Below are 72,089 nucleotides of genomic sequence, written 5' to 3'. Positions count from 1 at the left end.
GCATGTGTCTGCTCAAACGGTCAGAAACAGACTCCATGAGGGTGGTATGAGGGCCCGACGTCCACAGGTGGGGGTTGTGCTTACAGCCCAACACCGTGCAGGACGTTTGGCATTTGCCAGAGAACACCAAGATTGGCAAATTCGCCACTGGCGCCCTGTGCTCTTCACAGATGAAAGCAGGTTCACACTGAGCACATGTGACAGACGTGACAGAGTCTGGAGACGCCGTGGAGAATGTTCTGCTGCCTGCAACATCCTCCAGCATGACCGGTTTGGCGGTGGGTCAGTCATGGTGTGGGGTGGCATTTCTTTGGGGGGCCGCACAGCCCTCCATGTGCTCGCCAGAGGTAGCCTGACTGCCATTAGGTTCCGAGATGAGATCCTCAGACCCCTTGTGAGACCATATGCTGGTCCGGTTGGCCCTGGGTTCCTCCTAATGCAAGACAATGCTAGACCTCATGTGGCTGGAGTGTGTCAGCAGTTCCTGCAAGAGGAAGGCATTGATGCTATGGACTGGCCCGCCCGTTCCCCAGACCTGAATCCAATTGAGCACATCTGGGACATCATGTCTCGCTCCATCCACCAACGCCACGTTGCACCACAGACTGTCCAGGAGTTGGCGGATGCTTTAGTCCAGGTCTGGGAGGAGATCCCTCAGGAGACCATCCGCCACCTCATCAGGAGCATGCCCAGGCGTTGTAGGGAGGTCATACAGGCACGTGGAGGCCACACACACTACTTGTTTTAAGGACATTACATCAAAGTTGGATCAGCCTGTAGTGTGGTTTTCCACTTTAATTTTGAGTGTGACTCCAAATCCAGACCTCCATGGGTTGATAAATTGGATTTCCATTGATTATTTTTGTGTGATTTTGTTGTCAGCACATTCAACTATGTAAAGAAAAAATATTTAATAAGATTATTTCTTTCATTCAGATCTAGGATGTGTTGTTTAAGTGTTCCCTTTATTTTTTTGAGCAGTATATATACACTGCTCAAAAAAATAAAGGGAACACTAAAATAACACATCCTAGATGTAATGTCCTTAAAACAAGTCAAAATGAGGCTCAGTAGTGTGTGTGGCCTCCACGGGCCTGTATGACCTCCCTACAACGCCTGGGCATGCAGACTAGTGTGTTAGGATGGCCAACCACACTCCTCCATTGAGAGAGAGAGAGAGCGAGAGAGAGAGAGGGGGGTTTCTGGGTTCAGATTGTTGTCTGTGTCATGGAGAAATGACAGGCAAGGCACAGAGAATGGTCTGCTATGCTGTGGACATCCCCTGTCTCCATCTTCACTTTCTGACTCACTCCCCTTGAACGGCCCATCTCTGCTGGTCCTTAGCCCTAGCCAACATGCTGTCTCTATCTGTTGTTGACTGTAAAAACAACCAGCCACAACAGATGGACACAGCTCTATTTCAGTGTGTGTGTGTGTGTGTGTGTGAACGTGCCTGCGTGCGTGGCTGTGTGTATCCACTGATGAGAGAGGAGATGTATCCGTTCTCCCCTGAATGTTATGTGTGTGTGAGAAAACGTGTCTGTTTGCACTGGCAGCATGTGACTTCTTACTGTGTGTGTGTTTGTGTGTTTGTGGGGATACTGTTGTTTTAGCAGAGTATTTTCTGCAGGGATGATGAGTGTTGTGTGTAGGCTGAGGGTGGTCTCTCCACAGCAGATCCCTGAGGGACACACATCCCCTGGGGCAGCAATGCGGCTGGCCTGCCGGGTTCTACTGTGTGCCATGTGAAGGCCAACTGGGCAGCAATGTGACACAACAAACCATCAAAGAGCAGATGTGGATGATGATAACTAAAAAACCTGGAGAGGAGGAGAGGAGCAAGGGACGGGTGGCAAAGAAAGAAGTGCTACTGTGCCATGCAAAAATGATACAAGAAAGTCCCCTATCCAATGTAAAAAGGAGATTACTTTAACTCTGAGCAATTACCACCAGTCTGTAGTTCAGAGATTAGACTGATTCATTATAAGTGTTAATATTATATTTGAATCAAAGTATTTGTTTTCTTCCTGCCAGATCACACTAAAGCAAGAGCGGGGTCATACACACAGGAGGACATTTTATTTTCTTTAATGCATAACTCCCTTTACATTGTAACGCTGTTTTAAAGTTCAAATCATATTAAGTAATTATAAGCATAAGTAATCAATGAATGGTCAATTAAGAGCAGCCAGTCATATCAAATGTGTATTTTACTTAACCATAAAGGAGTGATGTCCTGCATCGTAATGTTTTTTTTATTATGCTCAATCATGTGCATAATTTATGTTATGTAAAAGCACTGCTTTGGTAGTGTTGGAGGTAGAACTGTGTTAGAGCTGTCAAATCCACAAGTGACTGCTGGCATTATACCTAAAGTGGACATTGCCATTGGCTGCACGAAGTCGCATTAAGAGAAATCCCATGCAGCCTTGTTTACAAATTTGAAAACTGGAATGTGAGATGTAATCTACACCTCCATCAGGCTGATAGAAATCCTCATTATTTCATTTGATGATTTTCAATTTGAGCGTCATTATTTCTATATAGCCTACACTTTCTCATTCTGAACTTCTAACAGGAGTGGAACGTGCGTCATGTTAATGATCAAGATTAGCTGCTCACCGATTTGACAGCTCTGATGCAGTTTAGCCTGTCGCATGCTTCCCAGTCAAAACAGTTTGTGCATATATTATGACAACATTCTGTGATGTTGTTGTTTGTTTTGGTGTTCGGCAGGTTTTTTTTTTAGCTGTTCGGTAAGCCCTTCGTCTGTGATTGGTCAACAGTACTACTCTTAATAGGAGTGGGAGCTATGGAAGTGATTCTTCAATGAAGTGTTTGTTGTCATTCAGTCAGAGATGGCTAGTTTTCATGCAGATTTTTTTACTTGAGAAATAGTGCACCAAACATCTTAGTTAGATGTAAAACTGCGTGACTAAGATCTCAGCAAAAACATCAATTAATTACAGATTTCTTGATTTATCTTAGATTAATTCAGACTATTTTGAGGATATTTATACTGGGTATGTTGTTGCTATGGTGTCTCAAGAGGGACAAACAGTAATATTGCAGTTTTTCAAGCATTGGTCTTTTAAGGGAGTATGCGAGGCACAGACGTTTGCTTCACTTATCCAAGTTCTGCTAGAAGTAAACCGAACCTAATACGTGGCTTCCTTTACACCTCAGACACTGCAAAAATATCAGCTATGAGGGTGTCGGCTGTCTTCGGTTAACAATTTATCTGATTGAATCTTGGCCACGGTAAGGTAAGCTATGAGGCAAAACACTTTGCTGAAGTCACAATGTACTCCAGTATATTTCTCTGAAAGTACACAACTCCATATAGTGAAATGTACAGTCTTCCCCAGGGCATAGAAACTGAATGACATGGACAAGTGACAGCACAATATAAGAATAAAGGGTAGACAGATATGTGTGTTATGATTATTACTCTGTGTAGAGATTTGTCAAATGCGCTTCCAGTAGGTTGAAAGTATTGACTTGTGATTTTCTTCATCCTCAGTAACCTCTCTAAGTGTAAACCACTAAGCAGCTTTCCCTATTGACTTTTTGTTCAAAGGCCAAGTCAATACAATAAATGGATTCAAGCAGGTCATTTGTGGAAAAGCTTGATTGAAGTAGATTTTTTTGTTTTATTAATGGCAACATGTAATGGTCGTATGTCAACACATGCTTTGTGCTTTGCTTCAAATCTCAAGAAATCTGCTTGGACTCAATGTCACCAAGATGTGGGTCATTGTGACTAAATGTCTCCAAAGCACCACATTTTTTATGTATCTATAGGCTACATCTCCAGCTAAACAAACTCTGATGACCTGAATAGTATAAGTCAATTGACTCTTCTTTACTCTTACTTCTACCTATACGTGCACTTAATAAATCAAGCGTATCTGGCAACCCTGCAGAGAGATTTCTTCACCTGCATCGCTCTTGATGTGTGTGTGGGCAGCAGCAGCTAAGTATTTTGGCGCTGTGAGAGCTTAATGCAGTGTATGGGAGCTGGAGATGACCCTCAATAACTCACACCTCAGGCAGGGAGAGGAGGTGATAGACAGGCAGAATCATGCAGAGGATGGAGAATCTGTGTGTGAAGTAGAAGCTAAGAATGCATGCAGCTGCGTAGAGCAAATACTGTACAGCCCTAAAACCCAGTTTCTTGTTCCTAATGTATATGAACAAAACATAGTAGAGTTCTTTCCCCTTGTAGTGATAACATTCAAATGGAAAAACATAAAGATCATGTCCTTGTCTCCGACTGTCTATTACCACTTCTTTGCAAGGTGTTACCACGGAGACATACATTTGACACGTAGCCTTTTTCTCATACCGCCCACCTGTCTTGTTGAGTGTGCTCTGAACACTTTGTCAATGAAATTAGATCTGGTTAGAGTATCACTTACGGCCCACTTCTGCTTGACTGTTTCTCTGCTCTACCTCACAAAGCCTGAGTTTGAGCTCCTCTGATTCCAAGAAATGTTAACTTGCCACAGGATAAATCAAAGCAAACAGAATCAGAAACTGAAGAGTGCTACCCTGCCTTATGCTTTCCTGGTACATGGACTTCTCATGGAATTGTTATTGCTATATATTGTACATTCATGCCCTTTCTATTTCTGAAGTGGTTTTGGTGTAACCCTTGGCAATCTCTCAGGTTTGGGGATGTTTGAGTTGCAATGCTGTGGTAAAGAATGAGCTCCCTGAAGTGCTTCCATTTGGAGAAGGAGGAGCAGGGTTCCAGGTAGGTCAGATGTCTCCATAATCTGGGATTATCTTTGAGGACGCCTCAGTCAAATTGACTCAAAACTATATATAAGCACAGAACATCTTGACGACTACACTCCTCTAAAAATAACCAACCCTAAATAAGGTTTATTTTAGCGTTGGCCCAGGCCACTTGGATTTCCCTTGGGAATATAACGAAATCCGAAGGATTAACATCAACCACTGTACGTATATGATGTGCCTGAAATAGCCAGGGGTCGAGAGGTCAACAATGTCATGTCATCTTTCTGTGAAAAAGGATAATGTGAATGAATAAACACGATGAGATAAAAAGCTGTACTGTAATACCCCAGCAGGCCAGAAGGTCTAGGGTAGCATGCTGCAGAAGCTGAAATGAAGCTGAAGCTCTTTTCAACAGAAAACTATTCATGTTATGTAACATTTCACAGAGTAATTACACGCGGACTCAGGCCGTTATCCCTAGCTCACCGTGCTGCAGGATTCTGTGTGCCACATTTTGCCCAAAACCACATCTGAACCCTCAGTGTGAATTCTTGTCAGGGGAGCATTGGGAGGGGGATGTTGCATTGAATTAGACTCTGCATGTATTTCACAGAACAGTACTGTCGGGCACTTACATAACAAAATAAATAGAAAATGGAGGGGAACAACACTTTATGAACAATTAATAAATTATATATTCCTTGAGTAACATACACTTAAGCCACAGCAGTGACATTGAAAATGCACGGTGGCATATCTGCATTGCATGGAGCAGAGTAATGAGGGCCAACTGTGAAATGTAGAAGTCTACTCTCAGCTGTACTTTAAAAGCCAGTCAAATTGACTGCATTTATCAACACTTATACTTGTATTACTGGTAATCCATCACTTTTACTTGTAAAAAAACACAGAGGATAGAGCTATGCTATGGTCCAGTTGAAACATGACAAAGAGAATGTTGAAATGTGACCCTTCTCACAGGCTCAACTTCAAGTTGAAGTGGACTGCATATTTAAAAGTACAAAATACACAGTGCACAAAGAAGTTGAAATTAAAACAATGAATACTTCCAGCTTGAGTAGCTTGCCACTACTGAGGAGAGGATTCTAAACCCTTCTGGGCTTGGTCTCCCATCTAGCTCCTCAGACAGGCCGAGTGAGATCTGTCATGTTTTCTTTTTCAGGCCCAGTAGTTTCACAGGAAGCCTACGCCCAGGTAGGGAGCAATGGGGAACATGACACAGCTAGTGCAGCTAAGGCGGAGGTCTAACCATCATGGCCAGAGCTGGAACAGGGTTGGTAGACCTCTATGAGATCAAATACACACAACATCCTTTCGAGATGGCAAGTGCCCGTCACTGATTTGTAATATGTCTACATTAGGCCACTGAAATTGATTTAAATGTATAATAATTGCAAATAAAATCAATAATTTTGAATAGTAAATATAATTTTCATAGGCTGTGGTGGACAGTAAATCATGTCAAGTGATTCTTATCAATAGCTGTACATGATGCTAAGTCCCAAAATAGTTGGTCAATATCAAGGGTTCTCAAGGAATGTTTTAAGACCCATGTTATCCATAACACGTATCTTAAAGGTACTTAGTGGGCCCCACCCAGTAGTCCCTTCCACAGGCCTTTAACTGCTGTACTGTGGCTCGTTTCAGTCCCTTCCACAGGACTTTAACTGCTGTACTGTGGCTCGTTTCAGTCCCTTCCACAGGCCTTTAACTGCTGTGCTGTGGCTCGTTTCAGTCCCTTCCACAGGCCTTTAACTGCTGTACTGTGGCTCGTTTCAGTCCCTTCCACAGGCCTTTAACTGCTGTACTGTGGCTCGTTTCAGTCCCTTCCACAGGCCTTTAACTGCTGTGCTGTGGCTCGTTTCAGTCCCTTCCACAGGCCTTTAACTGCTGTACTGTGGCTCGTTTCAGTCCCTTCCACAGGCCTTTAACTGCTGTACTGTGGCTCGTTTCAGTCCCTTCCACAGGCCTTTAACTGCTGTGCTGTGGCTCGTTTCAGTCCCTTCCACAGGCCTTTAGCTACTGTGCTGTGGGTCATTTCAGTCCCTTCCACAGGCCTTTAACTGCTGTACTGTGGCTCGTTTCAGTCCCTTCCACAGGCCTTTAACTGCTGTACTGTGGCTCGTTTCAGTCCCTTCCACAGGCCTTTAACTGCTGTACTGTGGCTCGTTTCAGTCCCTTCCACAGGCCTTTAACTGCTGTGCTGTGGCTCGTTTCAGTCCCTTCCACAGGCCTTTAACTGCTGTACTGTGGCTCGTTTCAGTCCCTTCCACAGGCCTTTAACTGCTGTACTGTGGCTCGTTTCAGTCCCTTCCACAGGCCTTTAACTGCTGTACTGTGGCTCGTTTCAGTCCCTTCCACAGGCCTTTAACTGCTGTGCTGTGGCTCGTTTCAGTCCCTTCCACAGGCCTTTAACTGCTGTGCTGTGGCTCGTTTCAGTCCCTTCCACAGGCCTTTAACTGCTGTGCTGTGGCTCGTTTCAGTCCCTTCCACAGGCCTTTAACTGCTGTGCTGTGGCTCGTTTCAGTCCCTTCCACAGGCCTTTAGCTACTGTGCTGTGGGTCATTTCAGTCCCTTCCACAGGCATTTAGCTACTGTGCTGTGGGTCATTTCAGTCCCTTCCACAGGCCTTTAGCTACTGTGCTGTGGGTCATTTCAGTCCCTTCCACAGGCCTTTAGCTACTGTGCTGTGGGTCATTTCAGTCCCTTCCACAGGCATTTAGCTACTGTGCTGTGGGTCATTTCAGTCCCTTCCACAGGCCTTTAGCTACTGTGCTGTGGGTCATTTCAGTCCCTTCCACAGGCCTTTAGCTACTGTGCTGTGGGTCATTTCAGTCCCTTCCACAGGCCTTTAGCTACTGTGCTGTGGGTCATTTCAGTCCCTTCCACAGGCCTTTAGCTACTGTGCTGTGGGTCATTTCAGTCCCTTCCACAGGCCTTTAGCTACTGTGCTGTGGGTCATTTCAGTGAGTTGTTCTTTTTCCATCCAGCCCCTGAATTCTTAATCACATGACTTCCACGGGTAAGTGAGACAATCTTCTTGAAAAACCAGTCTCCTCTCTGTTGGTACAATTCAAATTAAGCTGTGGGTTTCATTTTACACATTTCAACCATTTGAATCTTCAATTCTATATTTTGGTTGTGGGGGAGTGAGGGGGAGCGGTCCAGGGTAGTGTGTTTGGATATACTGATCATACAACCCTATTCACAAGAACCCTAAAAACGGCTGCAGGCAAAGTCAGGTTCTCACATACAGTATTTGTGATCTCTGTACTCCCACTCTGGTATGCTGTGTAGAATGGTGCAGTTTTAGTCAGAACTACTCTATCTGAGTAATAAATCCATCTCAACCACCACCACCACTACCACCCACAACAAGCCATGACTGAAATATGGCCAGAATTTTTTTTAAGCAACTTAGCCAATAAAACTAAATATTTATTTATGTTTTATCAAGTTGTTAGACTCAGCTCCTCTGTTGAGGTGAACTGAGGTTGTTGCCCTACTTTCAGATATTGGGATCCCAACATAGGCCAATCATTCACTTGATATGGACCCAATTTGGGACATACATTTGACTTTTAATATACAGTACCAGTCAAAAGTTTGTACACGTTTACTGATTCCAGGGTTTTTCTTTATTTTTACTATTTTCTATATTGTAGAATAATAGTGAAGGCATCAAAACTATGAAATAACACATATGGAATCGTGTAATAACCCAAAAAGTGATAAACAAATCAAAATGTATTTTATATTTGAGATTCTTCAAAGTAGCCACCCTTTGCCTTGATGACAGCTTTGCACACTCTTGGCATTCTCTCAACCAGCTTCAGTAGTTAGTCCCGTGGAATGCATTCCATTTAACAGGTGTGCCTTGTTAAAAGTTAATTTGAGGAATTCCTTTCCTTCTTAATGTGTTTTAGCCAATCAGTTGTGTTGTGACAAGGTAGGGGTGGTATACAGAAGATAGCCCTATTTGGTAAAACACCAAGTCCATATTATGGCAAGAACAGCTCAAATAAGCAAAGAGAGTCCATCATTACTTTAAGACATAAAGGTCAGTCAATCCGGAAAATGTCAAGAACTTTGAATGTTTCTTCAAGCGCTATGATGAAACTGGCTCTCATGAGGACCTCCACAGGAAAGGAAAACCCAGAGTTACCTCTGCTGCAGACTCAGAGGATAAGTTCATTAGAGTTACCAGCCTCAGAAATTGCAGCCCAAATAAATGCTTCACAGAGTTCAAGTAACAGACACATCTCAACATCAACTGTTCAGAGGAGACTGTGTGAATCAGGCCTTCATGGTCGAATTGCTGCAAAGAAACTACTACTAAAGGACACCAATAATAAGAAGAGACTTGCTTTGGCCAGGAAACATGCGCAATGGTCATTAGAATGGTGAAAATTTGTCCTTTAGTCTGGTGAGTCCAAATTTGAGATTTTTGGTTCCAACCACCGTGTCTTTGTGAGACGCATAGTAGGTAAACGGATGATTTCCGCATGTGTAGTTCCCACCATGAAGCATGGAGGAGGTGGTGTGATGGTGTGGGGGTGCATGGCTACCACAGCATTCTTCAGCAATGCGCCATCCCATCTGGTTTGGGCTTAGTGGGACTATCATTTGTTTTTCAACAGGACAATGACCCAACACACCTCCAGGCTGTGTAAGGGCTATTTGACCAAGAAGGAGAGTGATGGAGTGCTGCATCAGATGACATGGCATCCACCCGACCTCAACCCAATTGAGATGGTTAGGGATGAGTTGGACCGCAGAGTGAAGGAAAAGCAGCCAACAAGTGTTCAACATGTGGGAACTCCTTCAAGACTGTTGGAAAAGCATTCCAGGTGATGCTGGTTGAGAGAATGCCAAGAATGTGCAAAGCTGTCATCATACTTTGAAGAATCTAAAATATAAAGTATATTTTGATTTGCTAAATACTTTTTTGGTTACTACATGATTCCATATGGGTTATTTCATAGTTTTGACGTCTTCACTATTAATGTACAATGTAGAAAATGGTCAAAAATAAAGAAAAACCCTGGAATGAGTAGGTGTGTCCAAACTTTTGACTGGTACTGTATATACAGTATATATGATGGGATGATGGGACACACATATATGCAGTTGAAGTCGGAAGTTTACATACACTTAGGTTAGAGTCATTAAAACTCGTTTTTCAACCACTCCACAAATTTCTTGTGAACAAACTATAGTTTTGGCAAGTCGGTTAGGACATCTACTTTGTGCATGACACAAGCAATTTTTCCAACAATTGTTTACAAACAGATTATTTCACTGTATCACAATTCCAGTGGGTCAGAAGTTTACATACACCTAGTTGACTATGCCTTTAAACAGCTTGGAAAATTCCAGAAAATGATGTCATGGCTTTAGAAGCTTCTGATAGGCTAATTGACATCATTTGAGTCAATTGGAGGTGTACCGGTGGATGTATTTCAAGGCCTACCTTCAAACTCACTGCCTCTGCTTGACATCATGGGAAAATCAAAAGAAATCAGCCAAGACCTCAGAAAAAAATTGTAACCCTCCAAAAGTCTGCTTCATCCATGGGAGCAATTTCTAAATGCCTGAAGGTACCACGTTGATCTGTACAAACAATAGTACACATGTTTAACAAGAAATGTGTGGGTTGGTTGAAAAATGTGTTTTAATGACTCCAACCTAACTGTATGTAAACTTCCGACTGTACATAGGACAGCGGTCTCTAAGATGCATGGTAGAGTAACCGGGTGGTAGTTGGCTAGTGACAGTGACTAAGTTCAGGGCAGGGTACTGGGTGAAGGCTGGCTAGTGATGTCTATTTAACAGTCTGATGGCCTTGAGATGGGTGTTTTTCAGTCTCTCCGTCCCAGCTTTGATGCACCTATACTGACCTCACCTTCTGGATGACAGCAGGGTGAACAGGCCGTCCAAGCACACCAAGACAGCCGTGAAGAGTACACAACAAACCTATTCCAGCTCGGGAGACTGAAAAGATTTGGCATGGGTCCTCAGATCCTTAAGAGGTTCTACAGCTGCACCATCGAGAGCATCCTGACTGGTTGCATCACTGCCTGGTATGGCAACTGCTCGGCCTCTGACCGCAAGGCACTACAGAGGGTAGTGCGAATGGCCCAGTACATCCCTGGGGCCAAGCTTCCTGCCATCCAGGACCTCTATACAAGGCAGTGTCAGAGGAAGGTCCTAAAAATTGTCAAAGACTCCAGCCAACCTAGTCATAGACTGTTCTCTCTGCTACCGCACGGCAAGTGGCACCGGAGTGCCAAGTCTAGGTCCAAGAGGCTTCTAAACAGCTTCTACCCCCAAGCCATAAGACTCCTGAACATCTAGTCAAATGGCTACCCAGACTATTTGCAGTGCCCCTCCCCTCTTTACGCCACTGCTACTCTCTGTTGTTATTACCTATGCATAGTCACTTTAATAACTCTACCTACATGTACATATTACCTCAACTAACCGGTGCCCCTGCACATTGACTCTGTATTGGTACCCCTGTATATAGTCTTGCTATTGTTATTTTACTGTTTCTCTTTAATTACTTGTTACTTATCTCTTCTTATTTGTCTTTTTTGAAACTGTGTTGGTTAGAGGCTCGTAAGTAAGCATTTCACTAAGGTCTATCTATACCTGTTCTATTCAGGGCATGTGACTAATACAATGTGATGTGCTTGATCTTTTTTTCTTTCCTGTGACATTTGGTGCTGTAGATGTCCTGGGCATTTTTTGTACTAGCATCATTCTAATTGATTGGTTTTAAGAAATACAATGAGTGTAGAGGGCTGTTGTAGACCATAGGTTAAATGTTTGTAGGACATAAGAGGTAAAATAAATGTTTGTCTAATTCAATTACTCTGTGGCCTATAGATCAAAGGTTAAGAAATGTGCAGTTGGCACACCTGTTATAAGCCTACTCATTTTAGTAGCCTAGCGGTTAGCATGTTGGGCCAGTAACTGAAAGGTCACTGGTTTGAATCTGAGCTGACAAGGTGAAAAGTATGTTGCTGTGCACTTGAGCAAGGCGCTTAACCCAAATTTACTCCAGGGGTGCCGAACTACTATGGGTGACACTGTAAAACAACACATTTCACCAAACTATCCGGTGTGTGACAAATGATTAGAGTTGAATAGTTACCAGTTTGGTGGAAACAAACTTTAAATTATCTATTGAATGTACAGGAGAGAGAGCTATGATGGGGGCTTGATCCATATCCTATTACAGAGCTGAGCACCTAATAACACAGGCCTCTGTGTAGATGTATATGTCCAATGAAGCTCACTACACCACATTGCAGTAGGCCTAAATTACAATATTCCCCCTCTTTAAAGAAGGGTTGTATGTCCTCACACTCGACGCTTCACATGCTTACAAGGCCCTGAGAGAACACCACAATGATCCCACTGCTGCCACCAGTGTTTTATTTATTTCACCTTTACTTAACCAGGTAGGCCAGTTGAGAACAAGTTCTCATTTACAACTGCGACCTGGCCAAGATAAAGCAAATCAGTGCGACACAAACAACACAGAGTTACACATGGAATAAACAAACGTACAGTCAATAACACAATAGTGTAGCCTAACAGGGAGAGCGAGAACTGTATGGGGGCTCAATCTATGGATCTTGCACTACATACCAAGGCTAATGGATGTGGGTAGTACAACGATCACATACGCCATGTCGGAGTAATCTGTCAATTAACATGATTGACATATATATTTTCAAGGAGAAAAGGGCTGAGAAAAAATGATATGGAAAAAACGTGAAACAAATAAGTTCCCTATTCAGCAGTGGTCAGTCCCTCCTTCCCTCCATCTCATTCGCAGAGTCGGTATTCAAGTGTTTGCCAAAGGTTTGACGTCATGTACATCGGCGTCCACAAATGGATCGTGAACCATCTTGAGCTTCACATCCAGTTAGTTCTCTGCCTTCTCGAACTAGCGTCGTTCGACGATAACTGTAATTGTTATTTTCTGCGCGGATATCAATTTCTCGGCCGGAACTCCAGGTTGGGTCAAGCATTGAGGTTTGGTGTTTGTTTAACATATTTTCAAACGTGGGTCTTCTTTTGGAATAACCGCAATTGTACGCTATACTATCGTCCTCCAGACCAATGGAGAAAATGGCCAGACCTGTTCCTTTAAACTCATCTTTCCAACCTCCAACTAATGGCGTACTGAAATCCCTGTTGGAGAATCCAATGAAGCTGCCATTTCATCATGAAGAAGGTAAACAAAACGAAGACATCAAATCATTTGTTACGTTGTAGTTTACATTCTTTTTTTGTGACGATTGTTTGGTCGTTCTCACTTTCAAGCATGATCTGTCAGTGTTGCAGCGCGTTAGCAAACAAGATACAATGCAGAATAAAACAGAACGTCTCCGATGGCTACAATATTTCTGTAGCCCGGTGTTTCTCACCTTTGCTTACTAAGAATTGGCGTTGATTCAAGTGTAAATTAAAGGGGCAATCACTGTTGCTACATCCATTTTTGGACTTATAAATGAATTGTTTCTTGAGGAGTAGAACTTATAAATGCCTCATGAGCTTAGTTCAACTGTAATACCCCATCAGAACCCCAAATATAAGATTGTCATTGTTTACAAATATTGGAGTAAAACAATGTAAACAAACACAATATAGCCTCAACATGGTTAAAACTATCATTTTGATATCATGGACGGTCAATCCTTGTATCCATAACTCAAACTCTTCATGTCTATGCATTTGAGTGGTTACGTTTCTCTAGCCCCATCCCTCAGTTTTTTACCGAACCAGTGTCGGGGGATTCGCTTTGTTATTGTTTATACTGCTGATTGCCGCATTAAGTGTAATGGATTAGTACTACTACATCTAGCCAGATCGGGCAGGAGTACAGTGTGATCCATGATGGTTGCAATTTTAAATGTAAAAAAATACATTACTGGTATGACAGCTCCAGCCTGCTAAGAATACAGTGTAGCAACTATCCCTTTAATTCATGTGACTTACGACAGAAAACGTCCCACTGTAAGTTTTTGTCATACAGTACTTATTATTATTTGGAATGCTATTTTTCGTACACCGTTTAAGCTAGAAACGTCATTCAAACTTTTAAAAAGTGCAGTGGTCAGGACCAGTGTGCTTGTATACAACTTTTGGATGTCCTTTACACTTTATAAACTATAAAGCTTTTTGCCCTTCGTTTTGTCCTCCATCCACTTTAAAGGGATTTCAACATTCTAAAGGTCCCATTGTGACATCATTACATCCAACATTCTATGCACTGTGAACAATGTAACTTGTGACAACAATCAGCTACATTGACACTTTGCCAACAAGTTAGACAAAAAGTTAGGGCGTATGGACTCTTCCTCTACTTCTCTGCTATTGAAATCGTAACAAAAATATTTTTTCTTTTTTTTGCAGACCTCCCCAGCACTTTAAACAAAACACTTAGAGGGTATGAGATCTTGGTCTGCTATTCAAATGCGTGTTTTACGATATTCCGAAACTTCAGTACTTTTTCTATACTAGAACCTGAAAAACGGTTGGGTACCAGACTTTTTGTTAGATTTGGTACTTCTGTCAAACGTCTCATGTCGTCTACGGATTGAGAGAGGATCAAGTCTGTCTATCAGCGTAGCCGATGTCCCCTTATAGCGCGAGAGCACCGTGCCTGCTCCACTTACTCATTGCTAGCCCAAACCTGTCAGGAGGAACCACTGGGAGTCTGAGCTGCATCACCACATATGCGGCACATAAATTAACACACTTGAATAATGAAAAACAGCATGTTGAAACTGTTAATAAATGTTTTCAAACGTGTGTGTGTGTGTGTGTGTGTGTGTGTGTGTGTGTGAATGACGTCATGGGTCTTAAAGAGAACGCGCATACTTTAAAATAAGTCCCAAATGGAAGGGGAACAGATTGGTTTTCATCTGTAGCCCAATGAAATCAGCCAAAACAAGGTCAATAACTCAATGCATGCACACACTCCTATTGAATATGCATTCACTTGTATTGTAAATAGGCCTAGGCTACAACTTGATTTACCCAATTTATCAATAGACTAGAGATAACCATAATGTTATGTAGTTTTGATTGGTTAAAAAAGGTGATATTTTATAATTAATTAATTAATGCATACATTAAAACATTTTTCAAATGTAATGATAATGAACTCAAAAGATCCATCTGGATCAATTACCATTCTGTGACTTTGGCTAATACGCTTTCTTTTTTTTCAATTGGTATCATTTTGGTATCGAGTATCGTGATACTTAACCTGGTATCGAAGTCAAAACTCTGGTGTCGTGACAACACATTCAAATCAGAACAGAATTATCTTCTTCTGCTCAAAAGTGACAGCTGTTTTAGTAATGGTAATCCACTGCATTTGTTAAGCTAACTTCCCACTGTTGAATTAACTGTCATATAACTTTCAGAAATGTAACATTTATAGCACTGGGTGAGCACATTTCTAGCATGAGACAATGAGTAAACATTTCGATTTTTGACGCATCAGCTACTTTGACCACTTTCCCAACAACTTAGGCATAAACTTAGAGGATATGGCATCTTGGTCTACTTCTGCTATTTTGAATCAGAACAGAAATATCTTCTACCAATCAACTGCTGTTTTATTAACCACATCAACTACATTCTATCTAAACTTTTTTAAAAAGTGACATTTTGACAACTTTCCCAACAACATAGACAAAAATCTGAACACTGCTACAAAAATACTTTTAAAGGGCAAAAGTAGTCCAACAGTAGTACATTGTGGAAAGTTTAATCTACTGTAAATACACTATAGTTAGTATTCTGAAGACTAGCCAGTCTAGAAACCATTTAGTACTTATTTGTCAACAACTTGATAGGGAATTTGATAAAGATTTGAAAGATTTGAAAAAACTCAACATTTCTGGAAATAGCTTGAAGAGAAATGAAAATATATTTCCTGAGCTTTCCTGAGACTGGAGGTTGTCCCCTAGAGGGTGCTTTTGCTATTGGAGTTGATGGGGTGTTTACTGTAGTTTGGTTATTTATCTATTTGCATCAAGTATATAAACATTCAAATACACCTCAAGTAAACTTATGTTATACGTTTAATCAACAATCAGGTGCTGTAGATATTGTGTGTATGTATGTATATACACACACAATATCTACAGCACCTGATTGTTGATTAAACGTATAACATAAGTTTACTTGAGGTGTATTTGAATGTTAATAATATATAATAAAAAATAGTACAAAAACCTTGGCCTTTTATGGGCTTAGCCGTTTTGACATTGTAAAGGCATTGTTTGTCTGTTTTGGTTTAACAGTGATATGATTCTCTCCAAATATTTGCAGGTTTTGGAAAAGAGAAGAATGAGAAAGAGAAAAAGTTGGATGAGGAAGGTGGTGCCAATACTCCACAGTCGGCCTTCCTAGGGCCAACCCTGTGGGACAAGACCTTGCCATATGATGGGGACAACTTTCAGCTAGAGTACATGGACCTGGAAGAGTTTCTGTCAGAGAATGGCATCCCCGCAAACTCAGCTCAGAATAACCAAAACCAGCCCCGGCAGCCCACTATCCAGCAGGTTTCCCCTGCACCCCCCTTACCCTCTGTGGTCGACCTCAGCAGCCATGCCACTACCTCTGTTCATACAGCCATGGTCTCCCAGAACTGTCTCCAGATCCCCCCAGCCAGAGCAGGTAAAAGACCATATCACACACACACAACACACAGCACAGGAACACTCTCAAACGAGGGCTAACATCTGCAATGTCAACCAAACGCACACGCACAACCCTGCTATAGCTCTCAAATTAGGGCAAATCTCTGTGGTCAAAACCTTAGTTGTTGCGCTTTCTAATAATATGCCCTGGGCGCTGTTTGTCCAGCTGGTGTACTCAGCACGCACATCATGACCAGGTTGTCTTCTCAACACTGAACTTTCTCCTTTACTGTATACCCCATTCCACTCTGACCAAAAGCACAGATAGAGGTTTCTCACCATGTATGCTACTTCAGGGGCTTTGAGTATGCTAGGACATTTCTTCTACAATTCTGGCCCTGGACTTTGGAGCTTGAGTGGCGTTGTGCCAAGTACTAGAAAGTTAAACTGGAGGGACAGTAGTTGTACAACTTGGGTGGGTTATAGTTTTGATCCCTCAGCTGTGTAGTTTTTGTCAACAAACATTTACAGTTTTACTACATACCCGATGAAATTCCAATATTGATTTAGATTAGGCTCATTTTGTTGCTTGGCACGCGATGCTCCAATTTGCTTTGTTTGCCTAAGGTGAATCCTGACGTATCTGTTGCTGCCTACTGAAGAGACAACCAGAAAAAAGTAAAACGTTCCTCCTTATTGAAACACACATTCCTGGTACCCAGTTATTTAGAGGTGTGAGGATAACATACCTAATTTACAGGCATCACCAAGGCAAACATCTTTCATAAGGCTAGTTGTCATGGTTTCAGCCTCTTGAAAGTGGGGGAGTGAATAGAGGGTCAGTGTAATTGGAGTGTTTGTTGGAGCAGGCAGATGTGATCTGGTTTGTGCTAGCCAGTTCTTTGTTGCTAAATAATGGACATCCTATCTGAATCTTCTAGTCGAGGGGAAAACAGTGATTCTATTGCCTGTAATTGTTTTATTTTGAAACTAGTTAATTAATGATGAGGATGGTAGTTGTCTTTATGACCCTATTTTATTTAATCAAGTATATGTAAATAAGGTGTCATCACATCACTTGTAAGTATGTTATATGTTTAAAGGGAATATTTCTGTGTGCCTGTTGGTTTGTGTTTATATAGTAACTTTGGTATGTATTTTGGTGTGTGTGTGTGATATCTTCTCATTACCATAGTTGGTAGAGCACAGTGTGTCAAATACAATCCTTATAATCATATCCACACTGTATGGAAACCTGCCTTTTATAATGTTCCAGTGTATAACAGAAGCTCATGTTTACAATGTCTCTGAACGGTGGGACCTATATTATTTGTCCCGTACTTCCTGAGGTTTTATGGATATGAGTTAAGACACCATTATCAGTAAACATCCTCAGATTGAATAACTCTCACACAAAACACATTCTACTGCATTTTATTCCAATAGACCTATGTATGTCCAAAGGTTTTTCATCTTAGTCATTAATGATCTACCAAGTCCTGACGTGAACAGTGATGGTGATCTAGTGAAACTGGCCTGTGTAGTAGACTTGAATTCATATGAATTACCACTTAAATAGTAGTGCTGGGAATTGCCAGGGCTCCTCACGATACGATATTATCTCGATACTTAGGTGCCAATATGATATTTATTGCGATTCTATATGTATCACGGTTCTATATGTATTCTGATTTGATACTGCGACTATTATTATTATTATTATTATTATTATTATTATTATATTTTTTTTTGTGATTCGATGTTCATGACATATTGCTCACTATGTCTGCTGCAGGGGGGCACGAGAGACCCATGATAAAAACTAGTTTTGATCCGTCATGGAAATAAAAGTGCTGAAAACATGTTGGCTCACCATTTAATAGAAGATTGAGGCCAAAGCTATAGGAGAAATACCAACGTTTTGGCACAGCCAACTAGCGCCAGCTAACGTCAACTAGCTAGCAGAAAATATACAAAAGGTTTGTTGTTGAGAATTGATACTTGGAGTCATAAAATGTATATATTGTCATAAATAGTATTAATATTACGATACTCTACTGTATCAATTCCCCCCCACTATTACTCTGATCCACCCAGCATGCTTTTACTGTGATTTGCAATCACATTTGAAGGAATTGCAAATGCCCTAAATTCCAAAAAACATTCACAACTTCGTCTGATGTATGGCATTCTGTTTGACACATTTTAATATGATTTAGCTTGTCCCTTGAAAGTAGTCGCAGACAGAAGTGTAATAGTTTGTTTCTAATGATGACATTATTACTCATGCCAAATATAGCCATATGTATGTCCTTCGTCAGTGTACGTAAAGTGACCACAAGGTTTCTCTCAGTATTTATTTCCCCACTGCTTTCACAAAGTAAAGAAAGAAATAAAGCTGGGAACAAACCTTGACGTGGTACTGTAAGTAGTTTTTGGCCTCACCACAGGAAGTAAAGTACATCCGGACACAAGTCTGTCACTCGTGTCAAAGAATTACATCTGTACAGTTACAGTACAAAGAATCCCAGCATGTGAGGGTGTACGTGCGTGTATATTTGTCTCAGTGCGAGTGAGTGTGTGTTTTTTGTCTGGTACAGTTTCACAGGGCCTGTCTTGCCGTTATGCACATCCCCTCTCACATGAGTACGGCTAGGTCTTCCTGCATCCGCCATGTGTAGCCCCACTGCTAACGGGAGCTTGTCATGGTATGAGCATCTCCTCCTCCTCCTTCCTTCAATTCTCCCTCACCAGACAGATCCCAGTCGGAGCCATAGCAGAGGCACAGGCTGAACCCTGATGAAATCACATGGTCAAGGCTATACTGCTGTCACATACACCTCCAGCCTAGCCCGCCCCACCAACCTCCCAATTGCATGCAAGCACAATGCAGCCTGAGATAGCTTTATCACAGCAGATATCCAGTGGAGTTAGCGATGGGCGGGTCCCACTGCTGGTTCAATAATGGGCCCACGGTGTATTGTTGGCAGGGTCCAAAAGGGAAGTGGAACGTAGACAAGGTCAAAGGTCAGGTCTAAACTTGTGTGCCATAGAAGTGACTGTCTGATAAGGTGTGTGGTACCTATGGAAATCCTCTCCCTATAGTAAACAGATAAAGGGGAGGCGTGGTTAGTTCTCCTGTTGAATCCATGTTGTTTAGCATCACATTCATATACAGTAAACACTTAACACAATAAAATGAATCCCCGACTAGCTCACACTTCATTTTGAAGATTGGTTGGAAAAGGCAGACTCGACGTTGTCATTCTTTAGGGGTCGAGCTTAAAATGTTAATGAAAATCAAACCAGTTTAAAGAGGGTTTGAGTTTCTCTCCTGACTGTCCAGCGGTCAGAGGAAGAACATGCAGGTGAGAGTCAGGTCAGAGCCATCTTAGCCCTCCGTCCCATCTGCACTGGTTCTACTACCACCCCACACAATGCAAATCTGATCATTTACCTACAGGAGAAGGAACAAGACGCAGAGCTCTTACCTTCTATCTATGTTTGGTGGACGTTGAACACATTGTCAGACGGGTGTGTGTTGTCTCTTCCTATTGGAGGTTCGTAGAGGAGAGGTCACAGCCAAATACTATAGGGCACTATCAGCCAGGCTTTTCACCAGGCCACTCTTAGCCAGTAAAGCATGTCACTGTATTTTTACTCCAGTAATCTGGTCAGAATGAATGGTTAAAGTGATAAGATGTTTGGGCCACAGTGCTTGTTATTTATACAGGTGATATAGTTTTGACAGATTGTTTTGGACAGCGTCTGATTTAGCCCTTGTAAGTAGCTTGGCACTAAGCTGACAGTGTTAGTCAGTGGCCTGTCGTTGTTGGGGACTAACATGCAGCCAACGTGTTCTTGACAATTCACTAAAATGAGGCATTGAATTGGACCCCTGCTGAAGTACCACTTTGGATGGCCAGCCATTTTAGCTTAATGTGTCTGACTACTGATGCAATGATTCACTGGTGACGCTAGAGTGTAATTGTCACGCTTGCGTGTCTACATTTTAGTAATTTAGCAGATGCTCATATTCAGAGCGACTTATTCGTCCATATTTTCTTTCTCTAAATTCATACATATTTGTTTTCTCTTCTGAAAGGGCTTGAGTAGCTGTCTTACTTCCTTCTGCATAACGTACAAGCAGGTCAGACCTGTATGTTGGCCTCGGCTTAAATCTCAACAAGGACTGGCTGGAGCTAGAAATGCTGCTGTGACCAAAGGTCAGAAGGCTTAAGGCCGTAGCCAGCTTAAAGCACAGAGAAGCTGGGTCATGACGTAGGAAGTGACCTAAAATGTCGGCCTTTGAATTCTGTTTGAGTGAAATGTTTTCACCGTCAGCAGGAAGAATTTGTATTTCTTTCATTCCTCATTACGTTTTCAAACCAACCACAAGACTACAGTCCTTTGATTGTGAATCGTTGTAATTGTCAAACTGTTTAAGTGGATGAATCTCAGGTAAATACACTGACATTGGGCTCTATTAGCTTACTGTCATAAGATGCTCACCGCCAGCCACCAATCAAATTACAGCTGATTTGATGAAGCCATCCAATTAAGTTCTTCAGTTCTGCTTGCTAATCCACTGAATGATGAAGGGTAGAATGTGAAACCGTGTCAACTGCTGACCTGCTGCTCTGTGCCATAGAAATCTATTAGGTGTTACGTAACATCCACAGAGAGATTGCAGAGGCACATGTTGAGGCTGGCTGACGAGGAGGTTGCCTTAAGTCAATTTACAGACAAAATGTTGTTGTCTGCATGAGCTCAGCTGACTAGAGCCACTGATAACAGGGCCGCAGAAAAGCTTAAATAACATATCTTCTGTGTTTGTGAGAGTGTCTGTCTGTGTGTCGGTAAATCTGTGTGTTTGTGTTCTCTGTGCTCCACCTGTTGGTTTAAAGGTGCAACCACAGTTGTTTTTGCTTCCCTGTGGGCAAGGCCAGTTGTAGAATTATTTAGATGAAATAGTCATTGACTTGATGGGCATGTATAGAATAAGACGGACATAAGAATATAGTCCGTCTTCACTTGCAAGGCTGGTATTGATTCTAGAGCAGGGGTGTCAAACTAATCTTTCCCTGGGGGCCACATACGGTCGTCAACAAGGTCCGGAGGGCCGCACAAAAAATGTTATATTTGCAATAAATAGTCTTGTAGTCCTGTTTTCTGAATTTCTGATGCTCTCTGACTGTGTGGCTTTCATTTCGGTGATTATTAGCGAGCTGGACACAGTCAAGAAACTATATGAATGTAGGTCCATTATCATTTCTACACAGTTTCAATTTGGTTTTAGACATTTTAAAGTACATGCATACAGTACCAGTCAAAAGTTTGGACACACCTACTCCTTCCAGGGTTTGTCTTTTATTTTTACTATTTTCTACATTGTAGAATAATAGTGAAGACATCAACTATGAAATTACACATGGAATCATGTTGTAACAAAAAAAAGTGTTAAACAAATCAAAATATATTTGATGAAAGCTTTGCACACTCTTGGCATTCTCTCAACCAGCTTCACCTGGAATGCTTTTCCAATAGTCTTGAAGGAGTTCCCACATATGCTGAGCACTTGTTGGCTGCTTTTCCTTCACTATGCGGTCCAACTCATCCCAAACCAGTTCAGGTGATTGTGGAGGCCAGGACATCTGATGCAGCACTCCATCACTCTCCTTCTTGGTCAAATAGCCCTTACACAGGCTGGAGGTGTGTTGGGTCATTGTCCTGTTGAAAAACAAATGAGAGAAATTGGCTGGGGGGGGGGGGTACTAATGACTGCCACAGTTGTCATAGCTTTTATATTACATTTAATGGCGTATTCTAGAACCTTCATTTTAAGGAAACCAGTTGATGTCTAATAAGGCCTAATTTCTAACCATTACTTTCTCAAGGACCATTGCACCTCAAAGCCTGCTCTTTCAGAGAGTACAGTCTCTTCTAAACATTTCCCAGACGTAATTCAGCAGACCCTCTAACCTGTTTTCCTTTGCCTTTCTCCTGCAGTGCTGCCCTCAGCTGCCAGGAACACCCCCAGCCCCATCGATCCAGAGTCTATTCAAGTTCCAGTGGGCTACGAGCCTGACCCTGCAGACCTGGCTCTGTCCAGCGTGCCCGGACAGGAGATGTTTGACCCCCGAAAACGCAAGTTTGCCCCAGAGGAGCTCAAACCACAGCCCATGATCAAAAAGGCACGCAAGATATTCATCCCCGAAGATCTCAAGGTAACCTACCTGGAGCCTACTTATGAAGGTTGAAAGGGTTCGCCACTTGTTTGGCCAAAAACTTTAAGCGCCATGTTTTCTTATCTTATGTAAGCAGCAAGTGGACTTATTCTACCTAAATAACCAGAAGTATTTTAAACCACAATATAAGAAGGAGCGTTGGTGCAAACCCAAACCGGCAGCTTTTTCAGTATTGATAGGGAGGAGGCGAACTTGGCCAGGATTTAGATTGACAGGTTTAGCCGTGGTCATTCACCCTTAACCCGAGTCATACGATGTTGTTGGAAGAGGTGTATCACATGTACTATTTTGTTTGTTGAGGTAAGATGGCTTCCTGCAGGGTGCAAAGGAGGTTGAACGTGTCAGGCAGTTTTAAATAACATTATGGAAATGTAATAAGTGAAAATGAAATACGTGATGACATAAATAATAGGTCACATTTGGAATACTGTTTATTACTCAGGTGAATCACTTTATATTTTTACAATACCACAGGTAGTGTGAAAGAAATATGAATCACAACAGTGTGTATCACATCCCTTTCCAGGATGACAAGTACTGGGCCAGACGCAGAAAGAACAACGTAGCAGCCAAAAGATCACGGGATGCCAGGCGACTGAAGGAGAACCAAATTGCCATCCGGGCTGGCTTCCTAGAGAAAGAGAACGGTGCGCTTCGCTCCGAGGTGGCCGACTTGAGGAAGGAACTGGGTCGCACCAAGAACATTGTGGCCAAATACGAGGCTCGGCATGGGCCCCTGTGAACCTCCCCAAACCAACGTCCACGCCACACCCTTCCCTCTCACCCCCTCACCCAAGAGTTTGAAGGACAATGTGCCTCCCTTTCGGTGGCACTGGCCTCCCCACACACCAACCCCTCACCCCTGTACATGATAATCCTATAGGATTCTATCATTTGGAATTTGAATTCTGTCACTGGCATCTGTTTGTTCCTTCTGTTTTCTCACTCATCCTTCATGTACAAACATGTACATGGGGTATGAGTATGTATGTACAGTATGCGCACACACTTTCCTCTTTCAAGTACTACAAGGCACTTTGAGTGTTAATGAGCCAACAACCTACTCTCCCAGATCCCTACCCTGTCCCTTCCTTCCATTGTTCATTTTGTAAAGGATGCCATGGTGTTTGTTTTTCCCCTTTCTCACCTGTTTTATACGTGTGATCAGGACTGAGAACTGTTGTAATGTATCTCCCTCCCCAACCTTATGTTCTTCTAGTGCTGTTTTCAGAGGGATCATCCTCCTACCGAAGACCCTGTTCCTGTCTGTTATGTCCTGTACCTTCCTGTAGCATCCTTTCTCAAACGGTTTGTACTGCGCCTACATTCATATTGCAATTTTTTTTGATGTTATTGTACTTCCGTTAATATTATACATTTTCGTGTCCATTGTTCTATTGCAGCGCTGTAACATCAGTTCATCACATCAGGATTATAAGCTACTCTTGTGATTTAATATTTTCTTGTTAGCACTTAACCTCTCTCTCAAACCTCAGTATAACTGTACAGTTGAAAAGAAAAACCAGCGATTCTTTTCTATCACACATTGAGCAATAATCTTTTCCAAACCTATATTAATTCATGCTACCAAGTTTTTCCTCCCACACCGATTCCCCAATCAGAGCACCTCTTGGTCTCCAGTAGAACCCACAACCCTCTTGTCTCTCGTTGCACGGTCATTTTCTGTTGGGAGTTGCGCTAGCTAGCATGGTGAACAGATTTCCCACCCCGTGCTCAGTGGTTTCTCTGCTGCAGCTTGTTCCAAAACCACAACTCAGCTAACCCTCTCTGCACTAATCTTCTAACGCGTGTCACAATCTGACCTGGTGCAATGTTCCTCAGTCTAATCTGCCTGATATTTATGTATCTTTTCTGTTAAGGACAGATTCATTTTTTGAAATATTCAATTGTTAATTATTATTATGACTTCTATTTGTGTTGTTGATATTGTTATTCTTATCATCTCATTGTTTTTATTTTAATAGTTCAGCATGATTTCTCAGAACACAAACCTCAAGCTAATCGCAAAGTGGTTTAATTATTTCCTTTTTATTTAGCATGATTAACAAGAGTGGTTCTTTTAATAATCAGTAGAGAGATCTGTATTTTTGTAGCTATGTGTTTGCCTTCTTCTGTAAGATGGCTGTATGAATGTAAAAGATGTTGAAAAAAAGTAGGATGGTGTTGTCCAGTACTGTGGTTATCCCAAACAATTATTTTACTACAAACCAAAAGATTCAGGACAGAGATGATATATTGGTTATAAGAGATGTTTATATAAAGCTATTCTATATGGGGTTTTTTGTACAGTATTTTTCCTATACATTACTGGCTATGTATTTTAAAGGCACAGAATCCAGAATATTATTATTATTATTAAAGAATACAAATACATTACACAAAGAAAACCAATATAGTAGTGTTTTGATATCTTAACCATAATAATGTGGTAGTTCTACAGAGATTCCTCCAAATCCAGCAGCAGTAATGGATACTTTTGGGCATTATTGGAAAGACACTCCTGTATCCTGGTTATATACTATAGATTTAGCCATTAGTAACCTTGAGTTCCTTGTGTCATGGAATCGTAGTGCTTTTAAGCTTGAGTCTCACCAACGTTAACATGAAATAAAGTTGTGAGTATGGAGGACGGAATGTATGGAATGATCTTTAATCGGTTTCTGAAGAGACCCACTATTGCAAAGGAGATGCCAACACTTGCTTGCTAGTGATTGTCATCGATGTCACCACTAGGTGTCTCAAGAAGACTCCTGTTATGGGTCCCTTCACTCAGATGACCAAAATTTGTCACCGGAGTCCTTTGATGGTAAAACTGAAAAGGTTTACCTTTAGTCATATTCTGATATTTACTAATATTTGGAGCCATCTCTATGTTCACTAGTTAGAATGATGTTACTATGAAGGGGGAGGGCAATTTCAGGTTACTGTAGCTGCTGTTTGTCTGCTTGTTAGGTCTTTGCAGTTCTAGTAAGCCCCACTGCCTGAGTGATATTACTCTCAATGACACTGCATAGCTTACTGAGTTCTCTATTTCTGCTACAATACTTTATTCAATTCACAATTGACCAAATACAGTGTAGTGTTCCTTACCTGTTGCAGATCATGGTCCAGCCAAGGTGAGAGTAGAGATGATGTTTTGGCTGTAGAGAAATGGCTGGAGGTGGTTTTCCTTACATTTCTATAGCCCATTCGTACAGATATGGGTTTTGTTAGTTGTGTGTATCCATGTACTTTAACATGCTATTCTGTACCATGGACGTACCATATGAAAGAACAGGATAAAGCCATTACCAGTCCACACATTGCAGCAAATATTCTATATATACTGCTCAAAAAAATGTAACTCCAAGTCAATCACACTTCTGTGAAATCAAACTGTCCACTTAGGAAGCAACACTGATTGACAATAAATTTCACATGCTGTTGTGCAAATGGAATAGACAACAGGTGGAAATTATAGGCAATTTGCAAGACACCCCCAATAAAGGAGTGGTTCTGCAGGTGGGGACCACAGACCACTTCTCAGATCCTATGCTTCCTGGCTGATGTTTTGGTCACTTTTGAATGCTGGTGGTGCTTTCACTCTAGTGGTAGCATGAGACGGAGTCTACAACCCACACAAGTGGCTCAGGTAGTGCAGCTCATCCAGGATGGCACATCAATGCGAGCTGTGGCAAGAAGGTTTGCTGTGTCTGTCAGCGTAGTGTCCAGAGCATGGAGGCGCTACCAGGAGACAGGCCAGTACATCAGGAGACGTGGAGGAGGCCATAGGAGGGCAACAACCCAGCAGCAGGAACGCTACCTCCGCCTTTGTGCAAGGAGGAGCACTGCCAGAGCCCTGCAAAATGACCTCCAGCAGGCCACAAATGTGCATGTGTCTGCTCAAACAGTCAGAAACAGACTCCATGAGGGTGGTATGAGGGCCCAACGTCCACAGGTGGGGGTTGTGCTTACAGCCCAACACCGTGCAGGACGTTTGGCATTTGTCAGAGAACACCAAGATTGGCAAATTCGCCACTGGCGCCCTGTGTTCTTCACAGATGAAAGCAGGTTCACACTGAGCACGTGACAGAGTCTGGAGACGCCGTGGAGAACGTTCTGCTGCCTGCAACATCCTCCAGCATGACCGGTTTGGCGGTGGGTCAGTCATGGTGTGGGGGGGCTGCACAGCCCTCCATGTGCTCGCCAGAGGTAGCCTGACTGCCATTAGGTACCGAGATGAGATCCTCAGACCCCTTGTGAGACCATATGCTGGTGCAGTTGGCCCTGGGTTCCTCCTAATGCAAGACAATGCTAGACCTCATGTGGCTGGAGTGTGTCAGCAGTTCCTGCAAGAGGAAGGCATTGATGCTATGGACTGGCCCGCCCGTTCCCCAGACCTGAATCCAATTGAGCACATGTGACTCCAAATCCAGACCTCCATGGGTTGATAAATTGGATTTCCATTGATTATTTTTGTGTGATTTTGTTGTCAGCACATTCAACTATGTAAAGAAAAAAGTATTTAATAAGATTATTTCTTTCATTCAGATCTAGGATGTGTTGTTTAAGTGTTCCCTTTATTTTTTTGAGCAGTGTATTTACAATTGTCTTTTTACCTATTTAAAACGCTACAATTAACTAATTACCATTGGTGTTGCCATTAATACAATGGACTGTTTCACAGAGGGTACATAGATACACAATGAAAGGAGTATTCTGTCTTGTTTGTCATGGAATGAATGCATAACATATGATATTCAGTCCTTGGCCTCCCTTTCTGTAATTTACAGTGTCTAAAGTATTTTCTGTTTCTTTTGATGAGTGTCACACTTGTTATTTCTGCTGGTGTCAAACATTTTCAAATTGTTTACTATATACACTGAGTCTATATAGTACTTAAGCAATAAGGCCCGAGGAGGTGTTGTGCCTAAGAACAGCCCTTAGCTGTGGTATATTGGCCATATACCACAAGCCCCAGAGGTGCCTTACTGCTATTATAAACTGGTTACCAATGTAATTAGACCAGTAAATAGTCCTTTTTAGTCATACCCATGGTATACCATGGCATTCAGCCAATCAGCATTCAGGGCCCGAACCACCCGGCTTATAAAAAACATTAACACCTGCTCTTTCCATGACAGACTGACCAGGTGTCTCCAGGTTAAAGCTATGATCCTTTATGTCACTTTTTTAAATCCACTTCAATCAGTGTAGATAAAGGGGAGGAGACAGATTAAAGAAGGATTTTTAAGCCTCGAGACAACTGAGACATGGATTGTGTATCTGTGCTGTTGAGGGTGAATGGATAAGACAAAAGATTTAAGGTCTTTGAAGGGGTATGGTGCCGGGCGCAACGGTTTTGGATTTTTCACGCTCAACAGTTTGCTGTGTGTTTCAAGAATGGTCCACCAGCCAACTTGACAACTGTGGGAAGCTTTGGTGTCAACATGGGCCAACATCCCTGTGGAATGATCAACACCTTGTAGAGTCCATGCCCCAGCAAATTGAGGCTATTCTGAGGTCAAAAGGGTGCAACTCAATATTAGGAAATTGTTCCTAATGTTTAGCATACATTTAGGAAAGTAATGTCATAACTAGTATTTCTAAAGGAGTAAAAAACATTTACAGGTGGCTGGGTTAAGGTCAGTTGTGGCATGTTCAGGACATGGTACTAAATGAATGAAACCGCTGGTATCAACATTTCAGTGGCTTGTGTGTTTATCATCCACCTGCCAGACTGATTGATCAAAAAGCTCCCAGGCCCAGCAGCTGTCTCAAGCATCAAGGTCAGTGATTGGAAGGTCTCTTGCTGGGACTCTGTCTGGCTACCATTCTGTCCATGGAGGAAATGAGCTAAGCGGAAATGCAACTCCTTTAATGAAGGTTTGGTTTCCTACACAGAACAATGGAGAAATGTGTTTTCTGTCTGTATGAAGTGCTGTGACAAGCCCCCAGAGGTCAGCTATAGTTTCAACCTATAGATCTAGTACACATTTACAAGACATGGACAAACTGAGAAGAAAGGAACGATGTTGAGGGCATTTATTTTTCATCGACACATTAGTAACCTATTTGTTACAGAGTGAACATTGTTTTCTATATGTACAGCACCAATACACCCAATGGATAAAGTAGAGAGTTAACGAGCAGATGTGTTCCCTAAAAAAGGCCAGAATGGGATCATGTGCCAAAACAGAATATACAAATATTACAAAACATTGTGGTAAAGGGAGCAAGACATTTCAGAATGGCTACAATCCATAACAAAATCATCTGATTTCTCCACTCAGCATAGCTAACAAAATGTCAGGGAGGGGAAAAACAAAGGCATGCTCACCAAGGGCTGTACAGTGTTTTACGCAAGGAAAATTTGTGAACACCTGTTCCAAAAACTGTCTCTGGCAATTTGAGAAACAAGTGAGAAAGCTAAAAATGGATAAATCTACCAACCATTAAAAATCATTATAGGGTTGGTTGTACATGACACGTTTCTCAATCAATTCAACTTCATAGTATAATGATACTGGTCTTCATAGTTTCTCAACTGAAATGGCAAATACTCCTCAAAAGAAAGGTAGGGAATGCAGTTCCATTGAAGATCCAAAAACACATAACAGGTGAAAATTAATACAAAGAACAGAAGGGTAATTTAAGATGTGAGGAGAGTTTTTAAAATCAGGAAGTGTGTGATATAATGGAACTATTTACTATACCATAAAAGTGGCAGCAGTGATAATTTGTGCAGAAGTACAGGACATCTCAGATGTACTGTAGATACTGTATCCTTCTGGAAGTTCAGTCCAATCACAGAGACCCTTTTTTAAAAGCTATACCAACTGAAATACTCACCTTCTGAAGGCTCCATATTTGTGAGAAAGAATACAATTACACAAATCAGAGTACTTATTAAACATCATATCCAATGGTTCTTTGTGGTTCTTATCATACAAAAGTGCTTCAGAAAAATAAGACTGCACTTAGATTCTGATAAATACTGATTCAGACATTTTGTGTCCAATGTGTCCTGTGCACATTTACCTCAGAGTGAAAATAACCAAGTCAATTGAATGTCCTTCCCATCTGCTTTCCAATCAATAAGATGACTGACAAAATCACTACAAATGACACATGATAGTAAGTATGGAATGTGACCGACTTTGAAGTGATACAAAACACTGATATCAATACAGCCCAAAGTATCATTATGTGTAGAAGATGAGAACAATTTCCAAATGGAAGTCAAAAGTTGATCATTTTAGTTGTTTGGGGGTTCCAACTGAATAATAGTTGTACAAAAACAGAATTACAAGTAACCTTTGTTCAGTGTGTCCAGTCAAAGAAAAACTGTTCCCTACCTGGAAACAGTAAACCTTCCAGCTGTGGTTGCATCCTCGGTGGGCAGTTGTGGGAGTCTTTATTTGCTGGTGCCCATGTCGAGAGGCACTGGAGGGCACTGTGTTTTCAGTTAGCCTACTTGACGCGGTGGGGGTCAGGCATCCCGAATAGTATTAGCAGGGGGACTCCTGTAGAGGTACTTCCAGATAGCGTAGTAGTGCACGGCTGCAGCCAGCGCCACAAACACGTGCCAGATGGCATGGGCAAACGGGATGACCCCGTCCGACTTGAAGAAGATCACGCCCAGGCAATAGATGAGTCCCCCACAGGCCAACTCGTACAGTCCATCCGTGTTGTTCTGTGGAAAATTTGGGGAACAAAATCTAATGTAAAGGACTAGAATATTATTCTCCAAGGTTCAGCATATAGTACAGTAATACAAACCCTAAAAACCTTTGGAGTCTGAGTGAACTACCACAAGAAGTCCACAAGGGGGCATAAGAAGCTAAACAACAGATATTCTGCTGCTCATATAGCGCAGGGATATTCAACTCTTACCCTAGGTCCGGAGCCTGCTGGGTTTCTGTCCTACCTAATAATTAATTGTACACAGCTGGAGTCCCAGGTCTAAATCAGACCCTGATTAGAGGGAAATAATGAAAAAATGCAGTGGGACTGGCTTCAAGGTCCAGAGATTAGTTTGAGGGATATAGTGGTACACAAGTGAAGGGTGGTGATGGAGGCTGTGATCACTACACCTTGGTGATGGATGCTACTGATAATGTATAGTAAGTCACTAATACACACATTAACAAATTCATTAACTTGATGTTTTTGCAAGAACACCTGATGACGGTAGGCATTACAAAGGTGCAAAACGATAGAGCACCTTAGAACAACTCCACCACTATCTCCAGCACTATCCCCATTTCTAAGTTTTATAGAAAAAAATGAAGTGAAAAGTTCTACCCGATGACATCATCAAAAGTTGAACCATTTTAAAAACAGTGATTTTCAAACACTATGAGATTGATGGAGACGTGGGGAGCAAGAAAATACCTTCCCTTGGGCAAGAAACTCATTGCAGGTTTTGAAAATCACAGTTTTTCCCTTTTAAGCCTACCCTGTGATGTCGCAGAGAAGCATTTTTTAGGACCTTCTTATTTTAACCACAGATCACAGAAATGAGCTGTTTTCACATATGTAGACACTGGTTTGGTGGAATTGACAGATTCCAGATTTTCTAGGGCCATTTAAATTAAGTTATGTAAAATTGGTCATGTTTAATGCGTCTGCCAGATAGCTCAAAACAGAGTGTCAAAGCAAACAGTAAGCAGCAGATGCAAATGTTAGCAGCACTGCCACTACCGCTGTGAGTGTGGGTGGTGGCTGAGTAAGGAGATTACAGCAGAAAGTCAATATGTAAACTGAGTACGTTACCATTGATGTCACAACCAACGCAGGGAAAAAACCCATAGTCAAATAGAAGGCGAGCTCAACAACTTTATACCTAGAACAAAAAAAACACACAATAATCCATAAGACCTACTTTATCACCAGAAAAACTACAAAATTGAGAACAAAAGTGATGATGGTTAGCAGATATAACAATGGCCCTGTTCATCAGCTTCATTGTTATAGGATTCATTGAGACCGTAGTCTGTACATATCCAATTACTCCAATGAAGATTTAGTAAAATATATATATATATTTACATTGCAAAAAAGGCATCATTCAAATGCAGAAAGGTTATCATACTGACTTTTCGTGGTAGTTGAAGACGTATATTGTTCCTGCAGCAGCCATTAGCCATATAAACCAACGCATGTGAACTGCGAGTGGGCCAAGCTCACGAAGATTCAACCTGGCAGGAGAGAAAGATGATGTTCATTCCACACTTTAGCCTAGGGAAACATACCAACTACATGATCCTCATCACATACATGAGATAATTTAGAATTACTTGTGTAACCCCGGTTATATGAGAATACCAGTGACATGTGGCTCGAATTATCCAATCACACAGCGTCTGTTGAAGACAGACTGGTCGATTGGCGAATGAGGTGAGCCCCTCTTCTCCATAAAGGGAGCCACTCGCCAGCCAACTGGTCATTTTCAAGCATGCCTCTAGTCCTTGCGCTCTTGCGAACAGGGAAAAGCGGTGACACATCTCACTCATTCTCATAGAACCGGGGTTACACAAGTAACCCAACATTTTATTTCTAATACTTCTTTCGATGTGTCACTTATGGGATATGGTCAACTCCCATAACACAGACATGCTCTCTGAAGCCAGGGTAGCTCCAACAGCATCACCCCTCAGAGGCTCCGACACTGAGGGAGTATGCCCCACGAAGGTGCAGTGGCATCCAGTCGGTGAAAAACACAAACATATGAGGGGTGGCCCAACACGCTATAGCGCAAATCTCCCCTAAGAGATGCCTTAGACCAGTGCCCAAGAGGTAGCCATACCTCTAGTGGAATGAGCCCTTCCGGGCTGTAACCTTGCTATTATATTTTCCAATACAATAGCCTACACTATCTCAATATAGCCATTAATGATGTAGGGGGCCTTTGCAGGGAGGTGCCCCCCCAAAAACGCAGAGGTTGGCTGCCAGAGTGTGCAGCCTGCTTATTTGTTTTACAGGCATAGGGCAGACGGTAAAGCGGGTTAGAAAGAGAAGTATAACACCCGTCGAGGTCTGTGTGACAGGCGAGATAGCAGTCAACTGGACGTTTGGAGATCTTCCCTCGGTCCAAAAAAAGTCCTGCAATGAAGCATACGGAGCATTTAAGGAATGATCTGTGTAGGTTACACCACTTCTCCAAAAAACACATTGTCTGTTTCTCCAAACAATGGGCATGTATGTGGGGCACTGGCACTCTGGATTGTGAAAGATCTTGAGTGGCCAGCTTGTCGCATTCAGATTTATCCTCCCACGGGCTATGCTCAGAGGGTCACGGCTACTGGGTGAGGGTGCAAATCTTTCCGTACGTTAGGGTCCGTGGATCCCTTCATAACGGTGGCTACCAGGACTGGTTATAGAGCAGGAGAGTGGTCTCCGCTAACCAAGGTGCACCTGGTCATTGCGGGGGTCGAAGACCTGTTACCTTGCTCTGCTTAGAGTGGGGGTGTCAGGCCTAGGAGAGAGAAAAAGCATAGGGCATTACCCTTGAGAGGGTGTGCCGTTGCTTCCACCCCTAGTGGTGCCTAATCATAATTTAGGGGCGGGGTCTCCAAAAGACCATTATAGGGTTGACGCTTCTAACAGTGTCTTCTCGAGTCAGTCTGGATAGATGGGGAGGCCGGGTTCTCAGGGACTGGTTTAAAGTGCCAGCACGCGAGTGTCATGCTCACCCCGGGGCATAATAACCCCACTGGGGGGAGAGGCAAAGACTGTCCCAGTTAACTAGGATACCTCGTAATGTATCGAAGGCATATGAGCATGAATGTTTCTTGCAAAACCTGCTTGATCCTCTTGGACTGCAGGTGGCAATAGGTATGGCTATACCGTGTCCCGGAGCGGGGTTCTTTGCGCGAGAGAGACCGGCCAATGGAATGACTAACGGGGCAACCCGTGTAGCCAAAAGAAAGAAGGAAACATGCTGGTTACCCAGATCCTAATCCTAAGCAATAGATCAGCTACAGGTAACTGCCAAAATAAAGGAAACACTTGAGAAAATGAGGGATACAAAGTATATTGAAAGCAGGTGCTTCCACACAGGTGTGGTTCCTGAGTTAATTAAGCAATTAACATCCCATCATGCTCATGTATAAAAATGCCCAGTTGCCCATTAGTTCATTTTCTTTGAAAGAGGGGTCTAAAAGAAGCATAGGGGGTTATATGGGAGATTCTGGAGTGCCGCCTGAGACAGTGGTTTCCACCACCATCAAAGCCTCTCGTGGAAGAATTGTGTCGCATCCCTTCAATAGAATTCCAGACACTTGCAGAAACTATGCCAAGGCACATTGAAGCTGTTCTGGCAGCTCGTGGTGGCCCAACGCCCTATTAAGACCCTTTATGTTGGTGTTTCCTTTATTTTGGCAGTTGCCTGTATGTGTCTGGTCTGTTTTGGCCCTACCCCAGAAGGGAGGGTTAGAATGAGTGAAGATCTCCTCAGCCGCTCGTTCAGAAAGAAAAGGTGGAGCTGACCTAATCTCAGACTGCACAAACCAAGCGCAGGTAAGAACGGGACAAGGAAAAAACGCCAGAGCGCGTTGGACTTGGTGTACCAGATTGCTGTCTGGGGCTCCGGGGCCCAGCAAAGGTAACCATTTCCCCCCTCTTATTTTTGGAATATGGAATACTGTACTGACTGTCCTATAGATCAACAAAAATAGTTTTCTATCAATATAGCTAAGTTGCCCAAAAAAGACTGGTCCTTAAAGTGAACCCGGGAAACCTGATTTCCTGTTTGTCCCTATGAAAACAGAAAGGTGCAAGGTTTCTCCCCTGCCTTGCTCAGTTCGTGATGGCGCCTCCAGGTGGTAGTACCGAGGAGGTGCCCACATGAGCCTGTTTTTACTGTGTTGCTAGTGCAAAAGACAGTTAGAGTCAACAATGCCGTAAGGCAAGGACAAATAAGGATGCCATGGTATAATAGCAATCTGTCATCCAGCTCCGTACGTCAGAAGAGACCGGAGGGAGAACGGACATGCTAACTTTTTCATCCCTGGCTAAAACATGAGAAGGTGCCAAGCGGAGAGTCCAAGGGGGATGGCACTCGTGGTAAGAGTGCACATCCTCCATCTTCCCATGTGAGCAATGTCACGAAAATGCGCTGTTGCAAAAGGGAGTAGTGTATACATATTTGTATATATATATTTTTTTTTACAGTAGTGCCTCACCACTGTCACGTGAGGGGGAGGGACAGCTTACGTTAAACCTGAGAGAGAGGCCATAGGCTTTGCACACTATCCTCCACTGCCACTTAGGGCTGTGACCTAGTTTGACTGGCACTTCTTGCCAGGGGGGTTAGGAGGGGGGTTAGGAGGCCAGAACCTTGCTGAGGCCGCAGAAAAGGATTGTTTGGCTTCAGGTTTGCCTTGGTTCAAGGGCTTAGCCTGGGTTTTGGCAGTCTGCTGTGTCGCTGGGGTTTAGGGCCCCTAAGGCCAGCTTGCTGCCCTGTCCTTGCTGTGAAGCTAAGTCGAGTTGCAGTGACCAACGGGCTGCCAAAGGGCCTGGTTTGCGGGGCAGGCAGAAGTTGAAGGTTTCACCTTCTTCCATACACGTCGCACTTCTCCTGCATGGCGGCGACAGCGGGCCGAACAACTCCTTGGGTATCACAGGAGCATCCAGGAGGTCCACTTTTTCTTTGTCTGTCAAGCTGGATAAGCTTAGTCAAAGAGCCCATTCTCCCACCACCGCCAGACTCATAATATGACCACAGCCTTGGATGGCATTATGGGAGGCACAGAGGTTTAGATCTGTAGCCATACAGATCTCATCCCAAGAAACTGGATTCAGAGTACCTGAATCCAGTTGCTTCCCCCACATCCTCCTGTAACTCTGCCTGGTAGGCCAACAATAAAGAGGTCACGTTAAGATCTCAGATTTAAAGGTCCAAAGCTCTGTATGTCTTATGGAAAATGGAGGCAATAAAGTGATCCATCTTTCCAGGGAGGAAAGTGCCAGTAGTGCTAGCAGCACAGCGTGTGGGGTGGAGGTGGTCAGCCAGTGACGGCTCCACCTTGGGAGGGTTGCAAAACCCAGATCATACATGTCCTTGCTAGGGAACCCCGATTCAGGATGCTGCTGGTAAGGGGCTTATTCCATGAGCTCCTAGCCTCTCTGAGGCAGGCTGTCACTGTGGGAAGCAGTTTCTTAGCGGGGCCATACGGGATAGGAGTATTTTTCCAGAGCTGGCCAATTGATACAGAGACATCGGAACTTGAGCTACTACTAAGCTATATGGAATTATTTTAAAGAAGGTCATAACAAGGATTATTTTGCTATTTGATTTGGAATTTTTTAGTTATCAAAAAAATATATAAAAAAAAATAGTCCCCCCCACCAACTACGCACAATACCATTTACATTACATTTACATTTAAGTCATTTAGCAGACGCTCTTATCCAGAGCGACTTACAAATTGGTGCATTCACCTTATAATATCCAGTGGAACAACCACTTTACAATATTACTTTATCCTATCCCAGGTATTCCTTAAAGAGGTGGGGTTTCAGGGGTCTCCGGAAGGTGGTGATTGACTCCGCTGTCCTGCATACCCCATAATGACAAAGCAAAAACAAGTTTTCAGAAATGTTAGCAAATATATTAAAAATACAAAACTGAAATATAACATTTACGTAAGTATTCAGACCATGTACTCAGTACTTTGGCAGCGATTACAGCTTCGAGTCTTCTTGGGTATGATGATACAAGCTTGGCACACCTGTATTTGGGGAGTTTCTCCCATTCTTATCTGTAGAGCCTCTTAAGCTCTGTCAGGTTGGATGGGCTGCAGAACTATTTTCAGGTCTCTCCAGAGATGTTCGATCGGGTTCAAGTCCGGGCTCTGGCTGGGCCACTCAAGGACATTCGGAGCATTGTCCTGAAGCCACTCCTGCGTTGTCTTGGCTGTGTGCTTAGGGTCATTGTCCTGCTGGAAGGTGAACCTTTGCCCTTGTCTGAGGTCCTATCCTGCTCCAGAGCACTTTTCATCAAGGATCTCTCTGTACTTTGCTCCAATCATCTTTCCCTCGATCTTGACTAGTCTCCCAGTCCCTGGCGCTGAAAAACATCCCCACAGCATGATGCTGCCACCACCATGCTTCATCGTAGGGATGGTGCTAGGTTTCCTCCAGACATGACACTTGGCATTCAGGCCAAAGAGTTAAATTTTGGTTTCATCAGATGAGAGAATCTTAGTTCCCATGGTCTGAGTCCTTTACAGGCCTTTTGGCAAACTGTCATGTGCCTTTTACTGAGGAGTTGCTTCCGTCTGGCCACTCAACCATAAAGACCTAATTGGTGCAGAGATGGTTATCCTTCTGGAAGGTTGTCACATCTCCACACAGGAACTCTGGAGCTCTGTCAGAGTGACCATCGGGTTCTTGGTCACCTCCCTGACCAAGGCCCTTCTCCACCGATTGCTCAGTTTGGCTGGGAGGCCAGCTCTAGGAAGAGTCTCGGTGGACTCCAATCAAGTTGTAGAAACATCTCAAGGATGATCAATGGAAACAGGATACACCTGAGCTCAATTTCGAGTCTCATAGCAAAGTGTCTGAATACTTATGTAAATAAGGTATTGTTTTTTATACATTTGCAAGCATTTCTAAAAAACAGTTTTTGCTTTGTCATTTTTTTAAATGTAACTAGGCAAGTCAGTTAAGAACCTGGACGACGCTGGGCTAATTGTGTGCTGCCCTATGGGACTACCAATCATGGCCGGTTGTGATACCCTGGTTCGAATCCAGGCTGTATCTGTAGTGACGCCTCTAGCACTGAGATGCAGTGCCTTAGACTGCTGCGCCACTCAGGAGCCCATTATGGGGTATTGTGTGTAGCTTGATGAGGATTTGTATTTTATTTAATCAATTTTAGAATAAGGCTGTAACGTAACAAAATGTGGAAAAAGAGTGAACACTTTTCGAATGCACTGTATATACTACATGACCAAAAGTATGTGGACACCTGCTCGTCAAACATCTCATTTCAAAATCATGGGCATTAATATGGAGTTTGTCCACCTTTTACTGCTATAACAGCCTCCACTCTTCTGGGAATGATTTCCACTAGATGTTGGAACATTGCTGCGAGGACTTGCTTCCATTCAGCCACAAGAGCATTAGTGAGGTCGGGCACTGATGTTGGGTGATTAGGCCTGGCTCGCTGTCGGCGTTCCAATTCATCCCAAAGATGTTCAATGGGGCTGAGGTCAGGGCTCAAGTTCTTCAACACCAATCTCGACAAACCGTTTCTGTTTAGACGTTGCTTTGTGCACAGGGGCATTGTCATGCTGAAACAGGAAAGGGCCTTCCCCAAACTGTTGCCACAGAGTTGGGAGCACAGAATCTTCTAGAATGGCATTGTATGCTGTAGCGTTAAGATTTCCCTTCACTGGAACGAAGGGGCCCAGCCCGAACAATGAAAAACAGCCCCAGACCATTATTCTTCCTGCAACAAACTTTAAAGTTGTCACTATGCATTCACTATGCCATGGAAACCCATTTCATGAAGCTCCCAACAAACAGTTATTTTGCTGACATTGCTTCCAGTAGCAGTTTTGACTTTGGTAGCGAGTGTTAAACAACTAGACGTTTCCACGTCACAATAACAGCACTTACAGTTGCAATTCAGTAAAGCCATTCTACTGCCAATATTTGTCTATGGAGATTGCATGGCTGTGTGGTCGATTTTATACACCTGTCAGCAACGAGTGTGGCTGAAATTGCTAAATCCACAAATTTGAAGGGGTGTCTACATACTTTTGTATATATAATTTACTTCCATACATTTTCCCGAATGCTTCAGGTGACCTTCAGACGATTCTTGTGAGGCCTGTGGGCATCCTAGAGCAAAATAACCGACATGTACGTTAGATTAGTGTGTAGCCCAAACTGTTCGGACACTACAGACAGAAGTTGGCAGATCGGCAGTACCGACTTCAGACGAGTCTCAAGATGCTTGTGGAGGTCGTAGCCAATAATAGTTTGTAACCCAAACCGTTCGGACGCTACAGACGATTTTGTGAGAAGACCGATTTTCGGGATGTCTCATGGTCTGACAAACACTGCTCTAGCTCGGTCACCTTTCAACGCCGATGCGGAAGTGTTACATAGGCGGATGCTATGGCTTGATACGCATCCAATGCAAAAAAAAAAAAACATCTCTAGCTTAAACTGACAGATTTTATGAGTTTCTTTTTATTATGCTAATTCGATTTCCGCGGGGGTGAAGACATCAACATTAGGGAGTTAATACAAACGTGTAAAAGTAGATTTGAACCAGACAAGAGAGCTAGCAATAGTGCAGTGTTGCTGGTAGTAAGGCTGGTGTGGTTAGCATGCTTTGTAGTTTGCTAGCCAGTTTAGCTTAAGCATTGCGGCAGGAGCTAGACATTTGTTAGTGGTTAGTTAAAGCCTTACGGTGTGTGCTAACCTAGTTAGCCGACGCGAGGGCTAACCGAGTCTCGGTAGCCAGCCGTGTGGCACTACCTGAAAACCGGAGGCTGAACGAGTAGAAAGTGACTAATACTCGAAGCAAAAATGTTCATTTCGGTCAGTACGCAACACTATCGACAAGAGCTGAGGTTCTAAGTTCGGCAGCGTTAACCTCACGGTTCGCCTGAGAACAGTTCACTAGAAAGACAGGAATCTAGTTGTGCTGAGGAGAGCTTTTAATGAATGCGGTAACTTCCGCAAGGTAGAGGCGTGAATGACCAGTTGGCGGGCGAGTGGCTACCTTTATGAAGGAGAGGGGCTCACCTCATTCGTCACTCTGTCTCCAACATACGCTGTGTGATTGGATACTTCGAGCTTGCGATCCGCCCCTTAGGTGCATCCCATAAGTGACATATGGAAATTGGTATTAGAAATACAACTTACCATGGTGTGTAGGAGGCAGCGATGAAGAAATAGAACTTACCATGGTGTGTAGGAGGCAGCGATGAAGAAATAGAACTTACCATGGTGTGTAGGAGGCAGCGATGAAGAAATAGATGACCACTCTATCACACATATGAAAGCAGTGCTCCACAGACCTAGAATCAAGACCAAGCATTCAGTATTTCTCTCTTTGGCCTTTGATTGCGTCTGCCCACTCATACCTAGTATGCAATTAAAATTATTATGTGCTGGGTGCTGTATAATATAACTCAGGTAGTCAGACCGGTTGCTGTAATCGGTTGCTGGACTTTCATTTTTACCAACACATGGCTAACCTTTGTTTAACCAGCTAAACAGCTGCTCTTAGCGAAAATGAGTTTGGAGTTACCTTTCTAACTAATAGGCTATGAGTTTACACTTCCTCTTTCAATTATAATGTGGGGAGGTCAAAATAATCAAACAAATCTATTCATTTAAAAATGTTGATTACTTCTCCTTTCCATTCACCTGATAAGACATGTAAAATTTTATTTTTGCTAACTTATGATGGGGTCCCTGGGTCACCGTTTTGCCTGGGAGGGAGTCCCTTGGCAAGAAAAGGTTGAAGACCCCTGGTCTAGCGAACATTCCTCTGCCTCCTCACCTCATGTGGCTCTTCTTCCAGGTGATGATGTGGAACACTGTGGAGACCAGGAAGAGGGCACACAGGCCCATGCCGTACACCCAGGCTGTGATCTTCTCCCAGCGGTCATCTGAGAGCCGGTGCAGCAGGGCCATGCCCACAATGGCTGGTACGATGAGTAGCTGCAGGGTACAGACAAAGGGTGACAGATTAACATTACCAACTGTTGAAAACTATCCTTGTAACATACACTCAGTGTAGTCTACAATGATAGTGTTTTTGGTCAAATGCGTTTTCTCCATAACCCTATCAGCACCAGGTAGAATTCTGTCGATAGAATTAAGCATGGGAAAAAGAGCAATTGAGGTCTGACATTTGAAAACCTGTCTTTGTACAGTCGTGGCCAAAGGTTTTGAGAATAACACAAATATGAATTTTCAAAGTCTGCTGCCTCAGTTTGTATGATGGCAATTTGCATATACTCCAGAATGTTATGAAGAGTGATCAGATTAATTGCAAAGTCCCTCTTTGCCATGCAAATGAACTGAATCCCCCCAAAATATTTCTACTGCATTTCAGCCCTGCCACAAAAGGATCAGCTGACATGTCAATGATTCTCTCATTAACACAGGTGTGAGTGTTGAAGAGGACAAGGCTGGAGATCACTCTGTCATGCTGATTGAGTTCGAATAACAGACTGGAATCTTCAAAAGGAGGGTGGTGCTTGGAATCATTGTTCTTCCTCTGTCAATCACGGTTACCTGCAAGGAAACACGTGCCGTCATCATTGCTTTGCACAAAAAGGGCTTCACAGGCAAGGATATTGCTGCCAGTAAGATTGCACCTAAATCAACCATTTATCGGCTCATCAACAACTTCAAGGAGAGCGGTTCAATTGTTGTGAAGAAGGCTTCAGGGCGCCCAAGAAAGTCCAGCAAGCGCCAGGACCGTCTCCTAAAGTTGATTCAGCTACGGGATCGGTGCACCATCAGTGCAGAGCTTGCTCAGGAATGGCAGCAGGCAGGTGTGAGTGCATCTGCACGCACAGTGAGGCGAAGACTTTTGGAGGACGGCCTGGTGTCAAGAAGGGCAGCAAAGAAGCCACTTCTCTCCAGGAAAAACATCAGGGACAGACTGATATTCTGCAAAAGGTACAGGGATTGGACTGCTGAGGACTGGGGTAAAGTCATTGACTCTGATGAATCCTCTTTCCGATTGTTTGGGGCATCTGGAAAAAAGCTTGTCCGGAGAAGACAAGGTAAGAGTTACCATCAGTCCTGTGTCATGCCAACAGTAAAGCATCCTTAGACCATTCATGTGTGGGGTTGCTTCTCAGCCAAGGGAGTGGGCTCACTCACAATTTTGCCAAAGAAAACAGCCATGAATAAAAGAAATGGTACCAACACATCCTCCGAGAGCAACTTCTTCCAACCATCCAGGAACAGTTTGGTGACGAACAATGCCTTTTCCAGCATGATCGAGCACCTTGCCATAAGGCAAAAGTGATAACTAAGTGGCTCGGGGAACAAAACATCGATATTTTGGGATCATGGCCAGGAAACTCCCCAGACCTTAATCCCATTGAGAACTTGTGGTCAATCCTCAAGAGGCGGGTGGAAAAACAAAACCCCACAAATTCTGACAAACTCCAAGCATTGATTATGCAAGAATGGGCTGCCATCAGTCAGGATGTGGCCCAGAAGTTAATTGACAGCATGCCAGGGCAGATTGCAGAGGTCTTGAAAAAGACCAACACTGCAAATATTGACTCTTTGCATCAACTTCATGTAATTGTCAGTAAAAGCCTTTGACACTTATGAAATGCTTGTAATTATACTTCAGTATTCCATAGTAACATCTGACAAAAATATCTAAAGACACTGAAGCAGCAAACTTTGTGGAAATGAATGTGTCATTCCCAAAACCTTTGGCCACGACTGTACAGTAGGCCTACACTTAGAGGTGAACTCACCGCGTGAGTATAGCAGTTTGCAGCATGCTCATAACAGGTGGGCTGGTAGCGGCAGTTAGCAGAGGCCCGCCTGTTCATGAACCTGAAACATACAGCAACATGCAGCAAGTGTTAGTGGGGCAGGTAGTGGGCAGGACTAGGGGCTGTTACAATACTGGTGTTAGAGGTTATCCTGATTCAGGGCTGTTCCCACAATGTTTCTGGGTTGTTCATGCAACAGTATGCCATGCCAATTGAAGGAAACAGGAAAATAACACAAGAAGACAAGAAACTGACATACAGTACATCTCAAAGAAAAATAGCATATAACTAACACAAGAAGACATTCACATTTTAGTGATTGAACAATGAACAAAGAAAAAAAGAAAAGTTGTTTAGTTTCAGGTCATTTCCATGTAAAAGAACCCATCAGCACCAACCTGAAGTTTATAGGAGCATATAACATTTTGTTCCAAATGAAAGCTAAGAGTCTGTATTTAAAAAAAAAATTAAGACATAGATACATTTTTCAACCATTTTAAATGCTAAAAATGTGGAATATGCAAAGGCTTTGATTTCTGGTCACCGAGATGAAAGTAGAGTTCAGTACAGTAGAGCACATGAGTAGAGTACCATATAATGTAATATACTCTTCTGGACTGAACTATACTGTGCTGTATTGAACTATATACTCTACTGCACTATACTTTTATTTACTGTACTGTGATGTCCAAACTTGTGAAACATAGACATCTATGATTGGTAGAGATTTGGTCTGGTCTGGACCAACCACATTTGGTCAAGTATGGAGACAGAGCTCATTAGGGTTAAATATTACATTTTTCTACCTTTGCATAGGACACATCACCACGAAGAGAATGATATTCATAATTATACATTTCTGTATAGTACAGACCCATGATGTTAATCTGTTACAGTCCTTCTGTTACCGGGTATTGATCCACTTCACTTAGTGTAGTTCAATAACCAAAATAGATTTGTTCATACTCAAGGTGTCATATCATAGCTGACACCTAATTCTTAATGCAATCATCTTTGAATCTTAATTCGAAGTACTTACTCAATAGAGTTTTTGAAAAACGTGGTCACATAAAAAACGGAGGGAGATTGTACTGTCATACTGTTACCAAACTTTGCATCTGCACTGTTCCTCAAATAAGTATTTTGTAAAATGAACAGTGGCAATTGTTAAAACTATAATTTTGCATATAGGTGTATGTTTTTTTAAACTTTGCGATCAATCGTTTTTGTTTGCCACACATTTTAAAAGTGAGTCTCAGCGTCACCCTGATAACATGGAATTACCCTTCATCAAGGACATATACCCATTATTTACAAAGCCATGATTGGACAATTATGGCGACTTGTTTTACCGGATTCCATTTCCCTGTGCTATATCGCATTTCCTGGTGGGAAACATTGTACCTAGTAGGCTATAGTACTGCATGCTACAATAACCATGTTTCTGCTTCATTCATGGCTACAAACAAACAATCCATCTAAGAATAAGGCTCAGTAAATGCCAATAGCTAGGTTCACTTACGTTAACAAGACCACTTGCCTGAACAAATGAACGCCAGCTATCTATAGCTAAATTCATCATAATGCAAACATTGGAACACTGCCACATTTTCAGCTAACCCACCTTTGAAGGCTGTTCACTCTCTTCATATCAATGCCTTCACGCAAAACGAAGGGAGGAAATCACGAAGCAAGATTTAGCTAGCGAGCTACAGTCAAAAATAGGAAATCAGCAAGCTAGCCAAATGGGAAATTATAAAGCTAGCCAAAACAAGAGAAAGTGAAGGCCCAGCTAACGTCATCAACTAATCAGTCATCTGTACACATAATAAGATACCCCCAGTCCAAATCAATACATCAAGACACTATTTTAGCATTTCCCTTAATACCATTGTGCTGCAAATATAAACTAGCTTCAATCGATGACATTAATACAATCATTTAGCAAAGACATATCCTCCTGACACTTGTGTCCCCTTGTAGACACCGGCGTTGTTCCCTTTTTCACGATTGAATTGTATTTAGTTCATGCAAAGAGATTTTGACTGACGGATGCTTCAACCAATAATAGCACTAAAAGCGTAGGACATCATCTGACCAATCAAAGATCTGATGACAGTATGGGTAGCTGGAGGAGGTCTCAAAATCTGTCACACCATGATAGACAGATGTAACAGTAGTAGTTACTTTTGTTTTTCAACCAGCAACCCTGGGTTTCCACTAGTTACTACAACCCTAAAGTTAAAATGCTTTATCGGAAAAAAATTCATAAGAACCAAAAGTTGCTGTTTGGTCTTAAATTAAGGTTCGGGTTTAGGCATACGGTTAGAAGTGAGGTTAATGTTAGCGTTAGTTTTTAAATCAGATTTTAATTTCAAGAAGAGAAGTTGTATAAATTGCCGGGGTTTATGACCTTGTGGGTGTGGCAACTTGTGACGAAAACCTGAATGTGCATAACAAAAAAAATTGTATTCTGTTCAGAGTCCAATATCATGTCCTGTGTCATGAATGAATCATTTATTTTTCCAAATTCAGCCATTTAGTATTGACTTTTTATCTCAGTGTCAATAAACTTGAGCAAATAAACTGATATTACATCATAGGCCTGTTTCAACAGATGCATACTTGCATGCAAAGAGATTAGTTCACAGTGTTATCAGATGCAAATATGTCCCTATGGGTAATTGTGTTGTGCTGTGTGTGGACAGGACACAAAATAATGTGCTGCTAGCCTATGTTGAATTGCACATCAGCAAGGTATCTGATGAGCACTCTCTAACCCATAGAGTTACATAACAGTGACAGTAATGTAACTGGATCATTCAGGAACAGCATTAGATAACACAACACATAGCTGTTTACATAAGACTTTAAGTGCGATATGCAGGCTTAATGAGTTTCAGACTGACAAATGCCTGCAGTTTTTTTTGTCTTTGGGCTATTACAACCAGAGTGAAACATAAGCCCATACTGACTCAACTTCAACGCAGTGGCATTGCAAAATACCTTTCAGAACCATTAATAACCAGCACATTTATGCATGAGAAGATAACATTCCCAAATGTATCCATTTTAAATGTTTGCATTGGTAAACTCAGAATAAGATGTATAATCAACCCCTTAAAGAAAGATTTCACATGTTATATTTGGACAGACGGGTAAGCCTCTAAGTATGAATTAATCTCTCTGGTTTTATATGTTGTGATGCCAAAGGATTACAAAAGTAGCCCTAGCCTAATGTGTATTGTAGTTCATGAAAGTAAAATCCACTTTTTGCACAAGATCCTATCCCTAGGGTACACCATGCACCGGACAGTTCAAATGTGGTGGTTTATCCAGCCCAGGAGGAGCTCATGGTTTACGAGCTGTGGAAGTACAGCTGAGATGGTGGGTGGCAGGCAGGCAGGGTTTTTAAGAATGACATTAGCAGAGACAACGGGAGGATGCGAGCAGCCATATGTTAGGGTTTAGCGTTTCCTTGTTCTTGCTGGAAGGCTGCAGTTCCCCCATGGTGCCATGCTAACACCCCTAATGCGATACAGGACTGAGACATGGAGGTTGGCATTCTGTCATACAAACACAGGGTTTAGCAGCTCAGCATAGTGTCCCTGTGTTTGTAAATATGCTAGAAAACAGTGTTTAGCTCATTCTATTTCTGACACTGTTACATGTTAGAGGCACATGCAGAGTTCATCAGTTACACCACTCTGCTCACAGTCAATAACCTGAAGACCAATTTCATTTACTCCACTAGCCACAACGGCAGTGCAAGTGGAAGAGCTCATGTTACAGAGGAAGTGCGGTTAAAGGTCCCTCAGGTCAGGTATTATGTTAAGCATCAGACAAGAATCACCCTCTGTGTTACAATATGGCTACACATACTGTAAAGGCTGTGTGTGACCTATTTTCATTGATTGCTTTTAAACACGCAAAGCTTGCCGAACAAAGCCCTCTGCAAGGATGTAAAAGCTCTCTACACCATGTAGATCAACAGTACTAAACAATGTTCCATACTGCCCAACAGCAATGTACTGTACTGTACATGCACACAGCAGGCCATGCTGTTAATATGACATCTTTAGTGGCTACTGTAAGACAGACACTGGTGGGACTACCCACAGGATAACAGAGGCTTTGTGAAGACACGTGATGCCAGGGTTAAACAGCTCTGTAATTGGTTTACTGTTTCATGCTGGAATGCAGTACCTCTAAAAAAGGAAGACATGGGAATCCCAATACTGTGGATTACAATAGGCCGTAAACACCTCTAGGAAAAGCCACGGAATATTCCCATCCTCACATTTAGAATAACAACAACGCTAATTCTGTCTGACAAAGATGACAAGAAATGTAAAGGTGTGATATTCAGATGCTTGATGAATCAATGTTGTCAATGTGAAAAGGCTAAACATCTAAATACATAGCTGTGCCCTTCGAGGTTTCAGTAAAGAGATGGAAATAAAATGGCTGCTATTTGCAATTCATGGCATGGTGGATATATTAGTGTATGTTATAGCCATGCTGTCAATGCCCATTTCAATCAATAAATCAAACTGCTGTAAAGTAAGATAGAGCCTGTGTTGTGTCCCAGCCTCAACAGAGTTCAGAATTGATCTAGCAGCTAACAAGCTGAGTATGGCGTGTTTTTAACCTGTAAAGCACATTTCCCCCTGTAGCAAAGGATTACTGGTGTAGTGTCTGCATAGAGACATGACAGCCGGCCTGCACCCAGCTAATACATTGGTGCAACATTGATCTTCACTGTTGACAAAAATACTGCAAGCATTTTCAGATATTTAGAACATTTGAATGTATGTTCACATTAGACCTTAGGAGCCCCATTGTCCTGCAACATGTTGCCTTTTCTAAATGGTACAATTATTTGTTCCCATACAGTATATTCTTAGACGGGATTCCGTGGTATTCTATCTTAGTGGTAATTATTTTTACATCTTAATACTCAGCAGAACATGATCCTTTCAGATTGCTAGTTTCTCATCAGTTGGAATCTCTTGATTCCAGCTTTTGGGAAATACATTTTCCCAAGTAAATTTCTTCAAGAATATAAGTGTCTCTCTCTGTCAATAACTGATAAAGAGATGGTGTGATTCCCTAGGTGTTGATGTTGTTGTACTGTAATCTTCTGTTGGTACTGTAGGTGTTGATGCTGTTGTACTGTAATCTTCTGTTGGTACTGTAGGTGTTGATGCTGTTGTACTGTAATCTTCTGTTGGTACTGTAGGTGTTGATGCTGTTGTACTGTAATCTTCTGTTGGTACTGTAGGTGTTGATGCTGTTGTACTGTAATCTTCTGTTGGTACTGTAGGTGTTGATGCTGTTGTACTGTAATCTTCTGTTGGTACTGTAGGTGTTGATGTTGTTGTACTGTAATCTTCTGTTGGTACTGTAGGTGTTGATGTTGTTGTACTGTAATCTTCTGTTGGTACTGTAGGTGTTGATGTTGTTGTACTGTAATCTTCTGTTGGTACTGTAGGTGTTGATGTTGTTGTACTGTAATCTTCTGTTGGTACTGTAGGTGTTGATGCTGTTGTACTGTAATCTTCTGTTGGTACTGTAGGTGTTGATGTTGTTGTACTGTAATCTTCTGTTGGTACTGTAGGTGTTGATGTTGTTGTACTGTAATCTTCTGTTGGTACTGTAGGTGTTGATGTTGTTGTACTGTAATCTTCTGTTGGTACTGTAGGTGTTGATGTTGTTGTACTGTAATCTTCTGTTGGTACTGTAGGTGTTGATGCTGTTGTACTGTAATCTTCTGTTGGTACTGTAGGTGTTGATGTTGTTGTACTGTAATCTTCTGTTGGTACTGTAGGTGTTGATGCTGTTGTACTGTAATCTTCTGTTGGTACTGTAGGTGTTGATGTTGTTGTACTGTAATCTTCTGTTGGTACTGTAGGTGTTGATGCTGTTGTACTGTAATCTTCTGTTGGTACTGTAGGTGTTGATGTTGTTGTACTGTAATCTTCTGTTGGTACTGTAGGTGTTGATGCTGTTGTACTGTAATCTTCTGTTGGTACTGTAGGTGTTGATGCTGTTGTACTGTAATCTTCTGTTGGTACTGTAGGTGTTGATGTTGTTGTACTGTAATCTTCTGTTGGTACTGTAGGTGTTGATGCTGTTGTACTGTAATCTTCTGTTGGTACTGTAGGTGTTGATGTTGTTGTACTGTAATCTTCTGTTGGTACTGTAGGTGTTGATGCTGTTGTACTGTAATCTTCTGTTGGTACTGTAGGTGTTGATGCTGTTGTACTGTAATCTTCTGTTGGTACTGTAGGTGTTGATGTTGCTGTACTGTAATCTTCTGTTGGTACTGTAGGTGTTGATGCTGTTGTACTGTAATCTTCTGTTGGTACTGTAGGTGTTGATGTTGTTGTACTGTAATCTTCTGTTGGTACTGTAGGTGTTGATGCTGTTGTACTGTAATCTTCTGTTGGTACTGTAGGTGTTGATGCTGTTGTACTGTAATCTTCTGTTGGTACTGTAGGTGTTGATGCTGTTGTACTGTAATCTTCTGTTGGTACTGTAGGTGTTGATGTTGTTGTACTGTAATCTTCTGTTGGTACTGTAGGTGTTGATGCTGTTGTACTGTAATCTTCTGTTGGTACTGTAGGTGTTGATGCTGTTGTACTGTAATCTTCTGTTGGTACTGTAGGTGTTGATGCTGTTGTACTGTAATCTTCTGTTGGTACTGTAGGTGTTGATGTTGTTGTACTGTAATCTTCTGTTGGTACTGTAGGTGTTGATGCTGTTGTACTGTAATCTTCTGTTGGTACTGTAGGTGTTGATGTTGTTGTACTGTAATCTTCTGTTGGTACTGTAGGTGTTGATGTTGTTGTACTGTAATCTTCTGTTGGTACTGTAGGTGTTGATGCTGTTGTACTGTAATCTTCTGTTGGTACTGTAGGTGTTGATGTTGTTGTACTGTAATCTTCTGTTGGTACTGTAGGTGTTGATGCTGTTGTACTGTAATCTTCTGTTGGTACTGTAGGTGTTGATGTTGTTGTACTGTAATCTTCTGTTGGTACTGTAGGTGTTGATGCTGTTGTACTGTAATCTTCTGTTGGTACTGTAGGTGTTGATGTTGTTGTACTGTAATCTTCTGTTGGTACTGTAGGTGTTGATGCTGTTGTACTGTAATCTTCTGTTGGTACTGTAGGTGTTGATGCTGTTGTACTGTAATCTTCTGTTGGTACTGTAGGTGTTGATGCTGTTGTACTGTAATCTTCTGTTGGTACTGTAGGTGTTGATGTTGTTGTACTGTAATCTTCTGTTGGTACTGTAGGTGTTGATGTTGTTGTACTGTAATCTTCTGTTGGTACTGTAGGTGTTGATGTTGTTGTACTGTAATCTTCTGTTGGTACTGTAGGTGTTGATGTTGTTGTACTGTAATCTTCTGTTGGTACTGTAGGTGTTGATGCTGTTGTACTGTAATCTTCTGTTGGTACTGTAGGTGTTTATGTTGCTGTACTGTAATCTTCTGTTGGTACTGTAGGTGTTTATGTTGCTGTACTGTAATCTTCTGTTGGTACTGTAGGTGTTGATGCTGTTGTACTGTAATCTTCTGTTGGTACTGTAGGTGTTGATGCTGTTGTACTGTAATCTTCTGTTGGTACTGTAGGTGTTGATGCTGTTGTACTGTAATCTTCTGTTGGTACTGTAGGTGTTTATGTTGCTGTACTGTAATCTTCTGTTGGTACTGTAGGTGTTGATGTTGTTGTACTGTAATCTTCTGTTGGTACTGTAGGTGTTGATGTTGTTGTACTGTAATCTTCTGTTGGTACTGTAGGTGTTGATGTTGTTGTACTGTAATCTTCTGTTGGTACTGTAGGTGTTGATGCTGTTGTACTGTAATCTTCTGTTGGTACTGTAGGTGTTGATGCTGTTGTACTGTAATCTTCTGTTGGTACTGTAGGTGTTGATGTTGTTGTACTGTAATCTTCTGTTGGTACTGTAGGTGTTGATGCTGTTGTACTGTAATCTTCTGTTGGTACTGTAGGTGTTGATGTTGTTGTACTGTAATCTTCTGTTGGTACTGTAGGTGTTGATGCTGTTGTACTGTAATCTTCTGTTGGTACTGTAGGTGTTGATGTTGTTGTACTGTAATCTTCTGTTGGTACTGTAGGTGTTGATGTTGTTGTACTGTAATCTTCTGTTGGTACTGTAGGTGTTGATGTTGTTGTACTGTAATCTTCTGTTGGTACTGTAGGTGTTGATGCTGTTGTACTGTAATCTTCTGTTGGTACTGTAGGTGTTGATGTTGTTGTACTGTAATCTTCTGTTGGTACTGTAGGTGTTGATGCTGTTGTACTGTAATCTTCTGTTGGTACTGTAGGTGTTGATGCTGTTGTACTGTAATCTTCTGTTGGTACTGTAGGTGTTGATGTTGTTGTACTGTAATCTTCTGTTGGTACTGTAGGTGTTGATGCTGTTGTACTGTAATCTTCTGTTGGTACTGTAGGTGTTGATGTTGTTGTACTGTAATCTTCTGTTGGTACTGTAGGTGTTGATGTTGTTGTACTGTAATCTTCTGTTGGTACTGTAGGTGTTGATGTTGTTGTACTGTAATCTTCTGTTGGTACTGTAGGTGTTGATGTTGTTGTACTGTAATCTTCTGTTGGTACTGTAGGTGTTTATGTTGCTGTACTGTAATCTTCTGTTGGTACTGTAGGTGTTGATGTTGATGTTGTACTGTAATCAAGCTATTGGAGCTGCTTTGCCAGGTGTGTCAGCTCAGGGCAAGATGCATACATGTAGCATTTGTAAGTATAAGGACTAAAACAGCTTAATTTGTTTATGCTCCAGGTAAGACGGCATAGGCAAAGTTATTTCGGTGTGTACAGGTGCTAGTTTTGGCAGTGACTACTACGGGTTTCCGTCACACCTTCGAGTGAATGTATGATTACTGGCGTTTAATTATATTACATGCAAGGGCTTAATTCAGTTTATAGCCTCAGCTTGCACTCTCTTTTAGAGATCCTAATTCAAGCAGATTGACACAATATACTGTAGTCGTTCAATGGAGTCTGTGATGGCCTAGTGAATTTCGGGAGGGGAATGTATGGTCACGACAATTCATACCTGCGAGTCCTCATGAGGTCTGCATTGTGGATGCCTTCTCCCCTTTCAGCATTAGGACAACATAACAAAAGACAGACCCTCTCTAGCGTCTCATATACCTATAACACAGATGCCAAATGGAAACACTGCCAGTCAGAATAAAAGAGGAAACACATTGGAATCAGACAACATCAAGTCAAGGAATCTGTGCATAGATTTGGCTATTTAGTGAATCATATACTGCACATTAGGCAAAGTCAGGACTCAGGACCTACAGTAACAGCCCTGCGTCACATCAATAAATATCTATGGGACTTTGCTCGTTTCACGTGTACACTGCAGAGCTGCACTACATTATGACTGGTGTGGGGCTAGGGAATACAATGTTCCCATCGTATCTGTGTCACGAGAGATACAGGTTTATCCGGGCAATGCATGGTGTGCTCTCTGTATCACCAACAAGGGAAGTGCCCTGGGCAGTCTGGACCCTACAGTCAGGAAATAGCCATGCGTGTGCTGCGGACACCTTTATCAGTATTAGATACTGCAGCTCTTTATTGGAACAGTCCATGTAATATTTACATGCACTGATAGGATTCAGCAATTATCAAAGTAAAACACTATTTAGAAAGTATGTTTATTTTTGCTTGATGATAGGAGTAGTCTGTATCAAGCGTCTGTAGTTTCATTATTCATAAGGGAACATTTGTACAGGAAGCTACTACTCATACAGGGAAATTATACAAAACAATAAGCACTTCAGAAAATGTACACGGTATGCAATATTGATTGATTGATGTGTTACTCTGACCATTTGTATCTTCAATACAGCTTAACAGTTAACTGTATATAAACCGTTACATAGCATTTGTTAGTGTATTTATTTACATGTATCAACTTGTGTTGGCTGAATCAAATCACATGTCTTCACCTCAAAGGGTTAGCAGGTACACATCTGAAATGGGCTCCATAAATAACCTGTTTCTCATGGTGGGTGGGAGAGCGATTAAAGAAGCAAGTCTCAAAATAGCAGAATAATCTGGGCCTCACAGGTCATGACCATGGTTGGACAGCACTTGGCTGAACTGTGGTTGGTTACTTCATAGAGACTCAACACTGTCAAGTTATGTAATTGGCTAATGGCTACCTTAGTTTGCCCAACATTTCCTCGTATTGTTTATAGGCAATCTCCTAATCTGAAAATGCCAGGGCACACTTTGTAATACACTCGTCCTGAGTCCTGATTGAAATAGGGCAACAAGTCTGTCATCGATGAAAACATTACACTAGCAGAGCATCATACAAATGTCTGTCAAGTAACATTTGACAAAGTAGTGAAGCAAGATGACAATGAACGCTCACTGAGAGGGGACAGACCTGTCTCTCTTTAAAAATGAAAAATGATAACTGGTAATACTTTGTATCAAATTTAAACACTGAGGCATTCTGTGATGTAATAAATAGTTGAGCTACGTGCAAAGATAAGGTTTGAAAACTGCAACCATTTTCCAGTCAATTGCATTTCCCTTTCATGTCGTGTAACACAAACCACTGTTAATAGTACAGCTCCTGAATTCCATGTTGATTATCAGTTGTGACATTTCTTCTTTTAGAACAGGCTGTAGGCTTCTGTGATCCACCAGAGCTTTCTAAAAGACGGATTTCATGTGCATCAACACTGCACACACATGCCTCTCTCTTACCGTCTCAGACTGGTCTTCTGCAGGTCCAATCCTAGCATTGTCCTGGCCACCAGGGAAAAATACAGTCTAAAAAATAAATGTGGAAACAGATTTAAAAAAACATATATGTACAAAAGTTTATCCCGCTGCGATTATTCCAATAGGTGGTGGACTGAGTTATTCAGCACCGCAGTAGTCCTTCTAGAATCTAGACCATGGTGCTCTTCTTCTCCCTGAAGTCTGGACTGGGCTGAGGCTCATATGAGGTGACCATATTGGTCTGGTCCCAGCGTTGATGTTGTGGAGAAGGGGTGGTCTGCTGCATTACCACCAGTCTGATGGGGGATTGGGTAGGCACAGGGTCCGGCGCGTACTCCTTGGTTGGATCCTTGCCCCGGCAGTCATACATTATACAAGATATCAGGAACACCAGAAGCAAGATAACATAGCTGGCGATAAGGATGCAGAGGTTCAAAGTGACAGGATCAATCTCCGAGAAGTTTTCCTTAAAGCCCATGGTAGCTGCCTCATACTGTGTGGCCCACAGGCCAAGAAGAAACAGCTGGTGGATGGGACGGAGAATGGAAGACGGCCTTCAGTGGAGCTGGAATCACTAAACTAGCAAGTGACAGCAGGGCTTTCTCTCTATCCTCGTCAATCTATCCTTGTCAATTCTCTCTCTCTCTCTCTCTCTCTCTCTCTCTCTCTCAGATCACAGTGGATATGTGGCTTTGTGGTAAAAATACTTTAATCCATGCCATTCCTCCAACCTTGAATTTCTGTGATCAATGATTAAAGCTGCTCTGTTTAATAACTTAAGCCTCAGTTGTAATTTCAACAACTGAATCCCGTATAGGATTCTGCCCTTTTAAAAAGGCCATTTTTGAAAGCCTGTGTTATATCACCAGAATCTGTTTATCAAGGGCATATTAATGTCGAAACAGCACGGATTTAGAGAATTAACAGAAAAAGCACGGTGGGGACAGACAGTCTGTCGTTAGTATGAACGTGTGTATGACGCATTTACGAGTACTGTGTTCTGTGTGTCGGTCTCTGTGTGTGTGTTGTGTGTGTATGTGTGAATGTGTGTGTGTGTAATCTTAATCTTGATTGTGAGTGGGGATTGAGAGAGGGAGCCATCTGGCTAAATAGAGACCCGAGAAAGCGACTTAAAAAGCTACTCAGATGTGAAAGAGGGGTCTTTGACTTTCATATTTTCAATGTTAAATATCAATGCAGGCATATTTATTGTGGTAAATATGTGTGATCAGTACTCTTCTGTTCACTGTGTGTAGCAGAGGATTGACACAGTCGTTGTAGGCTGCCGCAGCAGAGATATCAGAGGGCGGATTAACGGAATTGAAAGCGTTCCTATGAGGTCAATAATCTGTGCTGACGCATGTCAATTAAGGCAGTGCCATTTTTCATTTTCAAATACACATGCTCTGTGGAAGAGAACTTCCACCACAAGGACATTTCTTTACCATATATATTTACTGATATATTTTTACTGAGTGAAGCTAATGTTGTTCCTGTGGTATGGTTTTCATCCTTTTGCTTTCAAGCGAGAGGGTTAGATGAGCAGCAGAGGGCAGTCATCGTTGTCAATATGAGCTGTGCAGTAGGAACAGCACCATCTATAGGATGATAATCTGAACTTTGACCCAGACTGCCATCACACACACACACACACACACACACACACACACACACACACACACACACACACACACACACACACACTCCTGTGTCTGTCATGCATGGGGACAGGTAAACTGTAATGTTCTACTTGATGTTGTTGGTAATCAATATTTGTTTATTAGGCACTTCAATACAAAGAGATGAGATTTGATTGGTGCATTTTTATGAGTGCATACATGAGTTTTAGATTGTATTCTTGAACAAAGATAAAACCAGATAGATCCTATGTGAATTGATGAACTTCTAACAGCTCTGTTTTTAGAGTTCGTGTTCCTCTGGATCAACTGCTCATTTATCAGGATGATTGTGTACAATAGACAAGCCCCAAACAGATGACATGGGTTTTTAGAACAAAGGACAGAGCAGTTTTAATTCGAAAAAGTAAGAATTTCTTTGAAAAAGAGGTTTCATGTTTCCAAATAACATCAGAGGCTTAGTTAGGATTCACTGTTAGTTCATAGCAGAACTGGATTTCCATGCCGTTAATACGTTTTTAATGTTCTTGTGACCAATTTTTCATAGCCACACCAAAATGTCATGATCTAACTGCACAATATTTCATGAACGCTTATGAAGAAGACTAATGCCTTCTCTGTCTTTGAGTAAAAAGTCCTCATTGCACAACCATGTCCTCTGACAGTCCTCTGCACGTCATCAGTTCGTCATCACTTGTTAATCTGGTCAAATTCCCCAAATGAGCATCTGGAAAAGGCCACACCCTTGTGTGGAGGCCTCAGCATTAATACAGTCAGCCTGTCTGTTTGTGGATTGATATGCAGAACATTTTCAACCTGCATTTTTTTAGCAAACATCAACCTTATTTTTGGAGGCCAGAATTTCCTACTGGGAAATGGTACATTTCGGCAATGAGATTACATTGTGGGTATGGATTAAGGTCACTTTCATCCAAGATGGCGTAGCAGTTCAGACGTCCTCTACCCTCCTCTTGTCGTGTCCCGTGTATATATATATTTACATATTTTTTTCTTCACTTATCTTTTAATATATATATTTTTTTAAAATTCTAAACTCAACCTCAAAGCACTCTTCTGCAACCCGCCTCACCAATTTAAAAAAAGAAAGTATTATTTACCTCATCTGAATTCCACAACAGAAGCTAGCAAGAGGTTAGCCATTTTCACTGGCTAACGTTGAAGTTCAGCTAGCCACGGTTAGTTGTCCTCAGCTATCCATTAGCTCGAAAAGCTATCGCCAGTTTTTGTACAGCGCGACTCAGACCAGAGCATACCGGACCTATTCTCTCTCCTTTCCCCGATTTCTACCGCAGGCTCTGGACATTTACACCTGGATCTTGCAGCTAACTAGCTGCTACCTGAGTGACTATTGGCAACGTCGGTCACGGAATTAACACACATTATTACGGAGCTAGCCAGCTAGCCAGCTGAAGAGTTCCGTCAGCCACTCCTGGGCTATTCCTGAGCTAGCCAGCTGAAGTGTCTCCTGGGCTACAAGTCACCTATCCTGACCCGTTTTACTGCCGATGCGGAGCCCCATCGGGTCTTCACGACTGGACCACCGACGTTATCTGCCCGAGGGAGTTATCCAACTGGCCCCTCCGTCGCGACGTAACCTGATCGCCCATCTGCGGCCCGCTAATCGTTAGCTGTCTTTTCGGCTGCGATCTGAATAGGTCTATCGGACACTTTTCTTGGGCCACTATAACTAACTATTTTGCCAACTTGGACTGGTCCCCCCTTCCACACGGAACCCCACTAACCCACAGACGGAAACGCACGAGGTGGCTAAAAACAGACCTCCCTCCCATCTTCCACCAGCTTGCTACCTATGGCCCGGCTAGCTGTCTGAATCTCACTGGACCCTTTGATCACTCGGCTAAGCATGCCTCTCCTTAATGTCAATATGCCTTCTCCATTGCTGTTCTGGTTAGTGTTTATTGGCTTATTTCACTGTAGAGCCTCTAGCCCTGCTCATTATACCTTATCCAACCTCTCAGTTCCTCCACCCACACATGCTATGACATCTTCTGGTTTCAATGATGTTTCTAGAGACAATATCTCTCTCATAATCACTAAATGCCTAGGTTTACCTCCTCTGTACTCACATCCCACCATAACTTTGTCTGTACATTATACCTTGAAGCTATTTTATTGCCCCCAGAAACCTGCTCCTTTTTCTCTCTATTCTGGACGTCACAGACGACCAATTCTTATAGCTTTTAGCCATACCCTCATACTTATTCTTCTCTGCTCCTCTGGGGATGTAGAGGTGAATCCAGGCCCTGCAGTGCCTGGCTCCACTCCTACTCCCCAGGCGCTCTCTTTTGATGACTTCTGTAACCGTAATAACCTTGGTTTCATGCATGTTAACATTAGAAGCCTCCTCCCTAAGTTTGTTTTATTCACTGCTTTAGCACACTCTGCCAACCCGGATGTCCTAGCTGTGTCTGAATCTTGGCTTAGGAAGTCCACCAAAAACTCTGAAATCTTCATCCCTAACTACAACGTTTTCAGACAAGATAGAACGACCAAAGGGGGCGGTGTTGCAATCTACTGCAGAGATAGCCTGCAGAGTTCTGTCCTGCTATCCAGGTCTGTACCCAAACAATTTGAACTTCTACTTTTAAAAATCCACCTCTCCAAAAACAAGTCTCTCACCGTTGCCGCCTGCTATAGACCCCCCTCGGCCCCTAGTTGTGCTCTGGACACCATATGTGAACTGATTGCCCCCATCTATCTTCAGAGCTCGTGCTACTAGGTGACCTAAACTGGGACATGCTTAACACCCCAGCCATCCTACAATCCAAGCTTGATGCCCTCAATCTCACACAAATTATTAATGAACCCACCAGGTACAACCCCAAAGCCGCAAACACTGGCACCCTCATAGATATCATCCTAACCAACGTGCCCTCTAAATACACCTCTGCTGTTTTCAACCAAGATCTCAGCGATCACTGCCTCATTGCCTGCACCCGTAATGGGTCAGCGGTCAAACGACCTCCACTCATCACTGTCAAACGCTCCCTGAAACATTTCAACGAGCAAGCCTTTCTAATCGACCTGGCCCTGGTATCCTGGAAGGATATTGACCTCATCCCGTCAGTAGAGGATGCCTGGTTATTTTTTTTAAATGCCTTCCTCTCCATCTTAAATAAGCATGCCCCTTTCAAGAAATTTAGAACCAGGAACAGATATAGCCCTTGGTTCTCCCCAGACCTGACTGCCCTTAACCAACACAAAAATATCCTGTGGCGTTCTGCATTAGCATCGAACTGCCCCCGCGATATGCAACTTTTTAGGGAAGTTAGAAACCAATACACACAGGCAGTTAGAAACGCCAAGGCTAGCTTTTTCAAACAGAAATTAGCTTCGTGCAACTCCAACTCTAAAAAGTTCTGGGACATTGTAAAGTCCATGGAGAATAAGAACACCTCCTCCCAACTGCCCACTGCACTGAGGATAGGAAACTCTGTCACCACCGATAAGCCCACTATAATTGAGAATTTCAACAAGCATTTTTCTACGGCTGGCCATGCTTTCCACCTAACTACCCCTACTGCATTCAACAGCACTGCACCCCCCACAGCTACTCGCCCAAGCCTCCCCATTTCTCCTTCTCCCAAATCCATTCAGCTGATGTTCTGAAAGAGCTGCAAAATCTGGACCCCTACAAATCAGCTGGGCTTGACAATCTGGACCCTTTCTTTCTAAAATTATCTGCCGAAATTATTGCAACCCCTATTACTAGCCTGTTCAACCTCTCTTTCGTGTCGTCTGAGATTCCCATAGATTGGAAAGCAGCTGCTGTCATCCCCCCTCTTCAAAGGAGGTGACACTCTTGACCCAAATTGCTACAGACCTATATCCATCCTACCCTGCCTTTCTAAGGTCTTCGAAAGCCAAGTTAACAAACAGATTACTGACCATTTCGAATCCCACCGCACCCTCTCCGCTATGCAATCTGGTTTCAGAGCTGGTCATGGGTGCACCTCAGCCACGCTCAAGGTCCTAAACGACATCGTAACCGCCATCGATAAGAAACAATACTGTGCTGCCGTATTCATTGACCTGGCCAAAGCTTTTGACTCTGTTAATCACCACATCCTCATCGGCAGACTCAGTAGCCTTGGTTTCTCAAACGATTGCGTCGCCTGGTTCACCAACTACTTCTCTGACAGAGTTCAGTGTGTCAAATCGGAGGGCCTACTGTCTGGACCTCTGGCAGTCTCTATGGGGGTACCACAGGGTTCAATTCTTGGGCCAACTCTTTTCTCTGTATACATAAATGATGTCGCTCTTGCTGCTGGTGAATCTCTGATCCACCTCTACGCAGACGACACCATTCTGTACACTTCTGGCCCTTCTTTGGACACTGTGTTAACAACCCTCCAGACGAGCTTCAATGCCATTCAACTCTCCTTCCGTGGTCTCCAACTGCTCCTAAATACAAGTAAAACAAAATGCATGCTCTTCAACCGATCGCTGCCTGCACCTGCCCGCCTGTCCAGCATCACTTCTCTGGACGGTTCTAACTTAGAATTTGTGGACAACTACAAATACCTAGGTGTCTGGTTAGACTGTAAACTCTCCTTCCAGACTCACATCAATCATCTCCAATCCAAAGTGAAATCTCGAATCGGCTTCCTATTTCGCAACAAAGCATCCTTCACTCATGCTGCCAAACATACCCTCGTAAAACTGACCATCCTACCGATCCTCGACTTCGGCGATGTCATTTACAAAATAGCTTCCAATACCCTACTCAACAAGCTGGATGCAGTCTATCACAGTGCCATCCGTTTTGTCACCAAAGCCCCATATACTACCCACCACTGCGACCTGTACGCTCTCGTTGGCTGGCCTTCGCTTCATAATCGTCGCCAAACACATTGGCTCCAGGTCATCTACAAGACCCTGCTAGGTAAAGTCCCCCCTTATCTCCGCTCACTGGTCACCATAGCAGCACCCACCTGTAGCACGCGCTCCAGCAGGTATATCTCTCTGGTCACCCCTAAAGCCAACTCCTCCTTTGGTCGTCTCTCCTTCCAGTTCTCTGCTGCCAATGACTGGAACGAACTACAAAAATCTCTGAAACTGGAAACACTTATCTCCCTCACTAGCTTTAAGCACCAGCTGTCAGAGCAGCTCACAGATCACTGCATCTGTACATAGCCCATCTATAATTTAGCCCAAACTACTACCTCTTCCCCTACTGTATTTATTTATTTTATTTATTTTGCTCCTTTGCACCATATTATTTATATTTTATCTCTGAACTTTCTTCAAACTACAAATCTACCATTCCAGTGTTTCTCTTGCTATACTTTATTTACTTTGCCACCATGGCATTTTTTTGCCTTTACCTCCCTTATCTCACATAATTTGCTCACATTGTATATAATCTTATTTATTTTTTTATTTTTTATTATTATTATTATTATTATTTATTTTTTCTACTGCATCATTGATTGTATGTTGTTTTACTCCATGTGTAACTCTGTGTTTTTGTATGTTGTCGAACTGCTTTGCTTTATCTTGGCCAGGTCGCAATTGTAAATGAGAACTTGTTCTCAACTTGCCTACCTGGTTAAATAAAGGTGAAATAAAATAAATAAAATAAATAAAATTTGCAGCATCAATAAGATTACTTTGTGCGTTGCAATCCATATAGCTTCATTTTCAAGATTACTAAACAAAAAATAGCACACTGACATTGGGTTGAAGGAAAAGCTGAGGGATGTTTTTGTTGAGTTGTTTGGAAGTGATTACAGGAGAGGATATGTCAGGTTTGTCTGTCTGTCCCATGCCCATGGGTGGGGTCTCTCTCCTGTTTATATCTGGGCCAACGATCTTTCCCAGCTTCAGACCTGGTGCCAGGGTGTCCGGTCGTCTCCACGGGACTGGAAGCAGACAGACGCCCTGAGAGAGCTGGGGAGAAAGGATATGTAGAGAAACCTGCCAGAGGGCCTTGGGCCTTCCCATCTGTCGTCTCTGTCTGGATGGAGCCTTTCTGTGTGTGGATGTCTGAGGACGCTAGGGGAGTTAGTCTTTTCTTTGACTTTTCCGTCAACAAAAGCCTCACTTTCTGCTAGAGCACAAAGACTTTACCTCCAAAGGAAAGAGACACAACTCTGCTCAATGTTTGTTTATTTTCCCAGCATGCCACTAATACTCGGTGGTGTCCCTCCCTCCATCAGACATATCCTGACCCCCCACCCTCACCCCTCCAAGTCCACAACAAATGAGTTACAAGGCATACACATTCAAAAGGTCCCTCCCCCTCTGCAATCCAGCACAATGTGATAAATCGGCACTACAGGGCCCCAAGAGCCTTTTTCGCCTATACTAGCTTCACGTTCAAATACTGAACAGCATGGACCTTTGTCTTGACATGTATGTATTCAAGCACTCTTGTCTTTGTTGCCATGGTGTCTCTGTGGGCAACCATGAGGGTGCACCAAATGTAGAAAGTTGTTACAACTTAACTGACATCAATCAAAAGGCAACATGTTTACATTTGAGGTTTAAATGCTCTGTTTTACAGATCTGGTAATAATGAAATTCAGTCGGCGGACCCTGGAGTACACTGTGTTCTTTCTACTACTAACGAATGGAAGATATATTTTATACAAGTTTGGAGAGTTTAGCCATGCCAGTAAAAAAGATTGCAGAGGTTTCAGGCCCAGGCTTTTTTTAAATATTTTTTTTTAGACCAGAGAGCTAATTTTGTAATGCGTTAGCGTATCAATTTCTCGCAACAACCCATAAAATCGAGACCTCCTCGATGTGGCAAAGGTTTCCCTATGACGTTAGTGGGATATCATCTACTCCCAGTCCCTATCCTACATGACTGTTGCTGAGATCTGTTTCTATCTAAAGAATGGAGGAGTCAACCAAGGAAACATTTGTTGCTGAAAGGTTTAACTAAACTGAAGTATCAAAGTTTCCTTCCCCCATTAAATATAGCGTTCCACATCCGGTTCCTTTTCATAAGGGTTTAGTAAGTTTAGAAAAAAGATCAACGTAGACACAGCCCCCTTTACTGGACATAAGGGAACTATTACTCCCTCTGAGTTGCCCAAGCGGCATACACAGTCATGAGGTGCTGAAACCAGCAGATGTTGTGAACGTGTCCCTGTTCTTTGTGTCTTCAGTCTCCATGAGTTACTCCAGAGATGTTCCATGAGGTAAGCAAAGAGGCAGGGTTATGCAATCAAAAGACAGCTGAGGGCAGCTCCTGTTCGGCCGCAATGTGTACGAATACCACAGGAGAGACATACTGGTCCATGGGTACAGAGAGTAGAGGGGATCTAGACTGAGGAACCAGGGGGTTGAGGATTTGTTTCGTGTTGTGTTTATTTCCTTCAGAATTGTTTTTATGAATAGAATAACTTGTTTGATCAGGAAATTAGACCTGAACGGGAAGGAATCAATGTATGGTGTGGTAAACCAAGCTTACCCACACTCTACCCACAGATCTGTTATTTTGTTCATTCTATAGTAATTGCTACCACATTGCTGTATCCCGTTGGCCAGACCTTCCTGAACACGTGTGAGGGGGTGTAGGCCTACCGTGCACAGGTCATCACATATTGCACTGCTGGTCTAGCCCTATCTGATAGTGTTGCCATTAGCCTGCATTCTTGAAATTGGTCCCAAAACTCACAGACTAGTTCCACCCTTTACCTCTGTATGCACTGTGTCCTCAGACCCAAATAAGGGAGTGACCTAGCAGCTACCCTGATATATTAGTAGTGCATTATGATGACTGATTATTTCAGAGTAAAGGGACCATTAAATTGGACCAGGGTGGAGCCGTACCTCTCGGGGGGACAGCAGCTGGCGGGAGACTGGCGGACTGAGGCGCTCGCAGATCTGATAAAGGCCTAAAGGGAGCCTTTTCCTTCCTGAAAGGCGGACTGTTTGTGTTAGCCTGTCCTCTGTCTCTTCTTCTGGGTGTGGGAACCTGCTCCTCCCAGAGCTCATGGCTTCCTCTAGTCAAGGACCCCACAAAGCACGACCAGTCTGTGTACCATGTGACTTACATTTAAAGCCCAGCATGGGAGAGGAGTGCTTTTACAGTGGTGTTAAACCACACGGAGAGTATGTGACACATGTAAAGACCACATGTAAACACCACATGAATCATTGAAATGGTTTTTAGACAGCACTAAATTACAGATGTAGGATTTTAATTTGATCACTCTTTTGTTGCTGAGAATTTTCTTGCACAGGAGGAAATGCAAACTTGTAGTGTATTCAAGATTTTAAAAGGATTCTAAAGTTTGTAATTTCCACTTGAAAATATCAGACTTTATATGCATGATTTGCCCTAACAAAAAATGTATCAATCCCTACAAAACATTTACATTAATTATAATCCACATAATAATTCACATTTCTTGTTCCTTTAGAATTATTTTCCTGCTGTACTAAACTGGCTCAAATTAAGATCCTACATCTGTAGCCTACTTAGACATCTATGTAATATGGAGTAATAGGATTTCAATGAACTGTTTTTCTCTATATGAAGCCTGTGTAATCCTTTGTTACACTCTTCTCTGGCCATATGTCTCAGAACACATTGCAATGTTCTACATACTCAGGAGGACAGAGAGCTGTCGAGAAGCTGTCAACAAGTCAATGCGTTGTTGACTTGTTTTATTTGCTTTAAATCTCACTCAGCATCAAAGAGACTCTTTAGCCTTGCAGCTCCAGAGGAGCTCAGATTTACACGTGGGTCCCATTGGCCACAGTAATAAGTCATTGGGGCACTACAAAACAGATGCCCTGACTGTGTCCCCTCTCCATTGTCCTGCATACATCATCAGAAATGATGCTGTTCTCTTCCCTAGGCAGCGCTCAGAAGAACGTCCAGAGCTGATTAAAAGCCTGCCGAATTACACCCCGAGACCACATTAAATGCTTCCCCACTGTTTCCCACAGTAACCTATTCACACTTGTTCAAGATTAGGTGGTGCTTGGAGCTGGGGTCCCACTACTCTCAGCTGGGCCACATTCCCTTGTTGTGCTCTGTGTGACCAGGTCTGGCTCCTAGGCTCCCAGGCAGGTTTATAGCTTCTGGGTGTGAAAGTTACCTGACAGAGCGTGGCAAATAGGAGAGCCTCTGGGCTTTCACTTCATGTCACATAAGGGCATTTCTGTCTTAGTCTCCATTAATACATTCAAAGATGAAGCGTTTAGATTATTCCCTTGATATTTTTTCATTTTCCCCCAAAAATCAATACATTTATAGCATAACTATATTAGTTTATCTGTTGAGGAATATCAAGGTGGTAACCTAACCAGCAGCAGAAGTAGAAGTTTCTACTTACCATTCAAAAAGATCTATGCAATGGAGTTTCTGAACGCCTATAGAGGAAAATCCAACCCTTTACAAAGTAGCTCAGCTGTTCAGATGAAAGGAAACCAAGTGCTGTGAAGAAGCTACTTCCCATGACATCATTGTGTTTGTTAAATGACCTCTGCAGCTGTGTCAGACACACCTTGTCATTTCCTCCCTAAACCATTCCAATTATTTAGTTCATTTACTTAGGGGAAAAAAACTGGCCATGCTTGCCAAGATGTTTCTTGGCACACATGCAAGAATATGGTACTGGAAAGAGTGAACACCTTGCATGTATTATTGCAATCTAACCAATTATACTTGAGGTCTTCCAGCATTAACTCACTGTCAACAATGTTTCTTTACAGTAAACTGATATTCTAGACACAGGAGACATATTAATCATTGAGCTTTTATCCACTTTTTTGTCATTTAAAAATATATTTCCTTTTGCAGCACATGTACTTTGGCATATTGTCTATTATTTGATCAATGAGGGGGTGCAGTTTTCATCTGCGTTGTGTATTTTTCTGAAATACTTCTGTAATGAGCATTTGCATACATGCATGCACACACACACGCACGTGCACGCACACACACACAAATACACACACACACACACACACACACACACACACACACACACACACACACACACACACACTTTAATCAAGGGGGAAGTGCAAAAAATAAACACTGATTAATAGATAACTCTTCAATTACAGCTGTTTCCCAATCCCTGGTTTCAAAGGAGAACTTGCAGATTACAAACAGATTTCCTGAGGCAGAGTTGGTAAACACTGTGGAAGTCGCTTTTTTCCTGTTGGTGTCAGAGATTGACATGAAACAGCCCTGTTGGTCTTTTACACCATGACAGGAGTGATTGTTCCTCTGTTGTTCCAACAAGGGTACAAGGATTAGATTGTTTCAGGTTGAGAACTTCTTTCAAGATCAACATTGAGCCAACATATTGACCATGAATAACATATCCGTCACTGCCCTGTTCATACTATTTATCTCTCTAAGCTTTTTGCAATGTATTGTACATCACAAGATACAACATACACCATGGTCCAACAGAAATTCGGCCAACTATCCTGTATTATGTATCACAGTGAAACCAAACTTTGACCATGTGTGTTCTCATTCCTCTTTTCAGACAAATGGATTAAATGTCTCTTCATGCTTGACGGAGTCAACAATACAGTCACGATAGGATGTCACTTTTGTGGTTTCCCTTTGTGCCGTTTTGACGTCCTTCCGTCTTTGTTGCATGATGGGAATCATTTTCACCCTTTTCCAGCAGACAGCTGGTTGAGGCTCACTATGTTTGAGAGAGGTCTTGATGAGGAAAGAGAAACAAAGGGAAAACACTGTTAGCAGTACACTCCTTGGTTTAATTAGGAAGTCTGTGGGGAGAGAGACAGAAGGGTGGCTGGCTACAAGGAGACAAGAGGTAAAATACTACACAGCACAATCGATTAGAAGATGAACGTGCTAGTTCAACAGTTGGTCGTTGTTGAGCATTGGGGGAGCTGCAGCTGCTTCAATCGTCAAGATTGTATAAGTCAAGATGGCCTTTTGTTATGGCTGAAGAAAGCCCTGTAGTCTGAATAAGAATTTAGGGAAATAATACAAAACAAAAATAATTGTTTCTAGAGGCCCTGACCCACCACCCTTCCAAGGTTCTACACAATGTCCAGACTCAAAAACATCACTATTGATCTTGCATTGTTTGTTGTTCAGACTTATTTTACTCTGCTGAGAGTTGTTCATGTCAAGTTGAATCAAGATTCAAAACTCAAGTTATACTGCCAGATACAAGAGGGTGAATAACTTTGCAGTTTAAAAAAATGCTTTAAAAAGCAGTGCTTAAGTTTTTCTTTTAAAACAACAGTGGGAAATTTTGGGTTGAACTGAGATTTAATGGCGATCCAGTGACTCCTCTATCCCTCTGAGTTGTTGAGTTTGTCTGGAAGGGCTTTACCTCCAGTGTGCATGGGAATGAGGACATGCCATGGGTTAGGACCCCAGAGGCAGCGGGCAGACAGCACTTCAGACACCTCTTTGAGAGCTGTTGGCACAGCATGAAAGAAAAGACAGTCTTGGGCTGTGGCAGTGAAGATAACTGTTGTGAATGCCATAGTGGCTTTTCTGTTCCTTTTAAGGTAAAATGTGCTTCTTGGATAATGGATGTAGTCTGGATTTCTTCCAATAAAAAGTGATTAATATGTTTATCCTCTCCCAGCTATCACAATAATAATTTGTTTAAGAGAACTACCACCATAACTGTGGTTAACGATCGCCTTGAAATACTTTTTGATAAGCAATTTATTTATCTTGGAGGGTGTGCACTTAGTACCTTTCAGAAGGAGCAGGAAGAAAACATTGCTTGACGATGCGTTTGAAATATAGATTGGAATTTTTGAAGGGCTGAACCAATACATGGAATTTAGCAGTGCTTCAGTGGTTGCTCTTTCAGTTATCAAGAACATGGGCCAATGTTGAAATTCAGCAGAGGCACAAGCTTAAAAGTTTGAAACTCCAAGTGAACAAATATTTCTGACAGTGAACATTTGGGAAGGCAAGCATTCTTACAAGCAACTGCTGCAACAATCTAATCAAAACCCTCTCCTGGTTGCCAAGGATCCACTTTTGTTGTATCCACTGACATAACCATCAAAGAACTGCTCACGTTCAAGAAATGGGAGGGTCGTGTCTGATAAGCAGGCTAGCTGCCTATTGTTTCCTGCATCAGCTGGCCTGTACCCATGGTCACTGAGTGTCAGGTGGGGTGAGTTTACAGAGGAAGTAGTGACATGGGCCAATCCTCCAGGGGAAAGGTGGCTGACGCACTCTCCAGCTCTTTAACCCTCCGGCCCTTGTAGAGCAACTAAACAGTCACTCCCCAGCTCTTTAACCAATAAACCCTGTAGAGCAACTAAACAGTCACTCTCAATCTCTTTAACCAACACACCCTTGTAGAGCAACTAAACAGTCACTCTCCATCTATTTAACCCACCAGCCCTTGGAGCAACTAAACAGTCACTCCCAGATCTTTAACCCACCAGCCCTTGTAGAGCAAAAGTCACTTCCCAGCTCTTTAACCCACCATCCCTTGTAGAGCAACTAAACAGTCACTCCCCAGCTCTTTAACCCACCAGCCGTTGTAGAGCAACTAAACAGTCAATTTCCATCTCTTTAAACCACCAGCCCTTGTAGAGCAACTAAACTGTCACGATCCATCTCTTTAACCCACCAGCCCTTGTAGAGCAACTAAACAGTCACGCTCCATCTCTTTAACCCACCAGCCCTTGTAGAGCAACTTAGAAGTCACCTCAAAATGAATTTACAATGGTTTGGACTTACGACAAGCTCTGACCATAGAATACTTTAAATGACACATTGATCAGAAACCAAGTTCTAATATTCATAACAGCAACTTATCTCTTGAAGTGAATATTTGTAACACCGTTATCAAGTGAACAATTATTAGGACATGGTTAGCTGTTTTTCCATTTGGGCTGGACTGTACAAGAACATGGGCAGTCTTATTTGTGCAGACACAAAAAGTGAGAATTTGTCTTCCTATACTGTCAGGTGTCAGTGTGCAGCGGTAGGACAGAGTCAGGCGCAGGACACAGAACTGAGTAAAAGACGTACTTTACTTGAAAAGAAACAATAATTTCCACGCAGGAAAAAACACACCACCGCACAGAAGTCTAGAACACTAAACAAAGAACAAACACGCACAAAACCATGTGGGAATCAGAGGGTTAAATAGGGAATAAATTATAACTTAATGGGAACCAGGTGTGTACAATCAAGACAAAACAAAACAAATGGAGAAAAAAAAACGTAAATCGGTGGTAGCTAGAAAGCCGGTGACGTCGACCGCCGAACGCCGCCCGAACAAGGAGAGGCACCAACTTCAGCGGAAGTCGTGACAGTACCCCCCCCTTGACGTGCGGCTCCAGCAGCGCGCCGACACCGGCCTCGAGGACGACCCAGAGAACGAGGCACAGGGCGATCTGGGTGGAGACGGTGAAATTCCTGCAGTAAGGAAGGGTCCAGGATGTCCTCCACCGGCACCCAGCATCTCTCCTCCGGACCGTACCCCTCCCACTCCACGAGGTACTGAAGGCCCCTCGCCCAACGCCTTGAGTCCATGATGGCTCGCACAGTATATGCCGGGGCCCCCTCGATGTCCAGAGGGGTCGGAGGAACCTCCCGCACCTCAGACTGCTGGAGCGGACCAGCCACCACTGGCCTGAGGAGAGATACATGGAATGAGGGGTTAATACAGTAATCAGGGGGAAGCTGTAACCTATAACATACCTCGTTCAGTCTCCTCAGGACTTTAAATGGCCCCACAAACCGCGGACCCAGCTTCCGGCAGGGCAGATGAAGGGGCAGGTTTCGGGTCGAGAGCCAGACCCGGTCCCCCGGTGCATACACCGGGGCCTCACTGCGGTGGCGGTCGGCGCTCGCCTTCTGTCGCCTGATGGCCCGTTGCAGGCACACATGGGCAGCGTCCCAGGTCTCCTCCGAGTGCCGAAACCATTCATCCACCGCAGGTGCCTCAATCTGGCTCTGATGCCACGGTGCCAGGACCGGCTGATAACCTAGTACACACTGAAACGGAGACAGGTTAGTAGAGGAGTAGCGGAGGGAGTTTTGAGCCATCTCTGCCCAGGGGATGAAAGCCGCCCACTCCCCCGGCTGGTCCTGGCAATAGGACCGCAGAAACCTACCCACATCCTGGTTAACTCTCTCCACCTGCCCATTATTCTCGGGGTGAAACCCTGAGGTCAGGCTGACCGAGACCCCCAGACGTTCCATGAACGCCCTCCAGACCCTCGATGTGAACTGGGGACCCCGATCAGACACTGTATCCTCAGGCACCCCGTAGTGCCAGAATACGTGTGTAAACAGGGCCTCCGCAGTCTGTAGGGCCGTAGGGAGACCGGGCAAAGGAAGGAGACGGCAGGACTTAGAAAACCGATCCAAAACGACCAGGATCGTGGTGTTTCCTTGTGAAGGAGGAAGATCCGTCACGAAATCCACCGATAGGTGTGACCACGGCCGTTGTGGAACGGGTAGGGGTTGTAATTTCCCTCTGGGCAGGTGTCTAGGTGCCTTGCACTGGGTGCACACTGAGCAGGAGGAAACATAAACCCTCACGTCCTTAGCTAAAGTGGGCCACCAGTACTTCCCACTAAGACAGTGCACTGTCTGACCGATGCCAGGATGACCAGAGGAGGGTTACGTTTGGGCCCAACAGATCAATCGATCGTGGACATCAGACGGAACGTACAGACGCCCAACTGGACACTGGGTGGGAGTGGGCTCCGTACGTAACGCCCGCTCGATGTCCGCATCAACCTCCCATACCACCGGTGCCACCAGGCAAGAAGCCGGAAGTATGGGAGTGGGATCCGTGGACCGCTCCTCTGTGTCATACATCCGGGACAGTGCGTCTGCCTTAGTGTTCTGGGAACCTGGTCTGTAGGATAGGGTGAAAACAAAACGGGTGAAAAACATGGCCCACTTTGCCTGTCGAGGGTTCAGTCTCCTCGCCTCCCGGATGTACTCCAGATTGCGGTAGTCAGTCCAAATGAGGAAAGGGTGTTTAGCCCCCTCAAGCCAATGCCTCCACGCCTTCAGAGCCTTGACAACAGCTAACAGCTCCCGGTCCCCCACATCATAGTTTCGCTCCGCCGGGCTGAGCTTCTTCGAAAAGAAAGCACAGGGGCGGAGCTTTAGTGGCGTACCCGAGCGCTGAGACAGCACAGCTCCTATCCCAGCCTCGGACGCGTCCACCTCTACTATGAATGCCAAGGAGGAATCAGGATGAGCCAGCACAGGAGCCGAGGTAAACAGAGCCTTCAGGTGACCAAAAGCCCTGTCCGCCCCAGCTGACCACTGCAGTCGCATCGGTCCCCCCTTCAACAAGGAGGTAATGGGAGCCGCTACCTGACCAAAGCCCCGGATAAACCTCCGGTAGTAGTTGGCAAACCCTAAAAACCGCTGCACCTCCTTAACTGTGGTTGGAGTCGGCCAATTACACACGGCTGAAATGCGGTCACTCTCCATCTCCACCCCTGACGCGGACAGGCGGTACCCTAGGAAGGAGACGGACTGTTGGAAGACATTTCTCAGCCTTGACGTACAGGTCATGCTCCAACAGTCGACCAAGCACCTTGCGTACCAGGGACACATGCTCGGCGCGTGTAGCAAAGTATATTAGAATGTCATGTATATACACCACTATACCCTGCCCGTGCAGGTCCCTGAAAATCACGTCTACAAATGATTGGAAGACTGATGGAGCATTCATCAACCCGTACGGCATGATGAGTTACTCATAGTGCCCTGAGGTGGTACTAAATGCCATCTTCCACTCATCCCCCTCCAGGATAGGCACCAGGTTGTAAGCGCTCCTGAGATCCAATTTGGTGAAGAAATGCGCCCCGTGCAATGACGCTGTCACACTGGCTATGAGCGGCAGCGGGTAACTGTACTTCACCGTGATCTGATTTATACCTCTATAGTCAATGCACGGGAGTAAACCTCCATCCTTCTTCTTCACAAAAAAGAAACTTGAGGAGGCAGGTGAAGTGGAAGGCCGAATATATCCCTGTCCCAGAGATTCGGAGACATATGTTTCCATAGCCGCCGTCTCCTCCTGTGACAGAGGATACACATGACTCCTGGGAAGTGCTGCGTCTACCCGGAGATTTATCTCACAATCCCCCCGTCGATGGGGTGGTAGTTGAGTCGCCTTCTTTTTACAGAAGGCGAGAGCCAAATCGGCATATTCAGGGGGGATGTGCATGGTGGAGACCTGGTATGGACTCTCCACCGTAGTTGCACCTATGGAAACACCTACACACCTCCCTGAGCACTGACGTGACCATCCCTTAAGAGCCCTCTGTTGCCACGAAATAGTGGGGTCATTATAGGCCAACCAGGGAAGCCCCAACACCACAGGAAACGCAGGAGAATCGATCAGGAAGAGACTAATTCTCTCCTCATGACCCTCCTGCGTTATCATACATAGTGGAGATGTGACCTCCCTAATCAGGCCCGACCCTAAAGGACGACTATCTAAGGCATGTACAGGGAAGGGCACATCAACAGGAACAATAGGGATCCCTAATCTAAGTGCAAATGAACGGTCAATAAAGTTCCCAGCTGCGCCTGAATCTACTAGCGCCTTATGCTGGGAATGCAGGGAAAACTCAGGAAATTCTATACATACACACATGTGCGCAACAGGGAGCTCTGGGTGAGTCGGGTGCCTGCTCACCTGGGATGATCCACCAGTGCCATGCCTGCTGCCTCGACTCCCTGGGGAACCTCCCCAGCACCAACCAGCAGTGTGCCCTCTGCGGCCACAGGTGGTGCAGGAAACGACCCCCCCTCCGGTCACCCTTAGAGCAGCACCTCCGAGCTCCATAGGTGTAGTAGGTGAGATAGTAGGTGTAGGTGTTCCGGAACTCCAATTTGAGCAGCAGCAGCTGAAAAATGAGCTCCTACAAATATTGAAATTTACATGGTTTTTAGAGTGAAGTACATCGGAAAAAAGCAAAAGAAAACTGCAAGACTGAATAGGAGAAAAAACAAGCAACAAACAAAGAAGATAGGCTTTTGAAAAATAACTATTTTTCATGAAATTGTAGTTATCTTAGCAAGCTGAATTGTTTACCAGTTGCTAAGCAGTTGCTAGGGACTCTTTTGGAAGAAGCTAGCTAGCTAACGAAGAACAACAAAGAATATCTAGTTAACAGAAGAAAATAAAGAGAAAATCAGGACAGAAGAAAAAGGATATCAAAGTGAAACAGTTCTCTAAAGACACAGGAGACAATAATACAAGAAACAACACTTCTGTAGCTTGTCAACTATGTGTCTGTCTATCCCTGTTCTCTCCTCTCTGCACAGGCCATACAAACGCTTCACACCGCGTGGCCGCTGCCACTCTAACCTGGTGGTCCCAGCGCGCACGACCCACGTGGAGTTCCAGGTCTCCGGCAGCCTCTGGAACTACCGGTCTGCAGCCAACAAGGCTGAGTTCATCTCAGCCTATGCTACCCTCCAGTCCCTAGA

At 43.1% G+C, this 72,089-nt stretch overlaps 2 protein-coding genes across 4 annotated transcripts; one reads left to right on the top strand and one right to left on the bottom strand.

Annotated features, from left to right (window-relative positions):
- Nucleotides 1-12,723: 12,723 nt before the first annotated feature.
- LOC100380463 (Hepatic leukemia factor) lies at nucleotides 12,724-25,098 on the top strand. The gene is given in 4 exon segments (NM_001173748.1): nucleotides 12,724-13,018; nucleotides 16,132-16,479; nucleotides 22,452-22,669; nucleotides 23,217-25,098. Coding segments are annotated over 4 exon segments (897 nt in total). The 5' UTR covers nucleotides 12,724-12,903; the 3' UTR covers nucleotides 23,433-25,098.
- Nucleotides 25,099-28,720: 3,622 nt separating this feature from the next.
- mmd (monocyte to macrophage differentiation-associated) lies at nucleotides 28,721-53,570 on the bottom strand. 3 transcript variants are annotated; one of them, XM_045714256.1, is made up of 8 exons: nucleotides 52,974-53,570; nucleotides 51,292-51,389; nucleotides 42,175-42,256; nucleotides 40,224-40,384; nucleotides 39,661-39,735; nucleotides 31,792-31,893; nucleotides 31,469-31,538; nucleotides 28,721-30,386 (listed from the first exon to the last, which is right to left on the bottom strand). In XM_045714256.1, exons 2-8 carry the CDS (start codon nucleotides 51,303-51,305, stop codon nucleotides 30,183-30,185), a joined length of 708 nt encoding a protein of 235 aa, XP_045570212.1. In that variant the 5' UTR covers nucleotides 51,306-51,389; nucleotides 52,974-53,570; the 3' UTR covers nucleotides 28,721-30,182.
- Between the last annotated feature and the right edge of the window lie 18,519 nt (nucleotides 53,571-72,089).

Source organism: Salmo salar, chromosome ssa03 (genome assembly GCF_905237065.1).
Source record: "Salmo salar chromosome ssa03, Ssal_v3.1, whole genome shotgun sequence".
NCBI lineage: Eukaryota > Metazoa > Chordata > Actinopteri > Salmoniformes > Salmonidae > Salmo > Salmo salar.
The sequence above is the reverse complement of the archived record's forward strand: the minus strand, read 5'-3'. Positions and strand labels throughout refer to the sequence as shown.

Excerpts from the sequence above, each read along its gene's own strand:
- mmd (XM_045714255.1), bottom strand. The coding sequence starts at position 53,011 with ATGCTAGGATTGGACCTGCAGAAGACCAGTCTGAGACG. Across the intron at positions 40,385-42,174 it reads CAAACTGCTATACTCACGCG|CTACTCATCGTACCAGCCAT; the intron begins GTGAGTTCACCT and ends TGTACCCTGCAG. Across the intron at positions 31,539-31,791 it reads GTCTTCAACTACCACGAAAA|GTATAAAGTTGTTGAGCTCG; the intron begins GTCAGTATGATA and ends TTTTTGTTCTAG.